A 72,089-nucleotide genomic window follows, 5' to 3' on the forward strand; every position below is an offset into this window, starting at 1 on the left:
AATTTGTCGATCGAAATTTTTTCGTTTTCAATAACCTCTGCGTCACTTTCTTCACTATCGGAAGCGAATTATAATGACGAGGAATTTGATTTAAATCATATCAAAGACGGAGTACATCGAGATGAAATACTACATTTAGTAAGGAATTATAAGACAAATAAAATAAAAACATCTGCCCAGAAGATAAGCATAGTGCTGACAGATCAACTTCCAATTCATTGCGCGCCGTGTCGTCTCCCTTACCCCGCAGAGCAGCGTGAAATTGATAAACATATTTCGGAATGATTAGATAATCAAAGGATATGCCTTTATCCATTTTTTGCAGCAATTCCACTTTTGGTTTAATGGACTTCGAAACATACTTTCGCTTTGTAGATCCTTTACATATTAGTAAATATATATTGGAAATTCTATTTGACATAATCGAAAGTTCAAGCTTACTTTTATAAAATTCCTGTAACAGTCTGCAAAAAATAATAAGCCGGATCCAATTCGAAGATTAAGGAACAACGCAATCTGCAACATTACCTGAATTAGATAATTTCAGCTTAGCTTATACCGTCCGTTATACATTAAAGGCGCTTGCGTAAACGTATTATGCGCATGCGCACATGCATATTCGCAGCCGTAAAGGTATTACGCGCATGCGTCAAACCGACGCATGCGCAGAAAGTTTGTAGATTTGAGGTTCGGATTATAGATCATTCCGGATTATGGGTGTCCGAATTAACGACTTTTGACTGTATATAAAATTACATAATTAGTACAGCATTTTATACATTGCTATCTATTCTGTTTCTTTGATATTTGCTATTTTTTAAACATTTCTCAGTTTATAAATATAGATCATTAATTGTAACATAATTTTTCTGAATATATAAAGCTATGATTGAACATATTATAAGTATTAGAATGTTGTGATTTGAAATATTTATCTTCAATGAATATGAAAGCGTATAAATATCATTAATTTCAATAAACATAGGGGTATGCCTCTGCTTAAGGCAAAAAAATATCTACGTAATGCTCTACTTAGTTAGAGTCAGCATTGCAATATATGTTTTAAAAATTCCTCAGTGTAACCTCAAAAATATGTATTGATATTTATAATTATAAAAACACATAATTTCTAGACCTTTCACTAGAAAACGTTGAGGCATTATTTCCAATTCAATCAGTTCTTATGATTCAGAGAACGTAAAGAGATAATATAAAAATCAGCTCTGTGCTTCAAATCCCTAATGCATTATTTATGAAACTCCTAAATGTATTCTTTTCATGTGGTATCTATTGTCATGACTTTGAGCACACATGTTTGGGACAAGTATATTTGCATCTGATAAATGTTTGTTAATATAAATATTCAGTTTAAATTGAATTTTCAGAATATATTTTCATATGTGAAATTTTCAGAAATTTTTATACATGGAACATACCTTCATCCACATTAAGAAACCTTATAATGTATTTTGCTTATATCATTTAATGACTATTATCTAAAAATATGTCGCATTACTTAGCATTCCTGACTGCATAACTTTTCTTCTGTTTTATCTTCTCAGAAACAAAATAAATCATTATATTTTAATGCTTTTCTGCATAAATTATTTTCTTTTATTTAGTCCCAGAAATAAAATAAACCAACTTACTTTAATGTTTTTTTCTGAAATAATTTAAAGTAGTCTTTTAGATATTTTCAGTAACAATTTGGATATAAAAGTTCAGCTGAACTATGGGAAGTGGCCATTACATGTTTTGCTATGCTTTTGTACACTAAAGCCTACATTTTATAATTTTATTGCATCGAATCTACTGTCTCTTATTTTAGATTACAAGTGAATCATTTCTTATGGGATTCACGATTAGGCCTTTTCAACACTAGATTTTTTTTCCACTTGTTGTAATCTCAACTATTTCTAAATGTTAGGTTAGGTTATTTAACTATGGCAAAACCTTGAGGGCTATCTGCCTAAGGGGAGGGATGCCTTTGTGGAGGACTTTCTAAGGGAAACTGGCTCGTATACACGTTACACATGGATAAAACCACGAAAACGGCCATGCAGCCAACCCATTTGCGGGATTCGAACCTTGGACCAAACTACCAGTGTTCAGCGACTTTACCGCTTGGCCGCTGGTGGGCCCCTATTTCTAAATAATGTCATCTGGTGTGACCGCACAGATTCTAGTGCCAGCTCTCATGAGGTTTCAGGTGGTTTTTAGACGTCTTTATTTTTTTTCAGAGGCAGATGTAAATGCTCCAAGTCCTTATATGCATCATAAGAGAGTGATTTTTTATTACTGAAAAACAGCTAAAACAGAAGCAAAATGCATGGTCTTTTTCTTCACTATGATTAATTAATTATGATCTCCATTGTTCAAGTCCCTGATGCAATGATTTGGTGAATATTTTCTAAAATAAAATAATTATCCCCTTTCTCTAGCAGATCTTTCAGTTCTTTGGCATCACTTACAGAAGGATTCTATCTTATCACATCAATGTTGAAGTACATTACTCAATTTCTTTTATGAAGAGAAAAATGCTAAAGCAATGCAATTATTGCTCTCATTATTACTAATGTCAAAATTACTAGGATAACACGTCCTGATTTTGGTGGGACAGTCCTGCTTTTTGGAGGACTATCCCGTGCCCCACAGATTTTTAAAAATGTCCCGCTTTTTTAGAAAACATCTGCATTTCTTATTTTAAATGTACTATTAAAATATATTACCTATTATTTATTAATTATTATAGTAAATATAAAGAAATAAAAAATACATAAATAAAAAAAAACACATAAAATGTATGCAGAGTACACTAAAATAGGCGATGTAACGAGTTAGATTTACTCGGTGGTGTTCGATCCTTGTCGTTACGTCTCGTCAAGGAATATCTATTGTTAATGGAGGAACAGCTAGCATTAGCTCAAGGGCTATTTGCTTTCCACACTATAAACCACAATGAAAGTTTCAGATCAATTGATTGTACATCGTAAATGATCAAAACATTGTACAACAAAAAATTTGCAGAAGCAATGACAAAAATTGAAGCAATTATTTGTAATGTTTTTTCACTATATTCGTTTTCACAATTGCAGAAACAATTAGATTTTAAATGCACATTTATATCCATATATTATGATGCTTCCAACCACAAAAATTTAAAATTATTTTCCACAATTGTTAAACTTTTTGATCTAGAAACAGAAATTAAAATTAGAATATTAGATTTTATTTCACTGCTGGGTGAAACTTCAGAAATAATTTTTGATTCAATAAGTACTACTTTAAAAAATAATAATTTGAACTATAAAATCATTGCCTATTGTGAGGATAACACTAATGCAAATTTTGGTGGAAAAGCTAGAAGAAGCATCAATAACGATTTTAGGAACTTAACGAACATTTGAACCACAAAATTATTAGAGTAGCTTGTTGGAAAGAAGGAATGGAAGACACTCAGATGTATCCCCAGGGGTGTTCTCTATCAAAATTTGGATGGCTGCAGCATTAGCGCAGTGGAATTATACCTGTATGACCAACAGTTTAATTCGCATATTCCACCACATGATGAAATGATGCTTGGTACTGAATTTGGAAAGAAATGAAGGACAGAAGATATGCTTCTAGTTCCATATAATTTGATATTAGTCTAACACTGACATACAGTGTGTTCATTTTAAAGCAGGTAAGAAACAAAATCATTATTTCAGTCTTGTATCTCTATTATTACAGTTGTTTTAAAGGAAGAATCAAGTAATACAAAATAAAATAAAAAATAGAAATGCAAAACTCAAATAATGATTTTTTTAAATGATCTGTCTTATAATAAATGCACTGTGTTATGAATAACACAACATATTGCATTATACTTTACTCATATCTCATCACAAGCAACTTCAGTCCCGTCTTCCCTAGGATACTATGTTCAGCTGTTTCTTTGTAATATACATGTCAACAACCTTATATTTATGTTAGAAGATAGGGATGTAAATGTATTGATGTATGCTGAAAATTTGGTGACATGGTCTTCCATCCTCAAAAAAGGTACACAGAAATAGTTAATTAAATGATGTCATGAAGACTTGAGTACTTGGTGCCAATTAAATAACATGCATAGAAACAGAAAAGCCTGTATAACTTTTGTATTGTGTCACAAGCCTTTTAACTAGGAGTTTTATATAATAATATCCATGTGCCTCAATACTAAACTTTTAACTAAATGGGAATTGTCTTAAATAGAAATTTGTCTTGGAATTAATGGATTGGAGGAATTATCATTGAAATAATTGTTTCTAAACATTTAACTACATGGTAATTGTCTTAAATAGGAATTGGTCTTGGAATTAATGGGTGGAGGAACTAACATTAAGGATAAATAATTTTTTCAATGTAATTAAACAACAGGAGTAAGGTGGGGATATGTGACTTCCACTTTATTTACAACTTACAAACCTACTTACTGTTATGAAATATTCCAGCACTCAATTAATAACTGCCTTTGAGGATTTAAAGAACAAATGCAAAATCAGATTCTTCGCCTTGACTGGCATTGAAAAAAAACAACCCTAAGAGTTACTTTTATACTGAACTGGACAACTGTGCATGTCTCATGAGATACAAATTTCCAACTCAAGTTTCAACAACATTCTTAGACTTTCATAGATGTCTCAGATAAACTTTGAGCCACGAAGCTTAAAATTCAGCAGGGTTTTGTTTAATTTACATTGAGGGAAAAACTCAAGGATTTTGATGATTTACTAGACTGGTGCCCTTGTGAAGATACAATAGTTGTGTTTTGATCAGTGGAATATCATTGCTGGGCTGTCCACATGAGTAAGACTGGAATTTTTAATAGTCTTGATTATCTCTGCCATTCTGGCTTTATGGATAGTGATCACTTCCTTCTTTGTACTGCTCTAACAAAGAATTCTCTACTTAAACATAATTGGGAAGCTCGAAATAACATGAGACTTTTTTCACACTATTTTAAACTTTAGTAATTTAAATTTAGCATTTTAAACTTTAGTAATTTAAATTCTGGCTTGGCTATTGAATTCTAATTTTATGCTTATATGCTATATTTTAATATTGTTTTATCACCTAAGGACAAATTTTCAAAGGTTTTTCTTTTTAAGTATATAGTTTACGAAATTTAACTCATAATATCCTAAAATATGATTTCAACTAACAAGGAATAAATAACATTTTTATGACTTGAGTATCAAGTATAATAACTGAAATTCAAATATTTCTTATTCGTAACATATTTTACTTGTATTCACTATCAAACATGCCAAACTTGAATAACACTGAATCTTGAAGGATCTTAATATCCAGTACTGTAAGCCTGAATACAGATGATACTGTAAGCAGCTTCTGTTTTATTACTTGATAAATACAAAGTTCTAAGATTGAAAACGAGGAGAAAAAAAAAAAAAAAAAAAAAAAAAGAGAGAGATTAAAAACCTAGGAATTGAAATACCACAACATATAAGGTAGAGTTAAATAAGCACGTAACTAAAAAAATAAGAAAACTGTAGCATGTTTTTCTTTAGTACTACTACTTTAATACATTTTATTACCTGTTACAACAAGTTTGATTGTTATGGCATTTGGATTTACAAAGTAGATCAGCTGATTTGCACAAACAGATGTTCGTAGTACACTTTTTTTAACAGCTGCATTTTCTAAGTCCTTGTCCCCCAACTAAAGAAATTTTTTTTTTTTTTTTTTTTTTTTTACTATTTCACATACACTTACTTCTTCTATACCAACTTCTTCAATGTTCAAAAAATTTTTCTTTACAAAAAATAAACTGCTTTCCTGTTTACAACGATTTTAATTTACCGAACTTACTATCAAAAACATAAAAACTCATCATCTTAAATATCTCTAATAACGGCTATTATTGATTTTGGATCCATTTTTGATTTATCAATATCAGGTACTTTTATTTTAACATTTTTCCAAAAGTATTTGTCCAAATGTAGGTTTCGGAAAGTTTTTAGTAGACACAGTCTTCATCTTCTTTGCCTGCTTCTGAAGTCCTTCCTTAACTGTCTCTCGAAACACTTTCACATTTTGAGTTTTCCTGATAATTGCACTGGTTGTGTCAGAGCATATATCTGGTTCTTTCATTTCAATTCAAACTTTAGTATCTGCTTCCATTGTTATGTCTGATTATTTTTCATATGCATTATTATTATCTTGCAATTCTAAATCAACTGTTGATTCGAGATTAGTTTTCCCATTTTCTGTATTAACCACACGTTCATTAGTAATACATACTTATAACTTTTTTTCTAAATCCTGTTCAGTGGTCATGTTACTAATCAAATTATGTTGCAAAACTGAGTTAGCAAGTCCTAGCTTCATAAGACAACTTTGCAGGACATCACAGGATAGCTTCATTAAGATGAACATTTGAATCCCTCCTGATATGCTTTGTTTTTTATTTTTGAACAAATTTTAATCCTTCTGACCAATTTCCTATCTTATTTGTTTCCAACATGTTCTCAACATCTTGGTTCACCTGTTTGACAGAATTTTGTGACTGACTGTGTCTCGGTTTTCAGCAAGCTATTTTTATATCACTCCACATTTCACATAAACTGTTTATGATTTGATTTGGTTGCAAAATTCCCTCCTATTATCAGAATGAAAAATGCTCAGGACTCCAAAAGCTATCCAGAAAGTGATATGCTACTTCAACAATTCTTTTACTGTGTAAACTTCAGAGTAGGACAAAGTGTAAGATGATCTTGATGCACTCAAATGAATTTCATATCATGATCAGTATTGGACTGCATATCTATTAGGTTGACTTGGCATCGAGAATTCATTTCACTATGCACAACTGATTTAATTACAATCCCATCTTTCACAGTTTTTTGTTTCTTCTGACATGGTTCGCATAGTCTTAAATATGTGAAAATAGGTTCTACTGTTACATTCTTGTACTTACGATTCAGTTCTTTAATCATGCAAGTTCTTTCACCATGGCCAATTGCAATATGAGTGCTGTGTTGAAGACTTCATCACTTGTAACATAATATAGGATTTTTGCAAATAGTGATATTATAAGTTTGTCCTTTCCTCCAATTAGAATACGACAGCGTTTCAACCTTCTGTAATGAACTGTTTGTTTCTCCATCACATATTTCTCACTTGTTAAATAAAAGCAGTTATCAGGCTTATTTTTTACAAATTCAGACAAAATGTCATAATCTTTTTCCGCATAATATCACTCATTTCCCATCAGCAAAATAAAAAAAGCAAAGTATGTAAAAATGGAAACAAACTTCAGGGAAAGTGCAGAATCACCCCTGCTTAGCGCATTTCTCAAAATCGCCAACTTGAAAATAACAAGTCTAAGAATTGCACAAACTCAGTGTCCATGTACACAACGACCTATTTTTGCTTAAAATAACATCAGAGAATTACACAAACTTGGCACTACGCACTCCCTTGACTTTGTCCATGTGAACATCGATAAGTGGGCGATTCTGCACTTGCGCCCAAACTTCTTCTTTTTTAGATCGTAGCTGCGTACACTTGTTTAAATTATGTCCAAGTTAGACTGCGAATGGTGCAAATAAGGAGAGGCAGGAACAGAAAAGTGTCATAACGGAATTTGTGTGCGGAGGCTTATTCAAGGTTGATTTAAATCCCTTGTTTCAGGATTTTACCAGAAGGCATTGGTAACTTCTTGGTTTTACCTCAAAGGCTGAAGTGGAATCGTATTAAAGCATACTTCGAGCTTTTAACAAGCTACTTTGGTAAAAGCTAGGTTTTACTGGTAAAACCTAGGATTTACCAGACTTTAGGATCTTACAGTAACATATCTCCATTCATACTGCGTATAATATTTTACTTGTAAAATGTATACGATTCTCTTATATTCTTATATATATTGATTCAAATAATGAATAAAACTTAAATGCAATAATGAAAAACAAGTGCAAATGATTTTTTAAAAAGTACGTAGCTTTTTCATAATATTTATTAAATTATAAAATGAACAAATATAATTTTTTCACAATTTTTATTTATTAAATTATAAAATGAACAAATATCATTATTTCACAATTCACAAAATTACACATATATACAATAGTTAATATATATTATTAGTAATCTTCCTTTTACTTACTGTTTATTCCTAACCTACTTTTTTTTTTTTTTTTTCTTTATTACAGATACTTTAATAATCCCATTAAAATATTCTCGTGCTTTCATGAAAAGCAGTATTCAGCAGAATTACTAGATTTTATTTTAAATGATGTTATGATCATCAGTTATGTTATGATCATGTTATCAAAAACAGCAGTAATATTAAAGAATACGAAGATTTAAAAATTATTAGAACACTGCTCGTATTTTGTTATACTTCTAACTCGGAAAAAAAAATCTTCCGGATTCTACAATTCTGAAGTTTTAGTTACATGCTCCATTACATAACGCATTTGTAATCTAAGTTTGTTTTATTTGGTTATTAATGCAGTTATATGTAATCATGTCGAAACATTTATCAATACGTAATGGATGTAGTTACCAAATAATTTTTTGCCATCGGTGTTTGTTTACATCATGATATTAAGGATTTTCTATAAACTAAACTTCTCGAAATTCACATAAAAAAGTGGAAAACAGCCAATTATAGTAACCCAGACAAATAGTTTGTGACGTATTGTTGCCACCAGTCACGTGAGACCTGCTAACTTCCGTAAACCGTCAGCGTTTGTAGTCGCATAATTGTAACGGACTTAGGGTAAGGCTCCTCTAAACCAGGCTGAATCACCAACTTTTCTCTCTTGGCGAGGGAGTGAACGCGCTGCCAATTTTGGCGCGTTTATCGCACACGCTGGCTCAATGTCTGCTGTTTTTTTAAAGATTTATTTTATAGACGCGCGGCATTCAGCGCATATAAACTTTTCGGATAATTTATTAATTCTCGAATAGTATATAGACGTTTTCACTTAAATAAAAATTTCGCGTATATTTTGTAAACATATTCAAAATAACTTATTCTTTAGATGTTTCAGTTTCGTTAGCAGACTAAAATAAATAAGATATGAATAAAAACTTTCAATAGTTTCAAATGGGGAAATAGTTAAAGCGTAGAGTGTGCAAATAAATTTATCTTAATGACATTTTAACAAAAATTTCCATAAAAACACTGTAAATTCATACTAAAAAAATATGTTGTCATTTAAGTCTGAGGTATATGGAAATAATTGTGCAAGATTCTGAAGAAACGCTTTCTTTTAAATGTGTGAAATATTTCATAACATATATGGAAGAAGAAAGTACAGCATTCTCTGTTTTGGATGCTTTTCATCAAATGTAATATAAATACGAACTAGAAACCGTAATAAAAAGTCCTTCCTCTTCAATCAGATCACCTTTGTGTTGCATTGTATTTGTAATACTTCTAAAAATCCAATTTTTACCTAAATTAAAAAACAGTTATTCCATAAAAGATAATAACTTTGAACGTATATAGAATGAATTTTGTAATTTGAGTTATGTTACAAAATAATTCATAGTTTATATATTTTATACTAATAATTTAGATAAAACCTGTCCAATTTAAGAATGTGTGTTAACCACATTCTTAAATTGTAAAAGGACGACTTAATCAAATGTAATTCATTTCAAAGCATAAAAGAAAGCTTATTTTTTATTTTACACAGCAACAGCATTTTCATGCAGTCAAGTTTTTTTAACTGCTAGTTATTATACATAATACTTAATTTTAAACCCATTCTTATTAGAAAGCATAACTAAGAAACTTATTTTTAAAGCACCACAGTGATTGCAAAGAATGTCGTTAAATTTACAAAAGTATTGAAGATATATTGAACAGCATTATAACAAGAAAGTACTGTACAAAATATGTAAATTTAGCATAACTTCTTTTTTAGTATTTGCATAGTTTCCTCCAAATGAACCTTAATGGGAAGTTATCTTGCGAAAATTTAAAAGTATTAAAATGGCCTCTATTTAAGATGTAACTGCATTTATAATTATTTTGTAATTGCGAATAGATTATATTATTGCAATTAGATTATGCACTTACAACATAATTGCATAAAGTAATGAAATTAAGAGTTCACAGACACAATGTAATATAATTACAATGCAATTATCTAAATTGTAATTATAGTCACTTATTTAATACCACAATATTATTACAATCACAATGTAATTTAAATTGGGTACTATATTTGCATACCCTCCACTCAAAAAGAGGTACTGATAAGCCTGGAAGTTATTATCAACAAAAAGCCTGTTCAGGACAGTTTGATGACAATTTCCACCGGGCGAAAAGTACATTCTTAAGCCCAGGCAAATCATGACAATAAAAATCATTTAGTCTTATGATTCACTATATTTTAAACCCTAAATTTGAATTCTGCACCAAATTATTTACCTATATTTTAACATATTTTATGAATTATTAGAAGCGATATGGCAAATATCTTCTAAAAATAACTGTAAAATATTTGTATCCATTAATTGATTCAGATACACTTTTATTATTTAAGTATATCAAAATAACAGTTTCATGTTCCTGAAATACAAAAATTATGGAAAAAGTTAAAGTAATATTCTTAGAAGCATATGATATTAGTCATCAGATGCAAAATTATAGTTAATTTTTTGCCCTAAATACAATTTTATTACACAGTAGTCAAATGTGTAACTTAATAACATGTTATATAAAAACGTAATGATAATAAGTTTATCAGAAATGAATTAATTCTGCAAATAAACTTTCTGCACTTGAAAATTTTCTACAGAGGGGAGGGAGAGATCTAGTAAAATTAGATTTATTATAACTTTAGTTGGACCAAACACCTTCTCTATATATATATGCATCACTAAAGAAATAAATAAAATTATCATGCTTAAAAAACAGATATACCATACCAGTTTTTTTCCCCTTGTTACCCTTTACATTGAAAAATAACAAACACTGAAAAATACTATCCTTGAAATTTTGTTTAAATGAAGAAACACACACCATCTTTTTATTTAAGCATTACACTTCAAAAACAGATACACATACCAATTTATTTTCACTAGCCTTTATACTGATAACATGCCATATAAAAATGAAAAGAATTACCCTTGAAATTTAGATAAAATGAAGTAACACAATGGGAAAATTTATGCACACGGACATCTTTTTTCTATTGCATATTGTCTGACATGATCCACAAGTGCCTAAAAATGTACCCAAAGAAACGCATTTCAATATTAACAAAAAATTGTTTACAGATTAAAATTCATTCATTTCATACCAGTATTATAAAGATCATGCATGAAACAAATCTGCTTTCCCATACTTTTAAGTAAAACTTTTATACTGGAAAATAGACTATATTTCTATATATTAGAAACAAGAAAATACTAATTTGAATGTTCTGCATTCATTTCTAAATCTTTACTCCATTGCCAAATTGTATAATACTGTGATTATAAATAAAATTGCACAATCCTTGCAGTTATTGAAGTCAGATTATATATATTTTGTCTCACACTATTCAATTTATTCTATTGACTTCAGATGTCAATGTCAAAATTCTGGAAGTTATTTTAACCAAGAAACAGTAGTGGGTTCCGTGCATAAACAACTCATCTAACTTTTTAACAATAGTGATTATAAAATAAAGGAAAAAATTATATATCATTCCAACGATATTGCAACTATAGTGTAATGTTACATATATCTTTAGCAAACATTCAGATTTTATCTTGACTTTCCAAATTATTATTTATTTTTTAATAAATTTCAATATGCTAATGATTTTCATGTTACATTAGTATAAATTCCACAATTAGCACAGGAAAACAAAATCCGCGCTTTATATTAGAAGAGAAATTTCTTTTCCACATTCAAAACATCTACATTGGCGATGTTTGGCGACTGGTACATTAACCCTAGACTAATTTCATTATAGCTATTATTACAGAAATTAGCAAATACTCAGGTTATTGTACACAAGAATTTCACTTTACTTGCACATTATAAACATCAGAGAAGATATAAACTCTAAATGAAGGCGTAATTAACATTATACTTACTAAGCAAAGTTCAGCGCCTGGACCAGGTTTCCAATTGTCTCTTCGGCAATTATTTACCCATATTTTTCTTCTTTCTTCATTTTTAGGAAATTTTACCAATGTATGACTTTTCCGTGAATGATTTGAACAATTAACAGCTGTACATCCGCCCATTTTACACAAAAGAAACACAAAAAATTGTTGCACCGTAACTACACAGCCGCCATTAAATCTCCCACTTGGGAGCGCGAATGCCTGATGATTCAGCCTGGTATATAGGAGCCTTAACTTAGGGTACATAGCCCTGACACCTGGAGGCGAGAATTAAACGGTGACTCGTGTTTGCGTTCTAACAGATAGCCGTTATATTTTCAAAAGGCATTTCATTTCTTTCCGATAGCATATAAGTTTGATAGCAAATTCTTTCTTTCTGCAGTTATCCATTATATTTACAACAATTAATTGTGTCTATATGCAACATTCAGAGTCTAAGTAGCGAATTCTCATAAGTTTTTATAAGAGCATTAAGTCACATAAGTTTATTGTCCAATCCTGAGAATCTGTTGTAGATGTTAACGACTGGCTGTGGTTTGACCTTATGGTAAATAATTTTTGCGACACTGAATTTTACACGAAAAATGCTGTTGAATAAAAGCAAACTCTAATAAAACTGCTTTGTCAGGTAAAGTCTATAGTCCGCTTTGTTGGGCTAGTATAAAAGTCGGCAAGGTTCATCTCTCATTCCCAGGGAAAATCAAAGTCTTTAAACCTGCTTTGACTGGTATGTAATATACTCATAAGTAAAAATTTATGAAATTAACTATTTACAAATTTACGCAATGGAACGTGGTCGTTTTTATAGCGACATTATCTTTGGACATTAAAGAGAAGAAGAGACACCAATTCCTAATAATCTTGCCGTTGGGTAAAAAGATTGATTAGTATAATGCAATAAAAGATTCTCGTATGTTGACAACAACCGGAAAAATATTATAACGATTTTATGTATTGACAGATATTTATAAAACCGTAGATATTGTTTAAGTTAAATATCGTGGAAATTAAAATGTTTGTTTATAGTATTTTGAAAATAATGACATAGCTTCGCTAATCATGTCTTTGTCCGCTGCTTTGAAACTCAATCTATCAAGGAAGAGTATGCATTTCTATATATTAATGCAGTAAATCAATTAATGCCTATATGATGTGTTTTAGATCAGTTTCTATTACTTACTTAAGTGATATTTTCTGTTGACTAGGTAAGGCAAGTGATGAATTAAAAAAAGACCCTGATACATGGAAAGTTTATTCAGAATGGAAAGGATCTCAGAGTTCGTCGTATTCAATACCAAAATTTTATTACAAGGTAAAATAAAAGAATGACTGTAGTTTCATAAGTTACACGATACTCGTATCGTATGAATCAGTGAACATATAGTAATCATGTAACAGGCGATTCTAGGATACAAATATAGAATTGTTTGTATGGAATTTTATTTTACTTTTTTTTTTTTTTTTTTTTTTTGTGTTTTGTTTTCATCATTTTTATTTTTACCCGATCATTTTTATATCTATAGGTTGAGTTGAATAACTACTGAATATTTTGTAGAGCTTGTAATAGACAATAACTAGAGAATTGATCTGCTATGTAATATTAATTGTAATTTGTTTATAAGTAACAAAAGTCGGGATCATTCAAGTTGGGTGTTTTTTTTTTTTTTTTTTTTTTTTTTTTTTTTTTTTTTTTGATGTGACAGTTGATTACATGATATATTTCCTGGATAATGTGTAACTGAGTTCAGTATATTTAAACAGTTCACAACTAATTTATGTAGTATGGAATTATGTCATTCTATTACCATGTAATAAAAATAGTAATCTCTTATTGAAATTTCCTCTAACATGAAATGAGGAAAATTTTAAATTTCCTGTAAATGTTCAGTAAAATGATGATATTAAATTCTTTACTAGGTGACAATACCTAAAAATTCTTTTTCATATATTTTTATGTGGATAGTGATTAATGTAACAAGTTCATATTAAAAAAGGTTGAGAATAATTTTTACTTTGTCATCCCATTTAGGAAATTATCTTTCACTGTTAGCATTCTGATGTATTATTTGAATATCATATTGCTATGAACATCTAAAATTATGAATTATTTAACTGAGCTCTTTAGTTACTGAAGTCTAGTTGAACTCATTAGGTACTGAAGTTTAGCTGAGCTCTTTAGTTTTTTATCTGTATTTTGAAACAAAGCAATGTACCCTGTGAATGGTTATATCTTTTTAATCAGTTTTAAAATACAGTATCTTTTCAGTTAACAGGATATGCCATGTAGAATAAAATAACAAAATTTGAAATATAATGGAAGTTTACTTGAAATGATCAGTTATTTTGGTACAACTCTGATCTACGCCCTAATTTCACCAAATGTGGCGATATGTGTTCTGCGCTGGTTTTTGGCGCGATTGCATGTTCTATGGCAACCCTGTTGACGTTGAACAATCTTTAGCTGGAGCTCGTTGATTCGCGTCTGTGTCTGAGAAGATGGGAGAGAAAGATAAAGAAGTTGTTGAATTGAAGTTCGGCAAAAGGAAATATCATCGTGGCCATCCTGTTGAGGGGTAGTGGGTATTTGGAGGTGTGGAAGCAGGGTTTGGGAGATTATTTTTAATGCCTGTGCATGATAGAAGTAGGGATTTGTGATTTTATTTATTTGTGAACCATAGTATGAATTTTCTGGAGTGTGTCTGGCTGTCATGTAAATACGATAGTGATTACGTGGCGGCATGTTAAAGGTGGTATGAAATTGGCATTTCTGCTGCTCGAAAAAGCATTAATTCATAGTAAGTGCATTTTATTTTATTCTTGTTCTTATTTTGTAGAATGTTATGTTCATTGGTTATTTAGTATGAATTTCTGTCGTTGTTTTTGAAACAAAACACTGTGTACATGGTATTATTTGAAATTTATTGTTATTGTGTTATTTTACTAAAGCGAGGTGTGCGTAGATCGTAGATTCGATCCTTGCCTAAATTGTGCAATTCGTAGATGTTTTTTTAAGTTTAAACAGGATGCTGTGTACACAGTATTCTTTGAAATTTATTGTTACGTTAATTTATTAAAGCGAGGTGTGCGTAGCTCGTAAATTCGTTCCTTGCCTAAATTGTGGAATTCGTAGATGTTTTTTTAAGTTTAAACAGGATGCTGTGTACATGGTATTATTTGAAATTTATTGTTGTTATGCTAATTTATTAAAGCGAGGTGTGCGTAGTTTGTAAATTCGTTCGTTGCCTACATTGTGCCATTCGTAGATTTTTTTTAAGTTAAAACATGTTGCTGTGTGCATGGATTCTTGTCAAATATTTTTGGTTAGAAACTTTACGTTTTTGCTATCTAAATTTTTTGTTTTTGTTTTGGATTTTTAGCTTAAATCGTGTGTTCAAAACGTAGTTTTTGCATGTGCAAAAACCGCGTTTTTGGAGACATTTTAGGCTTAAAGTTTGAGATATAGACAAAAAATTTAGATAGTAATATGGCAGCGTGAATTGGCGAGAAATTTGGCGACTTGAGGGCGCATATCAGAGTAGTTCCGTTATTTTATTCAGCTGCATTATCCTAAAATATGCCTAACATTATTTTTATTATTATTTCTGTTTAGTTTTTGATACTATATGTAGCTTTTATGGGGTTAGAAAGTAATTTCACATTAAAGTGGAGTGAATCTTTTTTTTTTTTTTTTTTTCTTCTTAGAAAGAAATCTATTTTATGAATTTTTATTTAAAAACATTTCAGGTGATTCCCCACCCCCAATTGTGATTTACTTTGTCACTATGATATGAAGTAGTAAATAAAATACTATTTTTTTTTCATTTTTTTGCCATTACAAATATTTTGCTTTAAATATGAAAAGTAGTTTTTGATTAAAAATGATATAAAATATCACTTGATGATAGTGCAATGCAACATAAAAAGAAAACTAAAGTGTAGTAAAAGTAGCATACCGCTTAAAACTGTCATCTATATCTAGTCTTAGAAACGTGCGAAATGATTTTGGTAATATATGAACAGGAATAACTGAATTTGATAATTTTTGTTCATGATTAAAAACGACTATTTTAAAGAAGTGTTTTGGTAATATTTTGATTTTCTTTTTGGTTATCTCTAAATGCCTGACTTATGTTATATAGATTTTAAAGGATGTTTTATATCATTATAATTATTGGTTTAGGCAACAAGAATCAGCATAATATTCATAAATTTGCAGGAGTAGTTTCAAAGGTTTCAATATAAAGCCTTGTTCTTTAGCTGCAGATGTGTAAATAACAAAAAGTGAAGCCTCTGCTCACCTGATAACGAGAGGAAGGAAGTAAAGCTACTGGCGGTATTTATCAATGAAAAATGTTAACAACTGGGAAATAATTTATGTAAAAAGCTGAGGGTAAATATGCATTGAAATTGGGATTGTTAATTAGAATCACTATTCAGCTTACTTTAGAAATTGAGATATCCAATTTCCTTTTGTTTCTCAGCATCTTGGTCACACACATCAAATCATGTCATTCGACTGAACAGAAGTTAGCTTCACTTTATTCCTACCTTTTCTGAGCACTTCAAGTTTGCTTTTCCAGATCAACTATTGATCAAAAGCTAAACTATTTTAAAGCAGTTGCTATTAGTATAGGCTTTTCACCTAACATTATTGACCAGGCAGTTATGTTGTGATTCCTTGCTTTTCATCAATCAGCTATAAAATTGTAGGTATTTTACAAAAATTCAGTTTTTGGGCTGTTTTCTCTTCAATCAATAAAATTCCCAGTTCCATACTTAAAAACCCTTTTCCGGATATGAATTTGTATTGTAGATACATGATTTCTTGTCAGTATGGTTTAATTTACATTGGTCAAACTAAAAGAATCTCAAATTTTTTTACTAAGGAAAATGAGGCATGTGTTAGGAAAAAAGAAACACATAAATCCAATGCTGCCCAACACTGTTAGTCATAAAATTACATTTTTCTGTTTTTCTGCAACCCAAGTCATTTTAAAATTTCTAGTGATGAATTTGATTTTCTAGAGGCATTTCATAGTCATAAAAATCTTATAGTTCTAGTTAAAGATCCTGATTCCAATTCATTATTACCATTAGCTTTAAATTTTAACGAAATTATATCATAGTTTTCATTTTTCATCCATGGATGGTGTCAGTAACTTGAATTCCTTTTTTTCATTCCCTGAGCACAAATTCATTTTTATCATTTGCACCCCTGCAGATGAAGAAAAATTTTTAATGTTTAAATTTTGAAGTTAGTCCTACAAATTCATGAATATTATACTGATTCTTGTTGTCTTAACACCTCCAATAATCATTATTTAGCATGTTCTGTAAATACAGAGAGGTATTACATTTAAAAATTCTGTACCAATTTGTGCTTTTTCTGTATGTTATAAAGTATAAATCATAATCATTATTGTGTATTATGGCATTTAATTTTCAAGTATTTACATATTTTCCCATCGACTATAGAAGTTGGCAGAGATCCCATTAAAATTTTATCATTCTTCTGGTGGATTTTATGGGAATAGATTACTGTTTTTTTAATTCAGTAATCACAGATTCATCTTTATTTTAGGTATGTAATCAATAGAGACAAACTATAGATACAGTGTATAAAAAATTCAAATAAGTATGAACTTTTTAAGATTATCTAACAAATTTATTAAAACTTGCACTGGTTGTTCTAGTGACTGAAAATCCCTTATGGCATTCAAAATAGTAGCAAAGTAGTTTTCATCTTTGTGAATGTGGTATCACATTAATTTGCTTAAATAAAATATCACATGATTTTGCAGTCCATTATATTATTTCATTTTGCCAAACCCTGTAAATCTGCATCCTAAAACCTGTAATATTGAGTTCCACACCAACATCAGAATCTAAAAAAATAATATTTTGGTAATCAACTTCAAAATATGTAAACCCTGTAGCTCATAAATCATTAGTTTTGCCCTCTTTCCAAAAATCTGAAGCAGTTGCAGATCAAAACAAAATGAAGCAAATTATTTTATACTGTATTGTTGAAAATTAATTAGGATTTCATAAAATCAGAGGGCAGAGTGTGTTGTGATACTGGCACAAAATTGCACGATTTGACAATAGTTTTATTTGTCAAAATGATTGATGGGAAAATATATAAGTACCAATTTATGTTATAAATTTCATTCTTACCTTATATGAATCATGTTCATGACTGATATATTTATTTTCTCTTTAAGAATATTCATTGAATTCTTTTCATATTCAATGGAGTTTAGCCAGAATTAACAATATTTAAATTATTTTTAAAGTTTTACATTGCAAAATGAACACACTATTACTGCTAAATGTTTCACTCATTTTTTTCAATAATATATAGCAGCGGTTCTCGACCTTTTGACTATCATGTATCATCTAAACAAAAATTGAAAAATTTTAGTACCACCACTACACTTTACAATGATTATTTTTCAATTTCTCAACAGAAATATTAAAGTAATATTTTTTGCCATTTGCACAACCTATTGGCTATTTGTAGTAACTATGCACTCATAAAAATATTAAATTAAAAATTGTTTACCATTTTAATTATCAAAATTTAAGTTATAATTCTTTAATTCTAAAATTTAGTGTGACGTTAGGGCCTGTTTAAGAGAGATCAATTTCTTTATGTCTGGTCTTATTTCATTTAGTTTTAATCGTAAATTAGGATCCACTTTTAATTTTGTTTTGTATTTATTTTTCAAATATAACATTGAAGAAAATCCTTGCTCACACAAATAGGTTGTGCAAAAAGGCAATACAAATTTAATACCTTTATTTGAAATGCCTTTAAATTCTCTTTTTCGGTTCATCCAAAATTTAACAAATGTATTATTTTTCAAATCTTTGGTTAGAGTTCAATCACAGGAAATTTCTATCAGTTGTTCTTTTTCTTCACGAGATTTTTGAACTTGATAGTTAAAAATACTTTAATTTTGTGTACCACCTATTTTTCTCCTCAGTACCATACCACCAGTTGAGTATTGCTGATATATAGCATACAGTTAGAAATAAAGAAATTTGAAAATTTTTTTTTAATAAACCAAGTAAACAGTTTCATCTATTAATTTTACAAATCACTCTTGCATGTTGTTTCAAGTATATGTGTTTTTGTAGTTCAGACATAAACAATTTTTTAATTTAAATCTTTTTAGGTTCCTTTTGAAGAAGACAATTTGCAGCAAAAGCTCAGAGAAGAGGCCAGGTATTATATTTGTAGATTTTTTTATTTTCTCTTTGTTCAAGGCTCTCAACTGGGCGCTGGGGATTCCTTCATGCAGGGGGAATTTGATAGTTTAAAGGGGTAGGGAATGCAGCCAGCCTTTTATTTATCTGTTAAAGATTTAGTTTTTGTTTATGAATATAAAAAATTGCTTTCATTTAAATTTTGGTATTTATTAACATTTTCTGTACTTATTTTATTTATAAAACAAATTTAAACAAAAGTACAGTCAAAAGTCGTTAATCCGGACTCGTTGGGACTTCAGCGATTCCGGATTATCGATTTTTCCGGATTATAGATCATCAGTTTAAATCTGGTAAGATGGCATGCAGAAATTATAAAATTAAAAATATGAAACTGTAATTTATGAAATAAAGAACAATTATGATATAAAGGGTATCAAAATTTACAAAAAAAAAAGCTTAATATTTATTTTTTTACTTTATTAAACATTTCTTTCAATGTAAGTTGTTTAAGTTGCTTCATTTTTTATGTGATAATACATTCTCTTTAATTCTATAAACAGACATAATTTCTTGCTCAGTTACAAAGTTCCACTGTTCAAGTCCTATACAGTCAAAAGTCGTTAATTCGGACACCCATAATTCGGAATGATCTATAATCTGGACCTCAAAGCTAAAAACTTTCTGCGCGTGCACCGCGTTGACACATGCGCATAGGCGTTTACGTGTGTGCGTAAGACCTCTTACGACTGCGCATTTGCGTGTGCGCAAGCGCAGAATACATTTTCGCGTGCGCGTTTTATGTATAATGGACAGTATAAGCTAAAATTATCTAATTATCTATTTCAGTTAATGTTGATGATTGCGTCGTTCCTTAATTTTCGAATTGGATCCGGCTTTTTATTTTTTGCAGACTGTAAGAGCAATACTATAAAAGTAAACTTGAACTTTCGATTATGTCAAATAGAATTTCCGATTCTGGAGCTCCCAAAGGATCGTACAAAACGAAAGTATGTTTCGATGTCCATCAAACAAAAAGTGGAATTGCTGCAAAAAATAGATAAAGACATGAAGAATGCGACAGAGAGGTTAGTGAAAACGAAAAAATTTCGATTGACAAGTTAGTCGGTATTCTCGGTACAGCAATTAACGAGACTTGAACAGCGGAACTTTGTAACTGAATAAAAAATTATGTCTGTTTATAGAATTAAAGAGAAAGTATTATCACATAAAACGAAGCAACTTAAACAACTTACATTGAAACAAATGTTTAATAAAGTAAACAAATAAATATTAAGCTTTTTTTTGTAAATTTTGATACCCTTTAGATCATAATTGTTCTTTATTTCATAAATTACGGTTTCATATTTTTAATTTTAGAATTTCTGCATGCCATCTTACGCAATTTAAACTGATGATCTATAATCCGGAAAAATCGATAATCCGGAATCGCCGAAGTCCCGACGAGTCCGGATTAACGATTTTTGACTGTAATTGCTGTGTCTACCGACTAATTTGTCAATTGAAATTTTTTCATTTTCAATAACCTCTGTCACTTTCTTCGCTATCAGAAGCGAATTATAATGACGAGGAATTTGATTTAAATCATATCAAAGACGGAGTACATCGAGATGAAATACTACATTTAGTAAGGAATTATAAGCCAAATAAAATAAAAACATCTGCCCTGAAGATAAGGATAGTGCTGACAGATCAACTTCCAATTCATTGCGCGCCGCGGTGTTAAAGATAAACAAAGTTTAGATAAACAAATGTTAAAGTTTAGATAAACAAAGGATATGCCTTTATCCATTTTTTGCAGCAATTCCACTTTTTGTTTAATGAACTTCGAAATATACTTTCACTTTGTAGATCCTTTACATATTAATAAATATATATCAGAAATTCTATTTGACATAATCGAAAGTTCAAGCTTACTTTTATAAAATTGCTCTAACAGTCTGAAAAAAATAATAAGCCGGATCCAATTCGAAGATTAAGGAACAACACAATCTGCAACATTAACTGAAATAGACAATTAGATAATTTTAGCTTAGCTTATACCGTCCGTTATACATTAAACGCGCACTCGTAAACGTATTTTGTGCACGCGCACAAGCATATTCGCAGCCGTAAAGGTCTTACGTGCATGCGTCAACGCGACGCATGCACAGAAAGTTTGTAGCTTTGAGGTCTGGATTATGGGTGTCTGAATTAACGACTTTTGACTGTATATGTATTTCTGGAATTTTGGAAAGAAGGAGAATGGAAATGACCATCTAGCTATCATAAAAAGTGTGCATAGGTAAAAAAAGGTTGAGAACCACCATGTTTGTTTTGATTATAAGATGTTTCAAATGATGATTTATTAAATAACCAAAACTTTTTCAGAGCTGTTTTTCTTGAAAGAAAAAATCGAGAGTTACTTGACAATGAAGATCTGAAGGTGATTTCCTTTTTATTTTTTCTTGTAAAGTTTTAATAAATCATTTTGTACTTTTAGAGGTGTTTAAAATTAAAACTGTATGTCATTATTGTTAATGCTAGAAACCTGGTCATGTCTTTTTTATTATTATTATTTTAAAATAAAATTTGAATGGAGAGGAAAATAAGGTTGAATTCTGAAAATTAACAAAACTTGTTATATTACATTTATAAAGTAGAGTTCGAAAAGGCACTTTACAGGAAAATGAAATAATAAAAAGTAACTGTTATGCTTTCAGAAGCCTTGCTGATGGTCTATCTATCTATATAAAAAAGAATATTTGTGTTTGTTTGTGTTTAACTCAGTACCTAATACAGCTATCATTACTTTCTACAATTCTTTTCTGGGTCTTGGGAAAGGTCGATATCCTTTTTCTTTAAAAAAAAATAAATAAATAAACTCAAAACTTAAGATAGAGATATTAATTAAAAACTCTGAAAATGCTGATTTTCGCCCTCATTTTTCCGACTGTCAACAGTCTTGCACACTGGAGATATGCACATACCCATACCAGACATAGTAGCTGCACACACAGTAGACCAACTCGATTAGTCAGTTTGTTTGTCCGGTTATTACTACTGACCAAGGGTGACAGTTTGAAAGTGAATTATTTCCAGCCCTTTCTCAATTGTTGGGAATCAAGACATCCACTTTTGTACCAACCACTGTCCGTACCATCCACAGGTGAATGGACTTATTGAGGAGTTTCTCCTTCCTTTAAAAGTGTATGATTCCAGTTTCTGGGTGGTGGCCCTTCTAAAACTCCTAATGGGTTTCTGCTTAGCTCTAAAGGAGAACATAGGGGCAACCACCTTCTGAACTTGTATGGGGAAAGACTTCGTCTCCCAAGATAATTTTTTGATCGGACTCCTATGGATGCATTTCCCAAACAGTTTGTGAAGAACTTAAAATCCCACCTTGCCAGTGTTCATCTGACTGCGACTTCCAGCCATGACCAGCAAACCTGTTTTATTCATCCTCGACTTAACGATATGTTTGTTTGAGATGGCGGAGTTAGAAAGCCACTCCAAGTCCTTTACAATGGACCATTTAAAGCAGTAGCAAGATGAGATAAAACATTTTTCATTGCATCTGTAACTGTGATGGCTCTATTGTTTTAAATCAACACAATCTCGAGCACATACCTTCAAATAACAATATCTGAAATTTCATTTTGATTGGTTGAGTGGATAGGCCACTAAGGGTTCTAATATTGGAAAAGTTTTTTTTATGACCACCCTGTGCATACATACATACATACAGATTCTTTGTTATTTAATAATGAAGATTTTATATGCTATTTTTATTTTATAATTTTGAACTTTGTCCTGCACCAAAAGGTACTAAAAGGAGACTTACACCTTTTTAAAGATTTGTTGAAATTTTTATCGTGTTTAAGATGACAATAAGTACAAATATTGATAACATTTATGGTATTATCATTACGATAATAAGCTGGTATTAATTAATAAAACTATGCTGTATGTATGTACTAATACATATTTTAATCAGTTTTTTTTTCTTTGCCATAACTAGTTAAATGAAATATATTTTAACCATATATTCAACACAGTTGTTAGATATTGGTTAATAGAGAGAATAATTTATGCACAAACAGGAAGTGTGATTTTTGGCAACTCTGCATATCCTTAAATTGTTTTGATTATCATGTGCTAATTGTTCTGGTACATTATTATTATTACAGCATGCATTATTTAAAAACAATTTGTGACAGGATTATTGTCAAGTTCATTTATACTTTTCACATATACTTTGTGGTTACCATGTTTCTGTGATTACTTTTAAGAATGGCTGAAAAGCATTTTCTCATCCCAAGAACTTTTCTCCATGAACTCTGCAAGGTAAAACTTATGATGAAGCTGAACCTCACCTCACTGATCACTTTGCAGAGTGCTATGTTTTAACATTTTGTGTATGAGCAGTTATTGTTGGATCAACAAAATGTAATTTCTAACTCTTAGTAATTTGATTGTAATTTCTAACTCATAGTACCTGCTGTTTTGAGTTTCCCTGATTTATGTGCTTGCCAATAGTCTGAATAAATGGTCATTTCATTTTGTACATGATCTATGATTTTTGCTGTGAGTGTGATTGCTTATTGTACTGAGTGAGAAGGAATTCTTGGCATAGCATGTCAAATATTAAGTATTGTAGAATAATCCTGTTGGCTTTTTTTTTTCCTATATTAACATATTTTTGTTTATGCCCACAATTTTTTCAAGGCTGTCCTTTCCTATTCAGATGCTCAGTAAAATGTATTTTTCTTAGAAAATTAGTATAGCATCTTTTCCACTTCTCAATAAATCAAACATTTAAAACTTTTTTTTAAAAGAAAATATGTTAACACATGGAACATATTCATAACAAGTTCTTGTAATGAAAGAATTACCAGTGATTATGGATTGTGAATCTTTATATGAGAAAGAAAATATGATAATGTGATTTACTCAGATTTCTTCTGATCATGAGCAAATATAAGTGATTGTTTTGAGGAATGTTATTGAAAACCATTTTCAAATGGCTTGCATTGACAATTTATTGATAATCTTCTCATTGTTTACAAAATGGGGCCATAGTAAGGAAGCACAATTATTCTTTTTTGGTAAAATCTGTAAAAACTTAGCTTCTTGTAATAGCCAAAATTTGATACTTAGTTTGATTTTGCTTGTACTGTAACGATCAAAACACAATTAATAAACTATTGACAGAAAATGTGTTAAAAGAAATGTGCTTCTTTATTAACATACGTATGCATTATATTATTTGTTTACTTTTTCATGATTAAGTATATTAAAATTAAAATATTAAACTCATATTAAAATATTAAACATAAATTAAACACATAAATTGAATATGGCTTTTGTTTTGAAATATGCAGGACTTGTGGATGTTACTTGAACAAAATTTGTCTCCACCTTTTACCACACAGGATCATATGACTAACTATACTGACTTCAAGATAGTTGCTAGTAAAAGTGATGAGAAATTCAGGTATGTGATTATGTTTTATTTTAGTTACTTAACTGTTTCATATTCCTGCCATATTGTGACCCAAAATAAGCATATTTTTTATAAACAATTTTATATTCTAATTGGTTACATGAATTTAAATCAGCAGTTAACACTGTTACAAGTACTGCATTTATTAATTTGAGATAAGTTTTAATTACAGCAAAATGAAGGCATTTTTACTTAAAGTTGACTTTTTTATGAAACTGCAGAGCTGGAAAGAACAGGAGATAAATATGAAAGAAGTGAATTCACTGTGAAATCAAATCATGTGGTGGTGGTGGAGGAGGATTAATAGTATTCATTTCACTAAAGTTTTGAACCTGAATTAGATCATCTGAACTTTTCACTTCCTCATCATCACTAGAGAATTCTGATAAAGACTTTCAAGACTACCAGAATCATTTATAGAAAATTCAGATTCGCTATCTGATCCAGTATCAGACTTATATTTTGTTATGACCCATTTATTGTCACCCATCATTCTTTTATTTCATGACAAAATTGGGAAGAACTACTGTTTGCAAAGCCTAATACATTGAACATGTGCAAACAAACTTGTTGAATTTCTTTGCAAAACCTATCCTTGAACTGGTTTTACAATCCAGTCTCTCCCGGACTACTAGAGACATCTATTAGAAACTCTTCAAAGTAAAAAATGTGAAAAAGCCCGGAAAGTCAGTGGATTGGTGTAGGAAAATACAGTGCTGGAGTGGGAGCGAATCAAAAAAGTCCCTTTTCGCAGCACCCGAACGGTGTTCAGGCACCAACAGTTAATTGAAAATATATGAAATGTTTTGAAAATATTTTGTTTATAAACATATACAATTTTTTAAATTTTTATTTTCATGAATAATCATTAAATTACGGTGTTAAGCTTAACATATGCTTTATTTATTATTTTTTTTTTTGAGCAAAGTTTTATATGTTCATTCCTTTAAAACTATTTTGCAGGCCATATTTTTCAGCAAGAATTTTTGCAAAATTACTACAAAATGACCCTGATGGTCGTATATCAATTCGACATTTCTTTAATTATGTCATGAGAAAAGTATGGCTTCATCAAACCAGAATTGGTTTATCACTTTATGATGTTGCTGGTCAAGGCTATTTGAGGGAAGTAGTAAGTACCTTTGTAGATTTTAATCTAGAATTAATTTCTATTCTAGATAAAACTAAATATATAATAATACTTCTTATTTTCTTTTAATTTGTTAATTTTCACATCAGCTGTATATGACTGACACTGCCAGTTTCCTTAGATGCTGCGTCAGACATACATGTTTAAATTATTAGTTTTAGAAAACACTTTTATAAACTTATTGAAGATTAACATTCAAGACACATTTAAAAGGTTTTGCTGAAAACCCCGTTAAGAAGCTGTGGGAAATTTCAGACTTCAAACAGGCCACAATTGTATGGCATATCACCTTAATAAAATTGGCATCCTTCCATCTAGTATATGCCAAATTTGCAGTTTGGCCATCATGAATGCAGAACATCTTCTTATATGCCCCAGAACTAGATAAAGAGTCTGAAATGTAGTGAGATATACAGTGCAGGATTTACATATAAGCTACACAAGCTATAGCTTAGAGCCCCACTTTCTTGGGGCTCCCCCAAAAATTAAAATATAATATAAATATTGTATTAAATTATAGTATAACAGATTTATAAAAGGCCCCATATCTCAATTAGCTTTTAGGGTCTTATCAAATCTAAATCTGGCTCTTAGATAAGTAAACTTTACTGGAATACCAGAATTTTCATGAACTCCTTGTAAAGACTACATCTCTTATGTTCCTTTCATTGTTGTTTAAATGTTTGGCTTGTTGTTTAAATGTTTTTACTTTTGTTTCCATGTTCATTTATTCTGATTCTTACTTTAAATGTTTGTTCTTTTTTTATTATATATCATTGTTCTTGTGTCATTCTTGAGCTGTTTAATATGTTTGGATTGATCTTTCCAGTAAAGCCATATGTAACAACAAATTTAAAATTTGGTTTTTAAATTGAAAACTGATTTTAGATTCTAAAATAAATATATATAAATTAATTAGTTTAATTAAAAACATTAACATTTTAACTTTAAATTCCACTGAGCACAATCATATGTAATAAATATGGTAAAATTAGTATTTATGAGTCAGGCAATATTTAATATACAAATCTATAAATCTATTCTTGTAAGTCAGAGGCTTAGTATAATTTCATATAAAGTAGGAAAAGACAAGACTTGCTTGAATCAGTGTAATTAAATATGGAGCTTCAAAAGGACTTCTACAAGCAGTGTTCATAAGCATCTAATGGATCTTATGAAAGCAGTTAATGGAATAAAAAATTATGAGAAATTATGACAATTGATAAGCAAGGAATATGTAAAGTTTTCTTCTGCCCACAAAGATAAGCCATAATTTTTAATATGGTAATTTAAAGTTATATAAAGGATCAGTTTTGAAAAAAAAAAAAAAAAAAACTGAGAATTTTGGTAATAGCCATAATGGACAAAAATTGCCAAGCACAGCATGTGCAGTGTGAAAAAGTGGCCAAGCAAAAAATGCATACAGGAAAAAAGTTATGAAAGTTGTAAAGTATAACAAAATTACATTTATTTCATATGTAACAGTTTTTCACTTAAACACCTCTCTCCTTCCTTCAGCTTTCAATGTCTTATCTCCAAATAATTATTGATATAAAAGCATTTCATGATAATTTTCGTGTATTCTATTACAAAGTCAGATGCCATTTTCTTGAAGGAATGCAACCTCATTTTTTTCCTTGCTTCTTGATAATTTAAAAGCTTTTTTAGTGTTAGAAAGAATTCAGATGATTATTACTGTATGTTTTTGACTTGTCTCTAATACGTAAAATGTTGAAATAACAGTTTGCCTACTTGAGGTGTTAAGTAGTACTAATTTTTGGCAATCAGTCATGCAGATATTGATTTTCTTTCATAGTGACTGCTTATACAGTGACCACTCACAGTGAACATAAAAGTTACAAAACATGGTGCAGTTGATAAATTGTGCATTTATAACATTACAGCAAACTCATTCGGTTGATATTTACTGTATGATTCCGCTTGGTTTCTATCTGAAAAAATCAGCAAGTGGTATTAGTTGTTCATGATTTCTGAAAGCTCGCTGTGTGAAATAGGTTTTTCAATAACCCTAATGTTGGCTAACTAGCATTGAGGAAAATTGTGCAAATATTGACAAATGCTGTGCCAATATTGTGACAAGTTGAGATTTTTGTCTATTTTTTGTAATAGTAACCCTTTCGTATGGACCGAAGATTTTTAACTGCTGTGTTTGGTTACATGTGTGTGATGATAAAAGTGGGGCTTGAAAGGTCATCTGGTTTGCTTAGTGTTATAAATGAGTATATTATTCTGGATACGACTATAATTTCTGACTGCCGGAAGGAGTATGTAAAATAGAAGGAACATGGAGTGGAATTAAACACGGTTTAGCCAGGAGGAAAACATATTTATGGCTTTCTTGGATGCTATTATATGTATTTGTCCACCATTAACAGTGGATGAGCCGAAATGACCAGATATTTAATTGAATTGCTTACGTGGACAAGTTGCTGGTGGGAGGCTTTAATGTATGCACATGAAGGAAAAGTATGTTAAAAAATTGACGATTTTTTTAATTATTGGTGTTAATTTTTGTTAAAAGATTTGTTGTTTAAGGTTTTTATGCTATTAAATATGTATTTTTGGTTATTTATTAGTCTGTGTTTGTGCATTTTTGGTTATTTGTTTGTGTCTGTTTGTTAAGACAGCGGCGAATTTTTTCTGGTTAACATGACAGTTTTAACTTGTGATTTTGTTTAAGAGAAAATAAATCGATGTATACATGGAGAAAGTTAAATTAGTGTGCAATGCCTAGTTTGTGCAGTTTTCTGACTTTTTTTAAGTAGGTTGATGTTTACATAGATAAAGTTGAATTAGTGCACAATGCCCAGTTTGTGCGATTCTCTGATTTTTTTTAAAGTTCAAATAGGCCGTTGTGTACATGGACACTGAGTTTGTGCATTTGATTTCTTGTTTTGATTTTGGTGCTAATGTTGGTGTAAAAAAAGAAACGATTTGATTTGTCAAGTGGTACCGTTGATTAACCACTCATTCATATAACAGTCATCACAATTACAGTGTTATTCATTACAAAAAAGACAACTCTCTAGTAGTTAATTTTTTCATATAATAGTGCCAAATAAGAAACTATAAATGAATTAGATTCTTTTATGGAAAATTGAAAAATTTCTTGAAATTAAAAAAAAGTATTCTATTTAAAAGTGATTGAATGAATGTAATAATAAACTAAGTGATTCTGTTTTTATTTAAATGCCAGCGTGCATAATTTTGTGAAAGACTTGAATTTTGGCTTAATTTGAGCACGAAATTCATGTATTAAAAGAAAAAATGTACTTTCTGAGAAATTATACATTTTCAGTTTCGATTTAATACCTCATATATTTGTTGCAATAAATGAAAATACCACTATTATGAAAAAATTTATGGAATTATAAATATATTTATTATCATCAATTGTGTTTTGACACTTGTCGTACCCTAGGCAGTTATTGATGTGTTTATTTCTGTTAGCTTTAAATACGAAACCTATTGTTTCTTGTTGAAGGGGAAAAAATTCTTCTGTTTTGCAACCAAGTTTGATATTATTTATTGTTATGTTGTAAATATATTAAATTTCATATTACATATATTATTTTAAAGATTGTTTATAGAGCTGTGGTCATTTTAATGTTACATAATTAGCTTTTTTTTTCTGTTTGTCTCTCTCTTTCTCTTTTTTCCCTTAAGAAAACAAACAAAATAAATATAGTGCAATTATTTATTAAATGAAATTTTTTAACAGGATCTGGAAAACTACATTTTAGAATTAATTCCTACTTTGCCACAGGTAATCAATATGAACTTTATTTCTTGCTGAAATTGTGAAATTCTATTAGTTTTATATCAAGATGTTGTAATCAATTGCAGTTAGATGGTCTAGAAACATCATTTCATTCATTTTATGTGTGCACAGCTGTGAGAAAATTCTTTTTCTTCCTGGATCCATTCAGGACAAATAAAGTTAAAATTCAAGATATTTTAGCATGCAGCTTTTTAGATGATCTATTAGAGGTATGGAAATTTCTGCTTGGAATTATTTTTATTGTTGAGTTTTTGTGATCTTTTCATATTATTTTTGTTTGAAATAATGCAAATATCATTATAATAATAATAATTTTTGATACTATTGCGTTTTGAGGACTAAAAGAAAACCAAACTATTGTTGATGCCAGTGCTGCCAAAAATAATTGCAGCAACCCTAACACAAGAAAGGAACTATAATAGTAAATAACTATCTAAAGATTATTGTTTTAATTTATATGAAAGGTTAATTTCATATAATACTTTTTTAGTATTATAATTTATATAAAAAGGGCTAAACATAACTGAATGGATTACTGCATTGCTATTTTGCTACCGAATTATCGCTAAAGCATAATTTCATCTTGTTGGTTGTTCGAACATAATTTTCTATAATGAATGATGCCTTTTCTTTGAAAAAATTCTATTGCAGATTTTTCGGCATGGGCAATTCCAAAATTGTTAAATCCATAGATATCAGAAAAGGATTTAAAATCAAAAAAGGATTTAAAACTTAAACTAGTATTTCTAGTTTAATTAAGCTAGTATTCTATGGCATCTTTAAAAATATATAACTATCTAAACTTACACAATTTGAAATCAGCTCGTACGCTAGATTTGGCATGCTGTTAAATGGGTGCTTTTGCTAGATTTGACATTTTTGCGCATACATTTTCGCTGCAATTTTTTACGGTCCTCAAAACGGAATAGTACCTAATTTTTATATGTTGAACTGAAAAATGAAGCATATTTTACAGTTTTCTAATGTACTTTGAATTTTTGAAGCTTCGAGATGAAACTTTGCCTAAGGATGTACAAGAAGCCAATTGGTTCTCAGCTCCCTCTGCATTACGAGTATATGGTCAGTATTTAAATCTTGATACTGATCACAATGGAATGCTCAGCAAAGAAGAACTGTCGAGGTAATTTTAAATTTTAGTTAATCCCTTAACTGCGATGAAAAACGTACAGGATTCATTCCCCAGTGCCACCGTTTCTCACACAGGCGCGTGTAGTTGTGCGATGTATTGTGGAAAAATAAGTGCAAGTTTTACTTTCTAGAAACTGTTTACTTTCACAAAATAAAGAATAAAAGAAAAAATGAAAGCACAAAATTTAATTTTTAGAGTAAAAGTGTAATGAAAGCGATGTTTGTATAATAAAAAAGATTACAAAAATGAAGTTTTGATTAATTTATTTTTAGACTAGTAAAGTGTAATGTCAGATTTTAGTGTTATACCTTTATAAGTAGTATACATAAAAAAAAAAAAAAAAAACATATTTTTTCTGAATTGGTTGGATGCCACAATTTTGTTCTTGACTTTTCTTTTGCAGGATGTTGGTTCATATACTGGCCTGCAAAACAGTTAGTTTTAACAATATGAAGCACGAGCAGTTCATCAAAAAATAATTCAAAAGAGATAGGTGGATTTGAAAAATTCGTTTTTATTCCTTGCATCTACTACAAACAGTAAACGAAAACGAGAGAAATAATACACAGAATAAAAAAAATATGTTTTACTCAAACAAAAAACATGAGCAAATACCGTGCAGTCATTACTTTCACCATTTCAGAAGCACTCCCTCTCCAATACCTCTACCCTTTTCTCTGAAATAGTATCCTCCTTCGTATACTCTGTCAAGGTCATTGTGGTGTTGCATTAAAAATCTTTGCGAACAATTTTACTGGTAGCAGTGAAAAGCCAATGATAGGCTGTATATATATATATATATATGCTCAGGGCAATTAATGCATCGGCTGAGCAAGACGTATATATACGCCTGCAGCAGTTAAGAAGGTAATAATAATTTAATTTTTCAATATCAGATTTGAAGAAATTGTGTTTGTTAATCGCAAATTATTTTGCTTAATATAATGAATATTTAATCTGCTGAGTAAGCCTGAATAAATTTTTTCTCAATTTTACTAATATATATGTAAATTAAATAAAGCAGTCTTGACTATTTAACTGAAATGACAGCTGAAATGCCTTTTATCATGAATAAGGTTCCGTTTCTCAAATTACGAGTATACGGTCAGTAAATAAACGGTATATGACATTTTTTAAAACCACTTTGTCAAATAATAAATTGACTATTTTATAAATGTATTGATGTAAAGCAAATATTTTTTATATTATTTTAAGCATAGTTCCCAAATCATGTCCTGATGATATTAAACCTGTAGACAGAGTCATGCCTGGAAGACTGATAGATTAAAATGAGATATATTCAGAAGCAGCTGTTAGATAGCAAATTTCCTTACCTTTTAATGTTAAATACAACTTGTAGTAATATAAAATGGTATAATACTGTAAATGAGTACTGACTATTAGCTAAGTCCAAATTACTAAAATAAATCATGCGGTTGGCAAGCATAATTAGGAAAGAAACCCTGATAGGTGGTTCGTAAAGTCTTAATAATATTAGAAGCATTGTGTATCCGCACCCGGGATCTGCTGCTGGAAATGGCTTTGATAAAAATCAGGTTCCCTGCTATTTTTATGAAAAATCCTTATTCCATAGTAAAACATGAAATAGCAAACCAGCGTAGCATTCTATTCAAATAACACAATTGTTTGCATAGTCATGCAAACTGCATTCTTATTTATTAATTCTATTCTACTTCATGACAAAACATATTTCTTAAAAGTTACCTCCCCGGGGAATAAATAAAACAAAATTTAAGAAAGGTAATTAAAATCAGACATCTCTCTTACCTCGGCCAATTAGCCGAAGAGGTCATCCATGTTAGGATACATTACAGTACATAAATTTTTCCACCTTTTTTTTTTTTTCTTGATTAATTAAGACCTTATACATTACTAAGTTTCCGATATTCATTACATTAATACTTGTGCTTCAAAAAAATCTAACAAAACGCTCGCATGAACACAAATTAAAGAAAAAATAAGATTCTGTATCCTTTTGATCTCTTGATGAATTAAGACCTTATACATTACTAAATTCCTGATATTCATTACATTAATACTTGTACTTCAAAAAATCTAACAGAACTCTATCTCTAATGATACAAAAATTAAAGGAAAAATAAGATTCTCTAAAATGATAAGAGAAACAGGGACTCCTGTAGTTCTTTGATGAATCAGGTAAAAAGGAATGCAAACAAAATTCTTACGGAGTGATAAAGGAACCAAAGACTTAGCTGGTTGATACTGTAATGGTCCAGTGTTCCATCCTTCTGCTGTGGTCACTAACGGTGTCACTCTCCGCGGTTCTGTCGAGAATGGCAAAGGGCCTGTCGTAGGGTGCTTTTCTCCTTTCTGCGTTCATTGGTGGGTCATCATGGGGAAGCACCTCCGACACATCTATTTCGTTGGTCATCCATTCCTTTCTCTCATCACTTGTCGGTTAGCTTCATAGAGACCACTCACACCATATTGTAACGGGACAGAATCCTTACAGCAGACAAATCTTATCAACACTCCCAAATCAAGTATTAATGCATGCCCTTAGATTGAGTCTCAAGGGAATTGTGGTCTCATACTTCTCACGAAAAGACTTCAAGCACATAACAAAATGAACACCTCAGGTAGGAACATTAGAATAGCCCACTATTTGACTCAGCAGCTAAACAGTGCAGGAAGATCAGATGAACACTTCAAGAATGTCCGCAGCAAAACGAACAAGAAGAATCCAAATTCCAGAGAGCGAGAACACTCATATTTTCTCTTTTAAATACCAACAAGCATTGTTTTCCAAACTTGGCAAAACTCGGCCCTCAAAAGCTTCCAAAGTCCAATCTTTGTTTTCCAAACTAGTCAAGTCTCTACTACGCAAGTCTGCTACCCATGAATATTCACCAATTCTCTCAACTGACTTGCCAAAATCCTGACTTTTTCCCGACCTTTTCCATTAACCTTCCTGTTTACAAGAATAACTAATCACGTACACATGCCTTCAGCTAAACCCTGAACAAAGACCTAGCTTCTAGAATCCTGTGGCACATTCCCTGAGTGAAAGAAGACAGGAAAAATTAAATGTCGCAAAGGAAATGAATATCAGGCAAACCTGTTCCTTTACATTAATCGTTAAATCAAACTAACATTTCACAATTAACTCATTACAGTTCACTAAATTTTTCTCTTTCACTTGATATTAAACAATTTTACATAAATTTTACTTGAGACACTGGTTCACAGACACTGTATCCCAATATATTAAGAATTAAGCGAACATAAAAGAAAAGTTAATCTCCTTATAACAAAAATACACGAATAAACGCTTCTTTTGAGAGAAAATAATTAAACTTAATATCTAATTAATTCAGCAGAATACAGAAATTATTTAATTCTTAAAATCCCAAATTTTACTACACATATATCATTCGCATGCCTTCAGAAGTGTTGCCACTGAGTAGAACACATTAGCTTCATTCTATGTTCCCTGTGCGCTTGTACACAACTGATTCTTTGAATGGCCGCATTTTATAAAGCATAAGATTTTTAATTTATCTTTCAAATTTAACCAGTCTGGTATACATTTACAAACAGAATAACTTAAAAACAATAAATGCATTTCTTAATAATTCCAATCTTTATTTTACTTTTCTAATAAAATGCTACAGTTTGCAACACCATGAAGTAATCATGCGAATAAACTGAACTTTATGGAAAGTGTGCAGCATCATATTAGAATTTTAGAATCGTAATGCATATTTGGCATTATAATTCCTAGTTTTTAATAGTAGTATTTTGGGACACTGTTACAAATGTTTCATTCTCAGTTTCAACAGTTCAGACACATCTGCTGCATTGTGAATTGTGTGTGTCCATTCATTTGCACAGGATTTCACTGATGCAAAACCATTGACACATGTGGCTACAGAAAGTTGATGAACAGAGCCTTTATTGTAGCTTCAGATAATCATTTTTGATGAATCCCATTTCAGTGTATAGTACAGCATTGGTTGAGTCTGGTTTAGACACTGTTATTGATTTCTAAAATTTTGTATCTTTGAATTTTCAATGTTTCTAATATATATACAACTTTATTAAAAAGCATTCACTAGAGCAGAATATCTTCTAAATCAACTTTCTTAACTGATGTCAGATCTATTAAATTGAATTAATCCTTTTTATGTAAATAACATCAGTGTTGCCAAATATTGAAATTTGAATTAGTCTAGTAAACAAATATCATCAGGCACTATGCATATTGGAAACTTGATGCCATATGAACATTAAAAAATTTTAGTCATATTACCTTTAAGGTATACAGATATGTATCTTGAAACATTTCCAAACAATTGAGGTAGATTATATGAATTGGAAGAAAAATTAGTCAAGATACAAAGTGGAAGGGGTCATTTTAAAATTATAATAAAAAATATTAGTTACTCATGTTTTTTGTTTGGTGAACTTTTAGAGTTTTTTGAGGAAGGATTACAGGCCGGGAGGGTTTAAACACATTTTAAAAAAAATTTATCTCGTTGTCTTCGTTAACATTTGCAATTTTGTTGTAATTATCAAAAGATATTCCTAAATTGCATATAAAAAAGATATTTCTAAATTAAGATATTTTTAATGCTAAATGTTATATAATTGGTAATAATACATTTTTTTATTAATTGAAACGTTTTTTACTATCTTAGTATTTAAGAAAATTTTCAATGCTAAGTTTTCATTGAGATTCCAAACTGAAATTTGAAAATTTGGGATAGCAATTTTTATCAGTATTTAATTTGTTTCTTTTCAAATATGTAACACTTTCCTCATATAAGTGTTATGCTTAATGCATCCTTTCGTAATTTGCATCCACAATTATTTGCTATTCATTCTTCCATAGGGCTATTACTCTGTTTTCCATTAAACTAAGTGGTTTTAAAAATACTAAATTATTTGTTTGATTATTTGGTAGTATATTGACTTGTATGGGTTTCATATTATCTGTTATTATCTTATTTTCTGTAGATAAAGTTATAATTTTTCATTATGTTTGCAGATTTTGATGCAAAATTTTGTTCAGAAATGAAAAGTCAAACACTGATTCAAATCTTCCAAATATCTCTTACATTTATTTTCTTACAACTTCATGGTAACTCAAAATTTTTGTACTGATTTGCAGCTGCACTCAAAGCTCTCTATGAGATTTTGCACTGTTGCACAATCTCATGGAGCATGTGAGCTCTCATTGCAGCACAAACACATAAATTTTAAGCACACTGTACTTATACTTTATTAAGAATCTGTCTATGAATTTTACTTATCTATGAAATTCCACTGTTTGGGTAAAATAATTGGATAGATTTCATCAATGAAAAATTACTTTTTTCAAGCCTGCTCCTCATGTGCAAAATAGTGTTTTCATATAAAAATGTGGCTGGCTTATAAAGAGATGATACTTTAGGAATCTGTGTATCCCATTTAGAATGTTCTAATTTGGAAGAGTGCACCAGTCTTTGTTCATACTTTATCCAGTCCTGTTCTACTTTTAAGAGTTCAGCTGCAGTGTAAGGTTCCATTTCTACTTTTTTTTTTTTTTTTTTTTTTAAGTTTACCAACGAATCTTTTAATTAATACCATAATTGTCAATACCTTAGTGAGGTTACTATCGTTTAAATTTCAGACAAACTGAGAATTCTCCATTGCACATTTATTTTGTGTTAAAAATTCAAATTCCTTTCATAATTCTAAATCCCCAGTGGGATTCACAATTTTAATCTTATCAGACCAAAACTCATAGGGTTAACACAAGCAAGATGGTCCATGCCACCACAAAAAAATATTCAGCTAAGTCTGAGGTTGTAATATCCCTGGAAAAGATGTCTGCAGGATTTTCCTTCCCAAGACTAAATTCCTACCAAGTATCCAACTTGTTAGGATCGATCAAATTGTGAATTTCTTCTACTCTGTTCTTTACAAAGGATTTGTATTTACACCTTTTATGTAAAACATACATATATTGGTAGTCAAGTAGTGGTACAATCCAGAAGTAGCACATCAAATTTCAAATGCTTAATTACTTTCAAGTCCAGAAGATAATAAATATCCTAATAATTCCAAATGTGGGAGTGTGATAGATTAATTAGAAAAGGGCAACATTTTTTTTTTTGGAGCATATAAATTTAGCAATAACTCTATTGCCTCATGTGACTACTCTTAAATACATTACTAACGCATATGATACCATAGATGCATGTAAAAAAGAAAGAATATTAAATAAAACAAAATTATTTAAATTGAATTCAGAAAGATAATATCTAGGAACTGTGGTGTTATTCAAAAATTCAACTGTGCTCCACTGATGATGGGAGTTTATCATTTCAATGCATTCCAGCTGTTCAAGTAATAGTTTAAGTTGAACCAACTGGTCTAGTGAATCCAGTTAGGTGAAAAATGTGACCCAATATTTGCAAAATGAAGCATTTTGTACTGCATCTGTTGGTAACAATGTTTATAAAGTTTTTTTGAAAAAAAATCAAATCCTTCTCTGTGTTCCAGGCTATTCCTAGAACCTTCAACAGTATACTATATCCAGTGAAGGCTTCTTTGTTATCACAAGTTTCTATACTATTTCACTTCCATAGATTACATAGTTCCATGAAATTAGTCTGCCATTATCTTAAGCCCCATTCTAGAATTCTTAACAGTTACGTGATTATAAGTTCATTATTAATTAATATTAGATTGGAGTTATGGTTAAGGATTACATCAGTCATAAGTATTTATTTTGAATGTAGAAAGTTAAATACTTTTTAATTATTCGCATACCCACCAAAAAGTTGCAAACTTATTAGCAGCTTTTGCAAACTCGTTGCTGACTTTGGAGCGAAATGTTTTTTTGGATACCCTTATATCTGTTTCAATGATGCATCTAGTGCTGCCTTCGTATACTTTTTTCATAGAAGACACACACACTTCTGGAATTACTTCAACGAATAGCTTTGTTTATGCATAATCCTGGTTTTTCTTCATGGAATTCATTGTCATATAACTCTCTGTTCGATAATAAATAAAGTGAATAGCTGTCACAAATGAGATACAGCTATCTTCAAACAAGCTTGAAACAGATCTGCTGTCTAGCATTCTGCTTTTAGTTTTTATTTTACATTTCCATAAAATTCAGTGAACTACCAACTTCATGGAATATGAATGCTTGCATTCTCTTTTGTTGGGCAAGTGCGTGCTTCTGTAAAAATGCAATGCTTTCTTTTTCATCAGCCGGCAAACTCCATGATCCCATTATGAATCATTATGGCGAAAACAAATACACTCAGGGAAAAAAGAAATATGAATAAAGAAACTCACCATTTAATTTCAGAAATGCAAATCCGTATGTATTCAAACACGTGTGCTACATGGCATATATGGAGTAACACGTAAATGCTTTTTGGCGACATTGTACATTGCCTTATAAACATTTTTTGCCTCCTAAATACTTTATCTGCTAACATTTGTAGTATTTTGAAACAATATGAGACTAGCTGTTTGAATACTACAGTACCTATGTTGTAAAATGCAGAAAATAGATTTTGATTGGTTTTCAGGTTACCCAAAACCATGACAGAATTTTAATATGATCAAGAAGTAGTGTTTATATTACACATAACTAGATGAGAAATTCTGTGAGGATTATACTTAAGGTAATCTTGAAGAGGGAGGAGGAATGACATTCTGTTGGCTGTTTGCACAAGTTCTCATAGCCAATAGAAATCATTAACATGTGTATAATTTTGACAAAAAATTATATTTAAAATATGAAAAGTTCAACTTTAGTTTATTACTGGATCTTTATGAAAATTCAATGCATCTTGAAGAAGATTGACATGGGCTGGAGATTTATATTTTTTCTTGTTGAGAAGAGAAATTCATGCTAGTTGTAAAAGGTCTGCAGGAAATTCTGTCCAACAGTGCTATTTCAACTTTTAACATGCAGACGTGTTCCTTTGACACATATATTTGTAAAAAACTGAATGTTTAAAATTGTTGTCTCTCTTAATATGCACATGTTCTTCTAAATTAGCTTGAAACAAATGTGCTTAATGACATTATAGAGTAAGGCACATGTTTGTAATATAAACATGGCTACCTATAAAGCTCATTTATGACACTATATTTTGAACGAATTTGAAGATGGAAGAAATGCTGCAGAATTGTTTCAAAATTTAGTGAAAGTTTAGGTGAAGATGCAGTTTTGAACAGAACATTCAGGAAATAGTTAAGAAAAGTTTGAAGTTGGTAATTTTAACTTTAACCATAAGCCATGTTCTAGATGGCCATCTTTGATCAATTATGATATTGTCAAGGACATGACAAAGCAATATTCCTTTAAGACAACATAGCTGAATGCAGAAAAACTTGAATCAGCTCTACAAACCATATCAGACGATATTTGGGAACTAGAATTAGTCTATAAATATTCCAGGTAGCTGCCTCATGAGTAAAGTTAGAAAAATATGCATGATTTAGTCTTCTTATATACATTTCTGCTTGCTTGAAAAAAAAAAAAAAAAAAAAAAAGAAAAAAGAAAAAGAGAACCTTTCTTTGACTGGATGATAACTGGTAAGGCAAAGTGGATTATCTCTAAAACATCATGTAAGCTTCGTTCAAAGCTATTGCTTCAGCTTGTTAGTCTAAATTTTTTGTATATTAGAACTTGCTTATCTTAAGCTGTACAGCACATCATACTGTATTATGATAATATATGTATTATGATATATATTATATATGTATTATGATAATGCCAGACCACTTTGCTGATTTGCCGACTTGTCTGAAAATTCGAGAGCTGAACTGGGATATTCTGCTATATCCATGATATTCCTCATATTTAGCACTCTCCAAATATCACTTGTTTTTCTCTTTGAAAAAATGTTTTAAGGGGAAAATAAATCAAAACTAAAGCAGATGTCAGTCAAGCAATTACTTGAGAACCTCTTCTAAGAACTAGACAGTTTTCAAAAAATGGTATTTAAAAATTGCCTTCACGCTGGCAAGAAGTCAAGTAACAGTGGATATTTTATTGTGTAATAAATATTATTAAAGGTATAAAAGATCTTTTTTTCCCCAATTCTCAACAGACATAATTTTTTGGTAGACATTATATATATTGAGTTTTTTCTGTAAAATTGATGTCCATCCATGTTTCTACAAAACCTATATTATTTATGTCTATATTTATTCTCTGTATTCACAGTTAGTTTATATTAAATTTGTCTCTAATTTGTGAGCCCTTCCTTTTCAGAAAAAATTAATTAATTCCATGTAAAATCAAAGGAATTTAAAGGATCAACCATTGAATGTAAAAGCAAATTTTAAAAATTGTTCTGTGAAAAGTTAGTATTTTGCAATTTCTTTGCAAAATAGGTTATTCAAGCAAAGCTTTTATAAAATAAAAAGTGTAAATGGGGAAGAACTCAACAATGAAGAATCAAAACAATTTTTAGTGTTTTATTATTCAGAGACATGGAACATGGAAGAAGTTCCATATCAATGTCCAGAAAGAAATGAAAATATATAAACTTACATGGCATGGAAATAAAAATAAACAATTTTTAGGATTTTATTGAAATGGCTTTAACAAGAAAAATTGCATAATGAAACTCTTAATAGTATAAAGGAAGTCCTTATGGAAACCAACACACACTGGAGATGAATGTTTCAATTCAGTAACAATATTTCACAGTTATAAGATCATCTTCGTGCAACATATTTCAGATTTAATGACAACCCTAAATAGGAAACCTTTAACAAAATTTAATCAAAACCTTATCTAAAAACTTTTTTGAAAAATCATTGCGAGACCTTGGTACTAGAATAATTCACATGAAAGGAGGAAATAATGTGTGGCAACTTATACCATAATTGTGTCACATAATTAAATTCTTTGACTATTTTATGTGATTTCTCCATCATCTTGTGATTTTTTTAATTTTAAAATATCTTTCTGTTTATGCATAATTATTACTATTTTCTGTCTGATAAATAAAACATTTAATTAGAATTTGATCGATAATGTAAAATGTTGAAATGATAAAATTTGTTTTAATAAGATAAAATGCAAGTCCTTTGTTAAAATGTTCATAGTTCACCACTGGTAATGAAACTGCGTGAATAATAAGACATTTTATAATTCACAATATATGAAAACTGAATTGAAGTAAACACAAACAAATTCATTTTTATAGAAGAATATTGTTAAGCACTCTCCATTTTATTTATCTTCTAGGTATGGAACTGGAACTTTGACTCCAGTTTTTATTCAAAGAGTGTTCCAAGAATGTCTTACATATGATAGAGAAATGGTAACTATTTACATAGCAGTTTGACTAACACTAACTTTTTATTATTCAATTTACCTAATGCCCAACCTAATGCTATTAAAAGTTGTATATTATGTTTTTAATTTGCAGGATTATAAGACATATTTGGATTTCGTACTTGCTTTGGAAAACAGAAAAGAACCTCAAGCTTTAATGTATTTTTTTAGACTTTTAGACATTGAGCAGAAGAATTATTTAACAGTATTTGACTTTAATTATTTCTTCAGGGTAAATATGTTTCCTTGAATTTCCAATTTATGAAACTGTAGTTTATGCATAGAAATTACTTACAATTATTTTTACCTGGATGTTGAATACTACATTATAAAATGAAATGATGAACATGTCTTCAGTAATTTATGCAGGCCCACCAGTGTCTGAGCAGTAAAGTTGCTGAACACTGGTTATTCTGACCTGGTTTTGATTCCAGGTGAATGGGCTGGCTGCATGGCCGTTTTTGTTGTTTTCCTCATGTGTCCATGTGTATATGAGCCAGTTTCTCTTAGAAAGTCCTCTATAAAGCATCCCTCTCTTTAGACAGATAGCCCGCATGTGCTTTGCCATAATTAAATTAACCAAACCAAACAATAATTTGCAAAGCATTTTTATAGTTACTCTTGTCATTGTTTGAATTTATGACAGGTTACTTAGCAAAAGCTGAGACCTTTTTTTAAGGCAAGTTGCTTAGCTCTTACTTTCTTAACATTAAATGAAATGCCCTCTTTTTGTTTTCAAATAGCAGGCAAAGACTTTTTCAAATGCTAAATGCTCATTTTGTTTAAAATAAATTTTTTCCGTGTTTATTTAAATGCTTCAAATATTATGAAGAGGAAAATTTAGAAATGTAATTTTTTAGTCTTTAGAATATGAGTATTCTTTCAAAACTGTATTTATGCTTCTAGAACTATATTTATGCATTTAGTCTAGATTTTTCAATTTACATAATTAGACTGTATGATTATTTTTACTATTTTAATATGTCCACAGTTTATTTCTTGTATACTTAAAAATAAATACATTTTCCATAATGCAATAATTAATTTTACCATTGATTAGACTGACATAATCTAGAAAGTCATTCTAAAAGTTGTGAACATATAACCTATAGAAATTTCTTGCATTGCCATCTATACAATTAATTTGATTTTAAAAATAGAAAAGATAGTGGCAAAAAATTAAAAGCAAAGGAGAAAGGAGACCGCCTGTATGCCCCAGCAAATGAACAAAGGCTTGAAAACAGCCCCATGTGGCACATAGGAAAAACAGGCAAGTTATTAAAGCATCCATAAAGACCTTTTTTACATTGAGAGATTTTGACTCAGATAGCAAGTATGTTTGTAGCTTTAGCTATATAACATTTATCTGAAAATGGCAAATGAAGATAAAGAATGAAGAAAGTGAGGAATATTTTTAACTATTTACCATTTTATAAATTCCATTAAGTAAAAACAGGAAGACTATAGAATGTAGGCATTTGGTGTGGAAATAATGTATGGTGTGGAATAACTTACATGATTTTCTGAATAAAGTATTGAGAGCACCAAGAGGTAGAATCAAATATAAAGCCTTCCTTTTTATTTCTCACCCGGAGCTGAAGAAGAGTATTATTATCATTTTTCCAAAACGTTTTTGTCTGCCAGTCAATAAGGCCAAGATCTTTTAATTATATTGCATATTTAAAAAAGCTTGTAAGCAGAGGGAATTATCTGAAAAGTAATTTTATCTGTATTTAATAATATTTTCGTAACAAGTATTATTTCATTGTTGTTATTAAATACATTAATAATAAATAAACTAGCTTTCTAACACCATGTAATAATTTGTTTAACTCTGCTTCCTATTAGATTACAGTGAATTGCCAACTCTAAATCAAAAAATAAAATGTGAGGGTAAAAGATGAAATTATATATTTAAAAAGGAATTATAATTAGTTTTAATCAAATGGTAAACTTTTTCTATAGCAATATGCTTTTTAGTATTTTGCATTTGTATTCTTTTAGAGTCGAGTAAAAAATGCAAGAGCTGTTAAATTTTTATTTATTTATTTGTGAAATCCCAGTGCAATGCTGAGATTTAAATTTTTTGGATTGTATTTTTTTTAAAAAACTTTTTTTAAAACATTAAACAGTGTGCATACACATTTTTATACAGATAAAAAATGTAAACTAAAAATGGCTGAAATTGAATTTATGTCGTCATGAAACAAAGAATTCAGTTGAGGAAAATTGATCTAATAAATTGTTTAATAAAGAACTGAGAGGTATGGATACTTGCTTTTGTTGTTGTCCCCCCCCCCCGTTTTTTTTTTTTTTTTTTTTTTTTTTGCTTGAGGAAGATTTATATTTGAGGAAGTAATCCTTTGCTGAAATGCAAGTTGGCTAATGTGTTAGAGTGGCTCATCAAATTTTCTTTAGAAGGAGAGGATAAATTAAAAAGTGCTAACTTATGATTTCTAGGTTTATGAGTGTGGTTAAATAAACAAATGCATAATATTGAGAAGGACTATAAGATTATTTATAGTATTTCCAAACTTCTGTCTTAGTGTCTGTCTTCTGTCTTTAGTGTCTACAAGAATACTGAATCATTTTATTTATATATCCATTTTTTATCAGCAGCAAATATAATTTTCGGTTACTTCAAAGTATATATATATTTTAGCCACTATATCTATCCATAAAGGAGGGTCTTTAATCTTTTAATATATATTAACTTTACAGTAAATTTTTAGTGTATAATTGTATTATTGGGATTTTGTTCTGTAAATTATTATTATGAATTCTTTTAAGGATAAATCTTTTCTCATGTTGGAAAGATGGATATCATGGTCAGAAAAGATATTGCATGTCTCATGTTTATATTTATGTTCAGCATAGTTTTGCTGTTAGATAATATTTTAGGCTGGTTGACCTAATATGATACTAAATTTTATTATGCATTCTTTTTTATCAGGCCATTCAAGAACAAATGAAAGAACATGGACAAGAGCCAGTTTCATTTGAAGATGTTAAAGATGAAATTTTTGATATGATAAATCCTGCTGATCCATTGAAAGTAACTTTACAGGATTTAATACTGTGGTTAGTATATTTGAATATTAGTATTAATATGCAAAATATTCATTTAGAATGTATTAATTAATTTTTGAATTCATACTTTTACTGTTATACTGTAATCTGTTCTGTGACATTACAGGTTATTTGCCTTTTGCAGGATTAAATGCAACATAAAGATGATCACATGATTATTCATTTCTACCTATGTTCAGACTGTAACTAAGGGGCAGGCATAGCACTGAGAATAGTGGTGCAAACAATGGTAGAGGTGGGAAGAAAGGGAGACTATCTGACATTCAGGATGACATATTTCTTCTTCTCTTATCTTCAGTAATGCTGCACCTTTATTGAGGACTTCCATGACCCCATGCTAGTTGCAGTTTGAATAGTAGTAGCAATTAATGTGATTTACGCTTTCACCTAATAAGCGATCTTACTTGCTTTTAGAAAATACATGACATATTCAGCACCCAAACCCGTAATGTGCTTTTATTCTAGTTGCTTAAATATTTGCCTATTTCATGGTCCATTGGAACTTATTATGTTTCCAATTTTTATCAACAGATGATACCACCACTGAACCTATCATAGAAATTTAGGTAGCGAATCCTTGCAGACTGGTTGTTGCTTTTTTGAAGTCTGCTCCTTTTCTGCACATCTCAGTGTATGGAGGCTCTTTAATGTACCAAGAATCACATATCTGTATTTCAGCTTACCAAGAAATCTCAGCTTGTGATTATGTTGTCTAAAAAAATCAGGTTCACCATGCATCTTACCAAGTACCTGTAGAAAAGAACACCATGCATCACCTCACCAGAATGTCACCCTTTGGTTGTATAGTCCTTGTATGTTTGTGTAGTTGATAACATTTTTAAGGGAAAACACTGCAGATCACCCACCCCATTTTCTCTACCATCGAATTCTTGAGAGGCTTTTTGCTCACCATGTATTTTGAGTGCTCCTGTCCCACACAAACAGTAAAACTTACAAGCATCCATGCCTTTTCTGGGACTTGGTATAGCAGCCAGGGTTACTAACCAGTTTGTCATCTAGGTGGTCATACATCTCTCCATGTAACAGATGTAGTCACTGTACAGCTGCATTTTCAAAATAGCATGATGTGTAGGAATAAAAAAAATGCCTAGTAACCTTACTTGGTGCTAGAAAAGACATGATAATAATAATAATTTGGGCATTTCTCTTTCCGTCAACTTAATGGCACTAAGAACCCCCTCACCCCTCAAAACCGGGCATAGGAGTTCAACCCCTGGCCTCCCAGAAAAGATGTGATATATTTAGTACTGTTATATCAATATCACACAATATAATTTCAAATATATTATTTACTACTTAACATCATTTCTGTGTAATTTCTATAAACAGTGTTCATACCAAATTTTGTGGTAGGTAAATGTATGTGTATGGGTAACATAACAAAAACATTTCAACCAATACCGTATCAATCACATGTCATCAGAGTTCGAGTAATTATCATAGGGTAACATAAAAAATAAACATTTTTTATGAAATGAATGATGAAAAAATTTCAGGGAGTTGCATTGTGAGACATAATGGTGGGCAATAACCCATTCAAAAGCTATGGTCCAGTGCAAAGTCAAATAATTAAAATAATTACAAGGCTAAGTAGGTAAAATCAATCTAATGTTTATTAAGGAGAAAATAGTAAGAATACAGTTACATTTAAAAATGGTGGTGACCAGTCATCCTTATATCTGAAGAAACAACTGAAGTTTACATACCTTCTTTACAAATTTAACAATTCACTGTTCCCGTTTGGGAGGCATTGTACAAAATTTTGGGTACTTGATACAGGCAAAAAACTCGGACAGATTCTGTCACGATGCAAGTAAGAATAGTTAGATGTCTGAAGATACTTCTGCAAGAAAGAATAAAAACAATATGAGAATTAGTAATGGGCACCCCTTTCGGAAACCAGGCTTTCCACCCCACAACCGCTTCCAACCTTTAGGACTCCGATCTTCCCCGAAACACCGGCCATACTGAAGTCAGTAAAACTCAGGAATTCTTGATTCAATATCCCTTTCTTCTGTGTAGGTTGTTTAATCGTTCATCTCACCAGGAACTCCGGACTGCTGCATCTTAGAAGTCATCTCTCGTTCTTTTTCTTCGAGAAAGTCTCCCTGGCTCCGCCAGAAAGAAAAGCGTGTAATCGAAAATGTTTTCCTCATCTCCCCTCTCAAAAACACTGCACATCCACTTTAATAGCTGGCGCGTTTTTTGAAAATTTGGCGTAGAAGGTGATCAGCAGGAAGCCAAGTCCAGCAACCCAAACAGAGAAATCTTCACGGGAAGGGGTTTCCCGACTACCAGAAGAGCCAGTTAGTGCAGTTCAATCATTCGGCCTCCAAGGCCACACCAATGTGTCAACAATCTTTGCAGACGAAAACAAGGGGGGATAATCTAGCCTCGCATCGAGGTCCAAGTCAACCATGTAGAGCTTTCTACCCAACGATTATTTCCCCCTCCTCAAAATACGCTGTAGAACCTTTCCCTGCTCGCCTGTCCAGCAAAACAGGGTCCTCTTTTCGGGAAACTCCAGATGGTGTATACATCCAACACGTCACCCGCACATACGGTTTTACGTTTGGGCGAAAGAATTTTCGGGGTGCAGTAATCCTCTGATAAGAGGATTCCGAGAATGAATTCCAAGCTGACGGTTGGACGAATGAATTCCAAGCCGATGGTGTGAAAATTTTTAGAACCAAGTCAACACAAATGACTTCGGGAAATTAAAAATTAAACTACTAATTACACAACAATATAATTTTTAAAAAAAATTTCAGCACTATATAAATTGTTTCTTCAGCAGCATTTTAAGTATACACTCATAACCCAGATTGAATTACAGTTACTATTGATTTACCTTACCGCCACTCAGAAAATATGTGTTCGACAACTTTAATAGAAAGAGGGGTAAAAAGTTAACTTAAATTTAAAAAAAAATTAACACACTAAAAGTGCAGCAACAACTTTAAAATAGGTTAAAAGTTAAACAACCTTAAGGGTCAAAATAAATAAACTTAAGTCCCTAAACTCAAACTCAAACTAAACAACTTCAACTCAAGAAAACTTTTAAAGCAACCAAACCTAAATTTTAAAGTTTATAAAAGTTACAGTTTAAATTTACAACCAACTTTAAACAACTAAAGCAAAAAAAAAAAAAAAAAAAAAAATTAGAACTTCAATTACAGATCAAAACTGAAATAGTAAGCAAAACTTAAGCTTGAAAATAATAGCGATTAATACATAACAGTACTCAGATTTTTAGTGATTTTAATCCAGTTAATGAATTATTCAGTAACTAACTGAAAGATCTGTTGTTCAATGCTTCCCAAAGAAAATTATGGTACTTCCAACATTCATTTATAGACGCTGCCATAAATTTAACCATCGTGGAAATATCTTTATTAATTTACTACATGCTTGCTATCAGTAGCACAAACTTCTCCTCCTTTTGGTCTCTTAGTTGGCATCCTGAAGAACATAATACAATACTGTGGGAAACGTTATGTCATGATATTCCCTAATCCCCTACTATATGACGTATGCATTGCGTCAGCATGTGTTTCCCGCCTTCGGAAGAGGACGAGGATTAGCTGGCGAGCGGAGCAGACGTCACTCGATCGCTCGTATACCATTTTCATTAATTGTAATCCTAATGTAATCTATATTTGTAAATAGTAATAAATGTGTGTTATCAACTATGGTTGTTGCCTTTCCCGACATTTTGGGGGCTCGACCGTGCCTTTTGTGCATGCGTTATAATCGAACCCTAGACACCAGCAATCACTAAAGACGTTCAGAAAGCTAACAAAGGCAAGACGTGCCTTTATGACGATTTAATATTCTTAAAGCGAGACGACGTATGTGAATGAAGACGTGCCTTTATGACGATTTAATATTCTTCAACCTGGACGACATATGTGAATGATGTTACATGCTACTTGTCCATTCTTCTGATTTTGGACGTTAAATCGAAATTCGATTTTGGATTACATTGGATTGGCCAAGATATCGTATATTGGATTATAAGGACTGCCCCGAAGTTAGGTAGGCCCATTTTTCCCTAATTCGTTCATAATTTATTAGTATTAGGATTTTAAGCTGTGTTTATTCTGTTTAATTCTCATTCATACATACCCTATTTCATATTCATATTGTCCTATTTTACTGTTTAAAGAACTATGGCCCCCCATTGATAGCGAATTCTCTTAAATATGGCACAACACGAGTTATTAAATTATTTAATACCGTGCTCGGATATTCCGATTTCGATCATTCTTCGCGAAAGAGAATGCGAAATTTTGCCGCGTTCCCGTACAGTTTCGATTTGGCAAAACATGAAGAACTTCTATTAAAAGATTTTTCTTTATCAGATTTTATATCAGTGGCGAATTTATTGCATTTGGAAGCTTCCACTAATAAAGATGTTTTATGTGAAAAAATTTTTCATGCGCTCACTAATCTGACGGATTTTCACAATTCCCTAGATGTTAGTTTTTTATCCGATGACGATCATTCAATTTCAAACACCGACAGTGGACCGACGCCTGTAGGTCTAAGTTCTTCTGTTCCCCCTTTCTCACCCTCCACGGCGCCAAGCCCAAATCGCATTGTTTCTTCTGACGCGGAAGTAATACATTTGAATTCGAGTCGCTCCGGTGTTTATACGACGGCGAACACCGAGATTCGCGAGATGAGTCATGATTTATGGTTTATTTTGAGAGATCTTTCAAACACTTGCAGAAACTTTTCAGGCAATGATTCCTATTCAGTCCGTGCTTTTTTCAACAATATAGAGGATAATTTCCAATTATTCCCAAATCTTACCGACCAGCAAAAATTAGTTTTTGCGAAAAGACTTGTTGTGGGTACTGCTAAAACTTTTTTGTTTTCACAACGGAATCTCAATTCATACGACATGTTTAAAATAGTATTACTTAATGAGTTCTCCGATAAAATTACTTCTATTGAATTTCATAAACAACTGGAAAGAAGAAAAATGCGCTCGAATGAAAGCTCTTTGCAATATTTTATCGCAATGCGCGAAATCGCGAATCGTGGTGACGGTGTTATCGACGAGGCTTCTGCCATTCAGTATACCATTCAAGGAATACTAGGTACCCCATCCGATAAAATTATTCTCTACGGTACAAAATCATATTCTGAATTCAAGGAAAAGCTACGCACTTATGAATCTGTAGTTACGACTAGACATACAAATATCTCTCATCCATCAAATTTTAAAAATACGAATAATGGCCCCAGACGTGGTACTGGACGCAAAAATTCGGACCAACAACACGACACGAAATTTAATAATGCTGGTCCATCTAAAACTAAACCACAAACTTGTTTTAACTGCAATGAGGTCGGACACCTCTCACGGTCCTGTCCTAATCGTTCTCTTGGCCCAAAGTGTCTAACTTGTTGTCGTTTTGGACATAAATCTATGGATTGCCGCCCCACTACATCAAATGAGACTTCCACTCCACCTGCCGAAGTAAATACAGGACAAACCTCTCACGGTAAAACTGTCGTTATACTCAATAGCACAGTTTCTGGATTAATTGACACTGGAAGTGAGGTCACATTACTGAACGAAAACACATGGATTCAACTTGGTTCCCCACCACTTTCAAATAATTCTGGAGTGTTAACTGGTTTCGGATTCTCGAAAATTCCTATTATTGGTTATTTTCAAACCATTATCAACATTGATAATCAGGACTTTCCGGCTAATATTAGAGTTGTTCCAAATCATTCTATGCAGTTTTCTCTTATTGTAGGCTGTGACGTAATTAAAAATGCTAAATTAACTATTACACCAGACGGTATATATTTTTCCAAACCTCCCGAGCAATGCTTTGAAACTGCTCCTGAATCTTTCATTTTTGCAATAAATGACGATGTTCCAGCTTTTGATATTGGTTCAAATGTTTCCAAAGAAACACGTGCTGCGGCGGAACGTTTGCTGAATTCTTATATCCCAAATAAAACAAAGACAACAGATATTAAACTTAATATCACTCTATCCGATGATAAACCGATTTTTCACCCTCCTACACGCCTTCCTTTTGTTGAACGGGAAATTGTTGACAGACAAATAAATGAATGGTTGAAACTTAAAATTATTGAACCTTGTTCATCTCCATATGCCGGTCAAGTTCTCGTGGTGCGTAAAAAAGACGGTACACCCCGTGTTTGCATCGATTATAGGAAACTTAATCGACTTTTAATTAAGGATCATTTTCCTCTTCCTCTTATTGATGACATTTTGGATAAACTTCAAGACGCACAAATTTTTAGTACTCTTGACCTACGTAACGGCTTTTTTCATGTGCCAGTAGCGGACGAAAGTAAACCATATACAGCTTTTGTAACTCACAATGGACAATTCCAGTTTCTTCGAATGCCATTTGGTCTTTCAAATTGCCCTTCAGTATTCCAGTGCTTTATAAATTATGTTTTTCGTGATTTAATTGTCAAAGGTTATGTTTTACCCTACATGGACGATGTAGTTATTCCCGCCAAAAATGAAAATGAGGCCATTCATCGTCTGAACCAAGTACTCAAAGTTGCTAGTGAATATGGTCTAGAAGTTAATTTTCGCAAATGTCAATTTCTTCACAAAAAAATCGAATTTCTTGGACATATCGTCGAAGGTGGTAAACTTTTTCCTTCCCCTTCGAAAACAAAATCTGTAATTAACTACCCCGAACCTAAGAGTACGAAAGACGTCCAACGCTTTCTCGGTCTCACGGGATATTTTAGGAAATTCATCCCCTCATATTCTAGCATTGCAAAACCCCTTAGTGATCTCCTTCGTAAGGACACCCCCTTTCAATTTTATGCTGATCAGAAAGCCGCATTTCACAGATTAAAATATTTGCTTTCTCAACAACCAGTTTTAAGTATTTTTAATCAAAAGAGTCCTATCGAAATTCATACCGACGCATCCATTGATGGCTTGGGGGCAGTCCTACTACAAAAATCTATGAACGATAACAGCTTTCACCCTGTCTACTACATGTCAAAGAAAACATCGGACAACGAACGTAAATACACCAGTTATGAACTCGAAGTCCTTGCAATTGTTGAAGCTTTAAAAAAGTTCCGTATTTACGTCCTTGGTTCACATTTTAAAATTATCACTGACTGCAACGCTTTTGTACAAACTTTAAATAAAAAGGAACTCAATTCGAGAATAGCCCGATGGGTTTTATATCTCCAAGATTTTGAGTACAAAATTGAGCACCGTACCGGCTCAAAGATGGCTCACGTGGATGCCCTCAGTCGCAGTCTATCTTGCATGACTATCCAAGACAGTGTCCTTCTCCAATTTCGCAAAGCACAAGAAACCGACGAGCATATTACGGCTATTAAAGCACTCCTTCAAACGACGCCTTCGTATGATAACTTTCTCGTTAAGAACAATCTCCTGTACAAAAACGTCAACGGCATTGACTTACTTGTGGTGCCTGAGGATATGCAGGCAAATGTCATTAAAACAGCTCACGAACGAGGCTACTTCGCCATAATCCGCACTCAAGAACTTTTAAACAACGAATCTTTTATCCCAAATTTGAAAGAAAAAATTGAGCGGTGTATCCATAACTGCATCCCATGCATCCTCAATAATCGAAAGCGTGGCAAGCAAGACGGACTTCTGCACCCCATTGACAAAGACGACGCACCCTTGCACACATACCATATCGACCACTTAGGTCCCCTTGCCGCAACATCAAAGAAATACAAACATATTTTGGTAGTTATAGACTCGTTTACTAAATTCGTGTGGCTTTATCCAACAAAGTCTACAGACGCAGATGAAGTTATCAGTCGGCTGGAATCTCAAAGATTAGTCTTCGGAAATCCTTCACGGATTATCTCTGATCGAGGCCCTGCATTCAAATCCACTGCATTTGCAAACTATTGTGACACACAGAGAATAAAGCACGTTCTTATAACAGCTGGCCTCCCACGATCGAACGGTCAAGTTGAGCGTTTGAACTCCATTATTATTGCTGTCCTTTCTAAACTCTCCATAACCAACCCTGAGCAATGGTATCGCCATGTTCCCGCTGTGCAACAAATTATTAATTCAACTTTTCAATGTAGCATCAATTCTACTCCCTTTGAACTTCTCTTTGGGACTAAAATGAAATCGCAAAACGACATAAACATCGCTGCTCTAATCGACGAGGAGATCAAATCTGCATTCATTCAGCAACGTAACGATCTCCGTAAGGACGCAAAACAGCAAATCTCTAAAGTGCAAGACGAAAATCGCCGTACTTATAATTTGCGACGAAAACAGGCACAAAAATTTCAACTTCATGACCTCATGGCTATCAAACGAACTCAGTTTGGCCCTGGTCTAAAACTCAAACAGAAATTTCTCGGACCTTATAAAGTCACCAGGCTCAAACAAAATGACACATATGATGTGGAAAAGTGTGCATTTTTCGACGGACCATCCAAAACATCTACTTGTGCTGAATACATGAAACCCTGGTCCAACAATATTGAACTTATCACTTGATTTTTATACAACTGTCAGCATTATAGGTCCTCCTGAGTTTGGACAAATGACACCTGAGAACTTTCTAATATTTTTTTTTCCTCATGTCAACTTTTTAATTCATTTTGTCATACTAATGTTCTTTTTATTTTTAGTTAACTGCTGTGGTGTGTTTAATCTATTTTTTTGCTTCATTTGTGTAAGTATCCTCAGCTTTGTATCTACAGATTATTTTTTTCATACCTATGTTACTATATTATAATTTTTTTTTAATTTGATGATATACTATGTTGCTTCAGGCGAGGTCGCCTGTCCGGTCATGATGGCCGAATGTGGGAAACGTTATGTCATGATATTCCCTAATCCCCTACTGTATGACGTATGCATTGCGTCAGCATGTGTTTCCCGCCTTCGGAAGAGGACGAGGATTAGCTGGCGAGCGGAGCAGACGTCGCTCGATCGCTCGTATACCATTTTCATTAATTGTAATCCTAATGTAATCTATATTTGTAAATAGTAATAAATGTGTGTTATCAACTATGGTCGTTGCCTTTCCCCACAATACTAGTATATAAGTAATTAACAAATGTATGTCACATTTGCTGCAATGTAAACATATCTTGAAACCATGTAAGTGGTAGATCTACAAGCAAATAGATATAGATTCAAAGCATTCCAAATCATAGGAGTTGATGGTAGTTTCAAATAATGCAATTTGTACTTCCCTCTCTGAAAGTTGGGAGGATGTTCCTTTCATTAAGATGATAAGAAAAGAGAGAAGGCAAAATTAGTTTTATAGCGTCCTGATATAATAATGCCAATTGTTTTTTCACTTGCAGTTGTTGTATTATTATAAAAAGGAGATTAATTAAATATGATCTGAAATTTTAAAAAAAAAAAAAAAAAAAAAAAAAAAAATAGGAACTGTGTTAAAAATAAAAAATTATCATTATGAAACTCTGAAATGTTGTGCTAGTCCTACAAAAAAACTTAATTCTTGTAATTTTTTATTCTTAGTGGGCAAGGTGACACTATTGTAAGTATCTTGATAGACTTGAATGGATTTTGGACTTATGAAAACAGAGAAGTTCTTGTAGCTGACACAAATGAAGAAGCAGAAGTTTAATAATTATGAATTATCAATTCTCAATTTTTTGTATACATATTTTTTTGCATTTTTGTAAATAGTCATCATAGTATTTTCCATACAAAATAAAAAATAAATAAATAAAAATTAATATTTATTGAATTTCAGTAACTTAATTTTTGATTTAATATATCATTAGTGAAAGTTGGGAGTTTAGTTTTGTTTTATTTCAGAATGGCTTAACTTGTGAAAAGAAATGCATAAACACACAGAAATAATCTTATTAGTTTCAAAAGCTTTGAAGAGTTCAGTACAAATATTTAAATCTGAGAAGTAAAATTTTAAATGTAAGGAAGTATTTTTAAAAGACTTTTTTGTCATAATTAAAATTACCCAGCTGCAGTATATTTTTTAAAATTTTCTTAAAAATTTATTTTTTGAAAAGATCCTGATCAAGACTTTTATTATTAAGAAGCTATTTTACCAGTTCCACCCATTTTAATATGTATGTTAGTAAAATAAAGGTTTAAATAACGATTTCGTTAAACAGGAAAGCAAATATAAGGTCTTGTTAATATATGATTTTAATACATTTTTTAAGAAACCAATAAAAGGGAGAATTTTCTCTTGTTTTTTTACTTATTAAATTTAACCATAGAAATTTTTCTAATGCTTTTTAGCCTGAATTTTCAACCCCACCCCCCAAAAAAATTAGCAGATTTTTTAAAATTCTGTTATTATTTAACTATATTTTCTAAATTACTGTAATCTTGAATAATCTCTGTACAGAATATTTGTAATGTTCTGAATAGTTGCTTGCATTAATGATTTGGCTAAATCTCAAATTCTTCCAATTAAAATTTATTACATTTTGTTTGAAAATATTTGTTATTGTAGAGTCCCAGGGCAGTATAGGAAGTTATTGGTATAAATACTGCTACGTGTCTACAGGTTTGTAATAGATTGAATGCATGCAAAATTGATGATAGCTTATTAAAATTTACGTTACCAAAACAAACACTTTACAGCTGTGGAACTTGAACTTCACAGTTCTAGAACTTGAACTTAAAAAGTACTCACACAGCTCTTTACAGTGTCTCAAAGCAAAATCGGTAATTACACTTCAAACTACTAAGAACGTTAAACATGATGCAACACAAAGCACACATAAAAGTCGAAACTGTCACTATTTCAGTACTCCTAATTGCATATGAGGGCTGTATATGGCCGTACAGCTACATATAGCATCAATTACAAAACGCATTACAGTTATCTAGGGAACAAATCAAAATGTCTCCAAGTTTGGCTACAAAAAATAGTCCTCCAAACCATCGCCGCCTCGGCGATATCTCGCCGTTTAGGGAGATAGCCATTTACACAATGTTACGAGATAATAGACTTGCTCCTGTATTACATTCAAGGCAATGCTTTGCTTCTTTAGATTTTCATGTTACATTATAAAAAAAAAAAAAAAAAAAAAAAAAAAAAAAAAAAAAAACTACAATTTCCTATAAGGCTTTACTAAAATTACATATGTTCAAAATGCGTATCAATACAATCAGTCAATTGTATTACATTGCTTCCAAATCTCCAGGTAAAACTGGGAGACTCCTTGTTTTTGAACTCATCTCCTGATACCCAGATAGATGATCAAATTTTTAATTTTTGGCCTTTTCAGCAGTAAAATTAAATATTGATAAGCATTTTTCTTAATGGACAGTACATATTAATAAGTTAATATTTTAATTTGCAGCAATAAAACTAAATTATGCAAATAAAACTTTCTCAGTTTAAGTTTCATTAATGAATCAATGAAGCATAAATTGTGTAAATTTCATTCCATCTATACTGATCTTGAGCTCAAATTTCCTGATTAAATTTTATTTGATCTGAATTGTCTTAACGTGCTGTAGACATTGATAGAACATTATATGTATATTCGGCCAAATGTTTGACCAGTAAATATTTCTATTTAATTTGGTTTTAATAAATATGTAAATCCATTGTTTAATTTTTTAAAGGCATTAGTACACAAAAAATATGCAGTGCCCTTGCTGGAATTTGAGCTTTGGACTTCCTGTGATTGGTTGTAGGATTCCAATAATATCAAGAAAGTTTACGGTAAGGTGAGAGAAAGTCTCTCTCGCAAATTACTAAAGTTTATCTGTACAATAATATGTACATTAATTATCATTTTATCTCTACTATATTTAAAAGTAGTTTGATAAACTGAAGCTGTCCTTCCCTATTCGGTATAGAAATGTAAGAAAATTAAAAAATGAATGTAACCGAAAACGTAAAAGTTAGAATCTGCAATTAATATAGTTTACATCAGAATCATAATATAAATAGTTGAAAAAATGAATTATGTATCATAAAGCGAATTTTAATCAATTTTGAGTTCTTTTAATATGGTGGCACCACACAACACAAAAATCTCCTGGAAACTGCTGATTTTTCATACTTCAAAATATTTTTAAAAAAAATCATCCATTCATTTAACCTATGAAATTTCATTGAGAGGAAGAACCCATTGAAGAAAAGTCTGTTATCCAAATGTTTACAAAGCTGTGTTAAAGTAGTTTGAATTGTAATATAATTTCAACAGATGGCACTAAGAAATAAAAGGCATCAAGAAAAGGTTAAATAAACTCAGGAATAATTCGAAAATATTCATTTACTGTAACCTGGCTCTGAAGCACATTTGAATGCTTAACATAGATCATTGCATATCATTGCTTTCATAAACACAGCAGGAGAAACTGAACATTTGCTATTAAAGTTTTTTATGAGAGATAGAAGTAGGAAGGGAAACAAGAAGAATAAAAAATGCATTCACATAGAGTTCATGCAAAAGGGGGTTTTACCTTAATGTGCAAGATTTACTTTAGGTAACAAGTTATTTTTTTAAAATTTTAATTCTTTCCTGTTCCTTCTAATTCTATCTGTTATTCACTAGAATAAAAATTAGATTGAGTTTCAATGGCAAGCTAATTTATAGCTTAGTTAGAGAACTGTGGCAATCCACCAGGAAATATATTTATTCTGACATGTAATAGCATGTAAAACTAGAATACACTTTAACTGGATCTGAGTTAGTAAATCATTGAAAGTTAATTATGGCTGATATTTGTTAATTTTTTGCACATTAAAATGTCACTTTTAATAAACTTTTTAGTTTAATTTTAAGGTTTTTTTTTTTTTTTTTTTTTAATTTTAGACCTATGTTAAGTGCAAAACTTGAAATTTCAAATCAAAGGAAGGTTAAAAAGGCATAATTAAATAGCTAACTAGGCTCACAAGTATTTTATAATGACCAAAGAGAATTATTATTTGCTTTTAGTAACTTTGCAATGTAATGCTGAAGTAAAAGGAATGAAAAAACTGCTGATTTTTGAATTATTCTCATTTCTGATATCAGAACATCAAGCGTAAATTGCAATGCAATTTCTGACCTTTGTATTTTGGAAGAAAGCTTAATGATACTGAAAAGTCCTGAACAATCTGCTTTCAGTTTATATTATTTACAACTGTTTTGGAAAGCTTGTAATAATAACATTTTACGAAATTTTACACTCGGTTGATTAATTATTATTATTATTATTTTTTTCCTTGGATGTTGAAATTTTTTTATATCAAAAATGTTTCTCATACTTAAAGTCATGCTTACTGTTTTCTCATTTCTGTTTGCCTGCACTGCGAAATCTTCATTCACGAGAATCCCGAAGTTGTCATGTCCTTTGTGACAATACTTCATCAAACTTGAAATGTCGTAGCAAAAAGTACTTATGGTATTTGGGGTTTTAGTAAGCCTGTATGCTTATCTGTTCTTATGTTAATGGGTTCGTTGCTTTCTGCAGTAAAAGCTTTGTGAAAGTTCACAAAAATTTGTCCTTTCAACCCTTCTTCATATGGTTTATCCTTCATAGTAATCATCAATCTAGCTTTTACCAGCAGGTACAGCATAGAAGAAAACTTGGTGTCTGCATTTTACCAAAAATTGCAAAGGATGGGGAGTAGTTCTTTAATGTATCGGGGCTTATAAAGCCCACATTTTGCTACATACAATGCTCACAACATTTATAGGACATATAAGAGACTGCTTACCTATATGTGTGCAACCACTTTATTCACCACAAGAGACCAGTTTGGTGTAATTCACTGCTTTTTATGTTATGGGGCCTTTTTCTTTATAGAGCTTGTCTAAAGAACTTGAACAGCAAATGCTCATTGTTCTTTTGCAGTAATGCGTAAGTAAATCTCATCTCTTTTGAAGAATTCTCAGCTATAAATAAACTTTGGCAATCATAAAATTTCATTCCCGTTATTCATTAACAGCATATTGCAATCAGAGTTAAAACATATTGTAATTAGATAATCATTAGTGAGCAAGCCTTTATAAGTGCAATATTAAAAATAATCCGAATGAATATAAAAATAATCCAGTTCCCAAGTTGATTATATGCTGTACACATTCATAAATATATGCTAAATAATGCACATGTTTACATTATTTATTTTAAATTCCGTCTGTCTTATCTACAAAAGTTGGCTGCTACTGATATATGATATTGCCTTAGTGCTTTGATCAAAATGAGAAATAAGTTATTAATTTTCTAATTTATCAATAGATGGCAGCACTATGGTAGTTTATTTCAAGCGCAAAACTTGATAACAGATGGCAGCACTAAACTATTATTAAACGTTATATTTTATATCTGCGTTTCCCCTTTTCCCTAGTACAAAGTACTTTAAATCTAAATATATGTCTTTAACATTTTTAAGTGCTTTTAATGCAAGTATAAATAGATTTTGGACATTCATATGACAAATATATAAAATAATTTCAAGGATATTGCTTTTTTACCACTTTGCATTAAAATTTCATTTAGATGCGGTAAAACATGTTCGAGTAGTTTTTTATAAATTCTGCAAAACTATTCAAATTAATAACTTTGAATGAATACAGTTAGTATCCGATTATAATTGCTAAAGTTATTATCATTAATTAATTATTAATGACTGCAGTAGAATCTATCGTCAGCTGCACCAACGGGACCATGATCACGATACCCCTAGAACAGTTTCAACTTCAACATACACTGCAGTGTAATAAAAATACAAGAGCGTTCTTGTTTTCAACCTTTTAAAAATACGCCGTTTTAAAATAACAGGTAGCAAACAGTAACACTGAATAAACGACCGAGAGAGAAATATAACACATTGATTCGAGTTCTTAAAAAAAGGACCATTTCCAAAAAAATGACCCGAGGACCAAAATAAAGCTACCACAACAATGTCATTACTGAATAACGAAATTACTAAATTGCTTATGTCTTTCGGCCTCGAGGCAGCTGAAGGCTTTCCAGCAAGCGAAAATCACAAATTATTTGAGAAAAACATTTGCTTTAATTATATATAAAATTACTCGGCATCCGTGACTTCAATCACTCTGTGACAGTCTTTTTAGTTATTCTAAACTCAGATCGTATAAAATCATTTCTGCACTTTCCCAGCTACGCTATTAAATACGTAATTCGCAAAAACCACATATGCTCAACTTACTCTTCGTAAACCACGAATCGGTTTGAACAGACCTTGTAATTCGATGTTTACATTCCCCTCGCGTTACTCTACACAAAATCAGTGATATAGTTCTTTCGCCCAACCAACTTCATATTTATTTCCCAAATCAAATATTTATATAACCCTGCAATTAATATTTTCTCCACCTCCACTCAGTCATGCTTTTTTTACTCTTTCGTTCCAATTGGTAAAAACATCAAAATTCAACTTTTCATGTATACTGAGGAAACACTGATATCCCACATACTCGGTAAAGAATTCTTTGAGCCAAAGAATTTTTTTCTTTGTTTTAAGCCGTTACAGTTACATAATTTAAATATTTTATACAGTATTTTCAATCGTTTCGTAAATCTTGATAATGCATTTTAGAGCTAATTCGTTGCGTTAAATGTTAACAATAGCACACAACACAACAAAGTAGATTTATAAAACAAAATATTCGGTTAAGAACATTATAAACCTAACATTTCAACTCAGTTAAAATATAATTTAAATTTTCGTCAAATACGAATCATAGCATAACTGTAACTTGTCTCTAGAAAGAGGAGCATCCAATATTACGTCATTAAAAAGGCGTGTTTAAGTCTGAGACAAGTAAACAATATTTTGATTCGTGCAATATTTCATCTCCTAGGATTGAGTTATTTCATTGATAATAATACTTCGCTTGAAAAAAATAGCGCTTTATAAGAGAAGAAAACAGCGAATTTAATTTAAAGGTCGACAGCACATTAACACTGGCGCATATATTTTTCTGCAGAAAATTGTTTGGTGCATACTTTTCCCGTTACCGTCTTCCGCCTAATTCCCCTCACCCCCCCCAAAACTGACACACGTCTTTTTATAGGATTTTGATAGTATACTATTCGTTTTTTTCCGACGATTTTTGACAGTAATTCCCTTGTTAAAAGTGGCCTGTAAGCGATCTAACAGAACTTTCGTTAGTTTCTTCTATATCAGGCGTCGGTAACCTATTTTGGCTGTGGGTAAAAAAAAAAAAAAAAAAAAAAAAAAAAAAAAAAATATGTATTCTTCAAGTGTACATTTCATGTTTATGTTTTGTAATTTATTTTATATGTTTTACTTTATTTTCGGTACTTAAGTGTGTTACTTGAAATTATGAAATGGGTCACTTGATGACCCGCGAATCATAATTTGCCGATGCCTGTCCTATACCATTGTCATCAGATATTATCATTTGTCTAACATTCTTTCTTTTGGAAATATATCACTATCATAAGGACGATCACTATCGAAATTGGCATTTTTTTTTTTTTTACCTTTGTATTTGATGAATTACAGTATAATTCACCATCATTGCTTTCTTTTGTGTCACTCGAGGTATTATAGATTCTATAAGTTTTCATTTTGGAGATGAATTTGATACAGATATTAACACTCGCTCTGGAGAAAATGCGACAAGAAATGGGTGTATCATATTTTATCTTCGAGTGAGGATAAGATGACTTTTTTCCTCTTAAATTGAAATACAAAACCCAAGTGAAGTATCAATTTCATACATGCATGAAAGTAATAGATCGTTCACCACTGCAAACAACAAACAACAAAAATATAACTCGCTTTACGAAGACAATTCATATACCGATGACCTACAATGGTCAATTGTTGGCCCTTTCTTCTATTTTCCAGTACTTGAAAGCAATACAAATTATCTGTCGGTTTGCTATGCGGATAACATCACAATTTTACGTAATTTACGTAACAATTTTACTTAGAATGCATAGTCACGCAACAGAAAGAATAAAGAATAAAATGTTCGGAGAGGAAGCAAGGTGGGAGAGATGGAAGATTAATATCAATCCAAAAAGTTAAAATTTTCCATAAATCATAAATACAGGCGCTGTTACAATAAGTATTCAAAATACCTGATAAGACAGGAAAATACCTTGTTGTAATGCTTGTCAACAATTTTTTTCTGGCAGAAATATTTCAAGGAAGTTGCTGCTAAAGCCCGCCGTATTATTTTCAAGCGGAAACTTTATACCAGTAAACTCGTACGATAAAACTTAAAATTAGATCTCAACAACAAGAGTCATCTTTACATCTCAGCTGTTAGGCCCGATCATTATATATTGTATATATCTCTCTTTTTCTGGGCAGATGTTCTAGGTAGGTACATTGTCATTCTTAGGAGGCTCCAAAACACTTTTCTTAGGATTATTACCTGTGCACCTTACAACATCAGAAATGCTACCCTGCGCAAAGATCTAAAGCTGCTGACTATTTATAAATTTATCAGCGCAAAAAGGGAACCTCTTACAATAAAATACCATATTTTGATAGTCTGTTCATAGCACACAATTTGGAATGTGCAATTGTCGTAGCAGATTTATATATGAGACCTTATGCATCTTACCTTTATCTCAACTCTATTTTGAGATAATCGTATTTTATTTTGCGTATTAACATTTCTATCACGTTTCCTGCGTATAATTATGCATTAAGTAAATATTCTTATCAGGTTTCTTCGTATTTATCCAACATCTTGTACCTAGTGACCTTTTGTGCAACTAGCAGCATGAACTATACTTTACATGAAGTTCACTTAAAATGTGTACATGAAGTATACTGTACAATGTGTTATGCAGCTCTGATTCGTATATTGGTTAGCGATGTTGGCTATTGTGTTCATGGGCCCAGATTTGAATCTCGGAGAAGGTATATATCATCATCAGCATCATAAAGGTGCAGCCCCAATCCTCCTAGCCGGCACAAGCTGGGTATATGACCAAAAAGTGGGAGTGGCCAATCTAATAACAAACGAAGAGCCAACGGTCCGTGTTCTTCATTTAAAAGAAAAAAAACATATGAAGTCCAAAATCTGGGTCGCAAGGCCGAATTCCAATATTAGCTTTGTTCGCATTTAAAATCTTCATTATTGTCTCTGCAAAATATTTCAAATTTGAATAGTTCCTTTTAAAATTCTTCCTTAAATTTCTTTCTTGCACTCCGAGTAAGCGTTCATTCATCGACGAAGTGCCTGAAGACCCCAAACTTATCAATTATTGAGTATTTATCATTATTATGTAGATGGAAATGATTAAAATAAGCAGGGAAAAACCCATGATTAGTCAGTATCTGAATCCTGTTTTCCATTTCAGTAATGATCTTTTTTCTTGAACCATGGATATCGAAATTATTGGTCTCATCTTCAAGTGCTCCATTTTAACAAGGGTGTCCGCACTTTCATTTCCGAAAATTCCAGTGTGCGCTTTCATTCAGTGTAATTTAACAATATGTTTTCTTTCAGCCTTTTAAAACAAGTTTTTTATTTCATTAAGCAGTCCATTTTTATGATCTAGTGAGAGTGCCTGAAGAGCAGAGAGTTCATTCGTATAAGGCAAGGATGTCTGTACGACCTGGGGCACTAAAAATACACGGATAGCCGAAAGTCCTCTCGAGTAGTTTGATGGCAGGGGAAGAAGAATGGGAGACTTTCGGACCCGTCTCCACAGTGTTCTCCATCCAAATTTGGGGCAGTGTTAGACAAAGCCATATTCTCAACTAGAGTGCTCAAGGCCCATACCAACGACACATGCCATCTTGAAAGAGAACATTTTCGAAATGTCCAAAGCTGAGCATATATCGGATTCGTTCATAGAATATAGAAAAAGCATGTGGGATGCGAATTTCTTAAATGCACATTCTTATCGCAACCATGGGAGGGGCTCCTAAAATGGACTTATGAGCTTCAATTGCAAAATAGTTCACGTAAAGTTTTATGAAAAAGGGAAAACACGAATCCATTTTGAAGTTCTGTTTAACAGGTATTCATATTTTTTTTTAAAATTTAGTTAATTAGATTCTGAAATCTTCATGCACGTTACTGTAGTTTTAAATATGCTCAACAAAATTTTTTCGTCGATTACAAATAAGCTGTTACATTCTCACCAGAAAACAGAATTTGACAGCTGATTCTCAAAGACATCTATTGAAAATCCATTGGTTCAATGTGGGAAGATCCTTCTACAGTTGAGACAGTAATGTGCAGTAAGGAAATTGGCATACGAGACATCTAAACTTTGCTGCGAGTTAAAGCCCCGTGTACCATTAATCTAGATCTTTAAGCGCAAATTGCTTAAATATGCACATACATATCACGTATTTATTTTATTTGTGCAATTATAAGGTAGATATATAGTTTTATTCGAATAAAAAATATTACATAACACAAAGCAGCCATCGCTTTTGATGCTATTTAATTTCTTCTTCAATTAGCTTTTTACTTAGATATAAGCATTTTAATATGTACATATCGATATATAAAACATAATTCCATATACATACCTTGTTTGACCTTTTATCTTATTTTTTTTAGGTTTACAATCGTTTTATTTTTAAAATTGTTTTAACATTTTAAATCGCAGTTAGTTTGGCAGCTTTGAAATTTACATTGTGCTAACTGAAACAATAATGGTTTGCCTTATATATGTTTGTTGATTTATTAATTACCTTGAATACATACGTAATTTTCATTAATATTTTGATTAGAATATTTATTTACGCACATACTTACATATTTGAACCATCTACGTCACACCTGCTAGTACCATTTGAATTTAAAGCACTTGTTTGTGAAATTTAACAAACGTTTATTTACACTGTTTTGACCCGGAGCATCTGTATGCACATTTTATAAATACTTATTCACTTATCTGGAACAACTCTGTGTACTCCCATGAGGACAGCAAGTCTGCTATTATGCTTAAACTGTTATTGCGTATCATCTAAAGGAGGAAAATTACTCTCTGTGCACCACGGCAAAGTCCTGGAGTGCTGAACAGGCGACATAATTGAAACAAATGTTGAGTTACATCGACGTATGAGAAGAATGGCTCTTGAAGGAGATATATTAGAATCCTGTGTTGCTACAAGTGAACAGTGTATAAGCTTAAAAATATTGCATTCGTAATAGGATTATTGACATCAGTTTCATAGCACTACATATTTATTTTTTTCATTAAAGGAACGTTTTACAGAATATATGCAAGCATCACAATAATAATTCATAGAAATATTTACAAGATTACGATTTAAACAACGTGAAGAAAGTATGCGCTTTATAGATGAAACGTTACGTGAAACTGAGCAATCTGGAACAACTACATTATGCTTGCAACTTTTATTAGTTCTAAATAGTCGGATTTCAAATTATTGTTATATTTTTCCTTTTCTGACACCAGCTGTTGCGTTATTTTCTTACTTCACGTTCGTACGGGGTTCGTAGATTTGGAGTGAATAACGACGACACTTGATGAAGTATCGAAACACACTTTATTTAGACAATATTCTCAGGACAGCTCCAAAACACGTTTTACAGTCGTCGATGAACTACTATAAACACCCTGACACGATCAGAGACACAGCGTCCAGGTTATCAGTCTATCACGGTGGAGATAGCTTCCTGCAAAGCAGCCGACTCTGCTTTCCGGAGTACAGCTCCCGACTCTGCTTGGTCGTTCTCGGAACTCCACGTACTCTCGAGACTCTCCACGCTACAACTCGCGATGCACCCGACGACACACTAACACAGCTCCTGACTCCTCGGTTCAGTCTTTCCTGGAGCTCAACACGCTCTCTCGACGATGCACTAACTGCGATACACTAACAGACTCCTTCAGTGGACTCGACGACCCACTCGGCACTCACTGCCCTGCTGTCAACTCGATCGACTCCGCAGGGATTGACTCGCTAGACGAAGCACACACACTCTCGATGAGAGAGACACTTTCCCTCTCAATGAAGCACACTCGCTGACTGCAGACCAGCACGGTTTATATAGCTTTCGGCTTGTGTTCGGGAACATTCTTGACTAAACCGGTAAGAATTCGTTCCAGAAGGTTCTCCAACCGTCCATGATATGTCGTCAATTTTGTCGCCAAATGTGGCCAAATGGACGATTTCTCGCCAAATGTGGCAACCCTGCCTTCCCTTGCCATTTTATGGCAACCCTAAAACTGCTTTGCGGGGAAGCCATCTCACCGCGCCTGTACATTTCGTAACATTATTTAGATTTAGGCTATTTTACACTTGTGTGACCAGCCTCTGTTTGGCATGCATAATTCCTTCAAATGAAAACTTAATAATTATCTTCGCAGGAGATGAAAATAATATTGTTGCATGGGTACGAGTTCGTGACAGATTGAATGCACAAGTCCGATAATAGGTTAATAAAATTTATTCTGATCAAAAGAAATATATCAGCTGGAATTTTCCTCAGAGATATTCATACAAGTGTTCACAATATCACGCAGTATAATCAGTAGTTATACTTCACACTACTAAAAACGTTAAAATACAACGTAATGCAAAGCGCATCTAAAGAGAAAGCTAATTCGGATTTCTCAGTTCACTCGAAAATAACAACTCACAACAACAATAACTAAGCAACTGAGTTGAGATGCGCTTTCTCTGGCTCTTTATAGTTTTCAACCGGTCGCGAGATATTTCTAGTAATTTCTGCTTCTCGAATTTACTGGAAAGTAGTAAGAGCATGGAATTACGGTTACAGCTAACATAGCGGTCAACTACATTTATTCAATTTCAATGCAAATTACCGAGATATCCATTTACTCAATATTAAATGCAAGTGTCTCTCCGGCATAGCTTTCTCTTAAAATTTGTCTCGCGCTGCACTGCATGGGGAAATACAGCAATTTTAATTATAATTCTACTAAATTTAGTTATCTAAATAAAATATTCGTAATAATGTTGTTGCTGAAAAATAAGTAACTCATAATTCTACTAAATTTAGTTATCTAAATAAAATATTCGTAATAATGTTGTTGCTGAAAAATAAGTAACTTAATTAATATATGTATTTATAAAAATGAGAACAAAGAATACAGGAGAACATTAAGCATGCAAGTTCTTATCTAAACAGAGCACAGTGTTGCCAAATTCTGATAATCAAAAGTTCCCAACCGCAGCAAAGTTTTCGAACATTTTAATCTTTTAGTTCAAACGATGTGACAAGCGAATGCTCCTCCCAGTAGTGAAGCAAGGAAGATTACCATTCCACGAAAGTAAAGTTTTTGTTAGTTATTAATATTATATATTTTTATTCATTAATTTTTTAAAAATCAGAAATTTAAAAATAATTTTCCCGTTTTTAAAATAATTTATGACATCTTTCCTAAAAATCGTAAAAAGTCCAATTTTTAAAAATACTTAGGTGGAACAAACACATTCCGCTTAGAAGAGAAATGCATTTAGTTTATAAGGTATTTCTCCCACCTTCCTAGCGTGCCTTCGTGGTGTAGTGTTCTGCACGCTGGGCCGGTATTCCAGAGGTCCGTGGTTAGATTTCCGGCGAAGGCGTTTGCTATTTTTCATCTTTCCTGCTTCCAAAAATATACCTGATATCTCTACAGTGGCGCCTGAATTAAAAGAGTGTTGGATGAGGATTCTCTACACCCAGGATTTGGCGACTGGGTCCCCTAAAAACCCCAGTTGCCCATTAAAAAGGAGAGTACATAAGATATTTCTCCCACTTTCGTATCATGCCTTCGTGGTGTAGTGGTTCTCCACGCTGGGCCGGTATTCCAGATGTCCGTGGTTCGATTCCCGACGAAGGCAGTTGCTCTTTTTTCATCTTGCCTGCTTCCAAAAATCCTAACCTTTTGAAGACGGGATGGCCATTATAGTGGCCATAGAGGTCCTCTCTTTGAAAAGACGGGGTTGTCCACTTTAGTGGCCATGTCTTTTTCCCCGTTTTCCAGGCTGAAAGGTGGGGTGAAATGTCAAATTTGACGTCCTTGGGGTTTTAACCACTTATCTCTTTCAAAGGTCTTCCTTTTGCGACATAGATGCACCCCTCTGAGAATCTATTAAACTACACAAAAAAAAAAAAAAAAACTGTTGCAAATAGGAGGTGATTTCTTAAAGGGGGAAAAGCATTCGGTTCAAGATTCCCCGTCCTTTGGTAGCTTTTACTGCTACCAAAGCCCCGGCCTCAAAAGGCTAATATCTCTACAAGTTTACAATTATTTAAAATATGAAACCGTACGGTAGTAAAACACCGTCGTTAGACGTAGAAAACATTAAAAATTCGTTAAATTCGCACAAAACTCTGTAATAATCCTTCCCTGTCCCGCTTTACCGCCTGCATTCGTGGTGTAACTCGTTATACGGTAAACATCTCGTCTATCTACAGGTCAGGAGGTCAGTAAGTTCAGGAGTTCCAGTCCCAAAGAAGGCACTGCAGACTTTTCATGTCTCCTGCTCTGAAGTGTAAAGCTTAATGATCTAAACTTAATGATGTAATAATTTTATAAGAAAGAAATTCAAAATTCGCGCTTTGAGGTGTTGAGGTATGGGAGCAGGATTTCACGCATTTGAAATTTGATGACTCTAAGAAGACACGCATTACACAGGGCGAAAAACTGATATTAACATAGAAATCCTTCGTTTTATAATAATAGAGAGAACTTGTAGAATCTATTTACGCATTCTAATAATAAAGATGGTTACTTATATCCTTTTCTTAGTTAACTCAGTACTTCGTATTTTCTCGAACACTGAAAATCTGTCTGCACAAAATGTATATTCATATTAACTGAACAAACGCATACATACCGTTCAGATATTTAGATGTATAATTCGAGCCCCTATCAGAGCATTTGTGCTGGATTCCTTATATATATATATATATTATCTTTTCCTTCAGTCCATACGGGCCTTACTGTCCCTACTAAGCCCCATTTAGTGGATGGTGTCTTCTAGCAGTGGAAAAGGATAGGTTCTGTCAATATTTCACGTGTAAAAAGCGTTCATGCGAAAAAAACACAATTACCCAGACCTCCAGTCTCATAGGAATTGGCCAGACAAAGTGCAATTTTCTGTTTTTGCTCGACCGTGTTCCTTTTTTCAACCCCTTTTTCTTAGTAAGAACATTTCTTTTTTTTCTTTTTTACCTTGTATATTCTTGGTCTCCGTAAGTTTTTTTTCTTTCATGCTGGTAAGCTTTTTTTTTTATTTCATTTGTTTTCGAGATTCTATGTATCTGAGTATTGTACTGTATTCTCTTTCATTTCTGTGCCCGGGTTGTTCGGTTCGATCGTATTTGAGTTGTAAACGGATAAGACGGTATGGAAACAGCATTGAATAACAATGCTATAAACTGTATGATAGAGAGAAACTCGATAGGTGAAGGAGGAAAGAGGTTTTTAGCGTTTTCCTCAATTTAGGAGAGTGCATTTTATTTGCAGTGGTAATTAAATAGACGTTGAAAAGACACCATCATCGAAATGTTGAATATAGAACGTCACGTGATATGCAACTACTTGAAGAAAGATATTTACGGGTACACTGTTGAGTTAAATAGCTTTCTATGATATCCTTTAGTTCAGAATTTCATAGAGAGTTTTCTACCTCCCTCTCTCTCTCCCTCTCTCCATATATATATATATGTATAAATTCGAAAGAAAGGAATAATAATAAAAAAAATAAAAAATGAAGCAAGCTGTTTACATACCTTCATCTTTTTAATAGTTGGTACCAGAAGTGGATAAGAGGATAACCATATTTCTGAACTATACAATGAAAAATACCTAGGGTCAAAATTTAAATTCGTACATTTTACGTATAGTGAATAAAATATGTATACATATATGACATATTTGTAACATAAAATATACATAAATGAAATTTCTAATTTAAATTTTTAAATTTCCAATAACCCCTAAGCTCTTCATTTTAATTTGTGTATTTCTCCTTTCTATTCGAAAAACAGTAATGGACTAATATCAAAGCATCTTAATCTTACAACTTACAACGAAGAAATAAAGAGTTTGCTAAAGAATCCTCGATATGAGTAAATAGACTTAATATCTATAGTACTATTTTACTAATGAGTGAAATCAAAATTAGTAAACAAATTACAATTATGAAATGAAAACAATAAGAACAGTTATTGTGAAGCTTATATGAAATCAGGATTGGACTATTATTCCTCCGTGAAGCAACTACTAGGAAATATTGTACCGATTTTTTTTAGTGTATAATGCTTTATGACGGAATTTATATTCTAGGCAGCCAGTAATTTATTTCTCCTCATATTGCATCACCGGAGAGAGAAAATGAATTGCATATGCAATCCTATTGTATGGAAAGAAGGCAAGTGGAGGCATGTTCTCTTTAGACGAAATTCTAGATTAGGGTTACGCAACATAAGTGATGATGACGGCACCCTTGAGAATAGAATATGAAACACGTGGAATCCTTGTCAGAATCTTTGTTTAAAAATGAAGTACAGTATATACCCGCGTATAAGTCAATCCCCCGACTTTTGAGAAAAAGTTTCAGAAAAACAATTTTGCCGCATGAGTGCCGCTGCGGATAAAACAGCATGCCGATTAAGTACTTAATAAAATTTCACTCACACTTTAGCGGATTTTTTTAAATTTCGATTTTAGCACATGATAAAATTTTAAAATATGTGCAAAATTTTCAAAGAATTTCATTCGAATCCTTCACATTCAGACTCAAATTCTTCTTCAAATAAATCCTGAAATTCTTTTTCAGTCATTAGCGAGTCGTCGTAAATTTCATCGCTTGATTCATCACAGCTAGTGTCATTATGGTCACTTGGACAGATTGCATTATCTTCTGTGTCATCCAAGTTACTGAAAATGCAACACATTTGTGTGATTTAATTATCATTTCAGCTGGAATTATGTCCTAAGCGTTTTTCACCCACAGTGCAATTAAAGGTATGTCGGGCTTTCCAATATTGCCACGTTTGGTTTTAATCCGCAAATCGGATTGTATCTATTCCGCCCAATACTTGCACATATTCACCTCGAACGGCTTGTGCTGACATCCAGTGGTTGTAAAATGGATGTCAGCTCTCCTGGGATCACGGAAAGTGTTGTTTTTGAACTTTCTACGTGCTTTTTTACAACTTCTGAATAATGCGGTCAAAACATATCCGAAATCAAAAGCGAAGGTTTCTCTAAAAGTGCACCTGGTTTTTTTACACCATGCAATTTTGAAACCAATCAATCGTTAGGGTGTCGTCTATTTTTCTGGGCGCCAACAAGGCCACTTGCCGGAAATGCTATCTTTTTCGGACACGTTTTTCACTAGAAAATAATCATAGGAGGCAACTTATTGCCATTTTCTAAACATGTAAGAAATACTGCGAAATGAGTTCTATCATGACTACTTCTTTTTATATGAATTATTTTTTCACCCTTTTTATCAACAATGAAATTTTCAGGGTGATCAAAAGTCATGAAGGTTTCATCCATGTTTCCCCTGTTTCATGTTCCATCCATGTTCATCCTTGTTTGGGACATTTCAAAATTAGTTATTTTTCTTTTCTCAATCACGTAGTTGTGGAAGTTTATTAATTTATCTTCGAGTTGACTTGGTAATTTCTGTGAAATTTTGGTACGATGTCACAAATCGTCTTCTCATTCACGCTGAACTTGCGTGATGCAATGCAGTTGTTCATACTTTCCGTAAATGAAGTTATTTTTAGCTTGAATTTCACAGTGTAAGACATTCTCTTAGTTTTACACAACTCATCGCAAAAGTGTGTGACTCTGAAAAGAGCCTTTTTTTTTTTTTTTTTTTTTTTTTTTTTTTTTGGATTCTGCTAAATCAGATGTTAGGAAAAGTAAGAACCACATGTACGATCAAGATAAACATTCGGTATGGCTACATTTACTGATTCGATACTGTTATAATAATGAAAGAGAGCCTCACAGATATTTTACAGACTCAATTTCTCTGTGACACCAGATAATGAAATGAAATGGGGGGGGGGAGGAATCTTTCTTTTCCAATAAACAGAAAATAAAATCGAAACAAATTTAATAAAAAACTAATAAATAAAAATTTTGCGCTTTTTCTATATGAACGATATATTTAATAATCAAGTTCGCCGACGTGCCACCGATCGGCGGCGGCGGATCATTTTGTTTTAGGTTCCGCATATAAGTCGACCCCCTACTTCAAAGTTTGATTTTTTTTCTTAAAATTGTCGACTTATATGCAGGTATATATGAGTTGAAATTTATATGCTAAATAATTGTTTATATATATATCCTTTTCTTTTTTCTTCTGCCCTATTTTGAAGCTTTCAGTCCAGGAGAAACTATAATGTTCGATATGAAACAGGAGGTAGCAAAAGGTCCTTTATATGTCCATAAGCTCTGGGATTCCTTTTTCTTAGCGCTGTTCGGGGTAATGGTTGCAAAATTGTCTGAAGTTTGAGAATTTTATGACTGGCGAGGATTTTTTTCCTTTTCTTTAAAAAACCATTTCAGAGCTATATGTTCAACATTGCACTTTTAAACATTCTCTTACGCCTGTGCATCTCTCAGGTGACCTTGGAGCAAGCGCTGATGTCGATTTTGATGGAGGCTTAGCTACCAGTCTTGCCACAACGTTTTACTTAGTCATTTGGCAACACAAAAGGGCAATGTACTTGTGTTGTTTTCGTGTGTGAAGTAACTCATCTAAACGTTT

General features: G+C 31.8%; 1 protein-coding gene and 1 long non-coding RNA gene across 2 annotated transcripts; one reads left to right on the top strand and one right to left on the bottom strand.

Moving 5' to 3' along the window:
* Positions 1-10,315: 10,315 nt before the first annotated feature.
* On the bottom strand, positions 10,316-12,348 carry LOC146996729 (uncharacterized). Its single transcript, XR_015041460.1, has 2 exons — positions 12,094-12,348; positions 10,316-11,232 (listed from the first exon to the last, which is right to left on the bottom strand). It is a non-coding gene; the product is annotated as an uncharacterized LOC146996729 (long non-coding RNA).
* A 660-nt stretch (positions 12,349-13,008) lies between these two features.
* Positions 13,009-54,162, top strand: LOC118197607 (serine/threonine-protein phosphatase 2A regulatory subunit B'' subunit gamma-like). Its single transcript, XM_085818255.1, has 13 exons — positions 13,009-13,228; positions 13,332-13,438; positions 19,308-19,357; positions 21,730-21,784; positions 24,723-24,835; positions 25,808-25,976; positions 29,737-29,781; positions 29,862-30,005; positions 30,801-30,937; positions 41,206-41,281; positions 41,390-41,527; positions 44,249-44,376; positions 53,936-54,162. Exons 1-13 carry the CDS (start codon positions 13,186-13,188, stop codon positions 54,042-54,044), a joined length of 1,314 nt encoding a protein of 437 aa, XP_085674381.1. The 5' UTR covers positions 13,009-13,185; the 3' UTR covers positions 54,045-54,162.
* The last annotated feature ends 17,927 nt before the right edge of the window (positions 54,163-72,089 follow it).

The sequence above is a fragment of the Stegodyphus dumicola genome, chromosome 6 (genome assembly GCF_044657685.1).
Source record: "Stegodyphus dumicola isolate Sdum_Otavi_A_Nest chromosome 6, ASM4465768v1".
NCBI lineage: Eukaryota > Metazoa > Arthropoda > Arachnida > Araneae > Eresidae > Stegodyphus > Stegodyphus dumicola.

Bases quoted from the DNA above. Each gene is read 5' to 3' on its own strand.
- LOC118197607 (XM_085818255.1), top strand. From the start codon at position 13,186: ATGTCTTTGTCCGCTGCTTTGAAACTCAATCTATCAAGGAAGA. The intron at 25,977-29,736 runs GTAAGTACCTTT...ATTTTTTAACAG, and splicing joins AAGGCTATTTGAGGGAAGTA to GATCTGGAAAACTACATTTT. The intron at 29,782-29,861 runs GTAATCAATATG...AATCAATTGCAG, and splicing joins TAATTCCTACTTTGCCACAG to TTAGATGGTCTAGAAACATC.